The 72,089-nt window shown below is 41.0% G+C and overlaps 2 protein-coding genes across 3 annotated transcripts in view; one reads left to right on the forward strand and one right to left on the reverse strand.

Moving 5' to 3' along the window:
• Positions 1–1,223, forward strand: part of podxl (podocalyxin-like) — a 20,426-nt gene extending 19,203 nt beyond the window's left edge. The window contains exon 8 of the mRNA XM_035147395.1: positions 1–1,223. This exon is cut by the window's left edge and continues 1,818 nt beyond it. The gene's annotated coding sequence lies outside the window, so the exon portion shown is untranslated.
• Positions 1,224–4,965: 3,742 nt separating this feature from the next.
• mkln1 (muskelin 1, intracellular mediator containing kelch motifs) lies at positions 4,966–40,469 on the reverse strand. 2 transcript variants are annotated; one of them, XM_035147393.2, is made up of 18 exons: positions 40,315–40,469; positions 38,774–38,843; positions 31,061–31,203; positions 26,961–27,049; positions 26,745–26,854; positions 25,794–25,986; positions 25,517–25,633; positions 25,254–25,319; positions 24,423–24,535; positions 23,222–23,434; positions 20,407–20,628; positions 20,174–20,303; positions 16,209–16,356; positions 15,483–15,597; positions 14,693–14,832; positions 9,291–9,393; positions 8,975–9,029; positions 4,966–8,256 (listed from the first exon to the last, which is right to left on the reverse strand). In XM_035147393.2, the coding sequence occupies exons 1-18, from the start codon at positions 40,392–40,394 to the stop codon at positions 8,135–8,137; spliced, it is 2,229 nt and encodes a 742-aa protein (XP_035003284.1). In that variant the 5' UTR covers positions 40,395–40,469; the 3' UTR covers positions 4,966–8,134. The 2 variants fall into 2 exon arrangements, with proteins under 2 accessions (XP_035003284.1, XP_035003285.1); XM_035147394.2 differs by lacking the exon at positions 31,061–31,203 and having other exon boundaries at positions 40,315–40,353.
• Between the last annotated feature and the right edge of the window lie 31,620 nt (positions 40,470–72,089).

Here is a 72,089-nt window from a genome sequence, read left to right on the forward strand (position 1 = left end):
GGTTAGGAGCTTTGAATCTAACTTGTCATTTTCATTCAAACTCCAGACAGTACTTATAACATTCTTGAATGAGGCCCAATGATTACATGCTCCAATTTTCTTTCATTTTCTTAGTCACCTATTAGACCACACATATCTTTGGATTTAGGACTCATAGTTGCACAAACAAATAGTTTTTAACTAAATTATGAACCAAATAATTATTGACAGCTATTGATCATGAAAATAACTATTATTTGCAGTAGAGTCTCTACTGCTCTCCACCCTGGCCTTCCATTATAATAAGAAATAGAACACTTTGCCTTCTTTAATATAGAAATAATATCACTAATATTATTACAGAAGCAGGCTTGCCATTCCCCCATTTCCAGTCTTCTCAGCTAACTCTCGTCAAGAAAGCTACAATACTAAACTACTCCTCAAACATTAGTGCCACCCATTACCTAAAGCTAACAGTAGTTCCTGTCCTGACCCCCATTTATCAACAGGTTTCAGTTCACTTCAGCACCATCTAACAAGTGTTTTTTACAGTATGTCACTGCTTCACGCTCATCAAGGTGATTTTCACAATAGTCTGCAAAGCAGGACACAAACTGAGAACCACCAGTCAAGTGGTAAACCAGTTCATTTCAGAAAGAATGGATGGATTTTCCATCGACTAGGAAAGTTTCTTGGGAGAGTATGTCCAGATAATAAACTTTTGAAGCTATCAGGATGACACTTTTTCCTAGAAAATATAACAAAACTGCCAACTACTCAGTCCAATAACTATTATTAAAAAGAATGTAAACTGGACAGATGCAGATCAACACTGGTATTGGTAAGTACAGACGCTGTACCAATAACTGTGCATGTCTTCGGCAAAGGCTGTAAATAGTATGCAAAGGGTGTCATTCTCATAGTTGCTGATGCTTAAAATGCACTTACCTTTAAATCACCTAAGATGTTAATCTATATTTAGTTCCACTTCAAACTATATAAAAGTTAGTACATCACCTTGGCTACTCCAATCCAACCATTTTTGTGTTTGCATGTCTATATTTTCATTTAAATCATAGTGATGAATTTTCACAAAAGTACCTTTACTCGTATTATATGTATTTATAATTTGTTTTCTGCTGTAAGAAAATGGCAGGGGTCTGACACACTGGAGGCTGTAAACTGTCAACTATCTTGGCGGTCATGTTCAAATTTGCAAATAAAGGAAGTGTTTTTCCACTTTGGTTATGCAGTTTTCTTGTACTTTCAGAAATATGTATAGATATGGCAATTAGAGGGCAGAAACATCACTGTGTAAGTAGTTAAGAAAACCTCACCAAAATACAGTCTTTATTTATTATATACATTACATACAATGCAATACTACAAGGATTTCTACACATTCACTGAATCCACACAGTAGTGCTCACTGATCTTAGAGTGCCAGCCTTGAAGCTCCCAAGTCCCACCCAGGGGTCACGAAGAGGCCAAGAGGGAAAAATTCAAAATAACAATCCATACAGCAAAGTTTGTTGTGTGTGGGAGTTTTACCCTAAAATAGCTAACAGTATTTGGCAAAGTGTCCTTTACAAAAGCGCTTACGTCTTTAATTCCTCTGGCACAAAACAGAAGAAAATGATTAGCAAGCATGATGAGCCCTAAACCTCCAAATACCATCGATGATACTTCACCCGAACTCTTCATTTCAAGGTAGAAAAATCAAACTTTGTGGGTTTAGTGTCTCTTTTTTAAAATAATCACATTTGTTTTCATTAAGGGCAGAAAATACAAAGACAAACAAATAACACACCTGCCATCTTCCTTTTCCAAAACAAACATTTACACAAAACAACCAAGCAATCGGAACACTATCAAGCAACATCTCTATTGTGGTAATGTAGTCAAGGTTTTATTTACCTCCACTGATGTATTCATGGAATTAAAGGCTGTTTAAGTAGCAGGTTGGTATTGTCGGTCCCATCTGATGCAGCGCTTTCTGGAATTTTATTTTTTTAAACTCCACTAACAACACAGAGGCAACACTATTTACGGTGATGATGGTACAGCAGAGCATCCAGTCACACACTTAAACAATGGTTCACTTAATGAAAAGTTAATAGCACATCAAGTGCATTCAATGTAAAACATCAAACTGTTCCTCTGATAGGGTTGGTAGGAATATTGTCTCAGACATTCAAAGGACCATAGCAATGTTTTTTTGGCTTTAAATTTCAGATTGTTTGTACAAATCATGTACCCTTAAACCAATATTTTTGGTAACACATACATTTGCAGAGAGTTAGATGAGAAGATTAGTAGCACTCTCATCTGTAGACATGAAGCTACAGGCAGCAGGTGATAAGTCCACAAACAGGGAAACGGCTAGCTTGGCTCTGTCCAAAGGGAAAAACATATCCTCTGCCAGCATCTGTAAAACTAACTAGTTACTTGTGATCTTTTTTTTTTTCATCCGTATTAGAAAACCAGGGAGTTTAGACTGTATGTAGGCCAGGTCAAGTGACTTGCTTTGTTGTCACTGGAGGCTACTGGGTGGTCAGACTCATCTTTGGGCAGAAGCAGGCTTGCTATTCCCTCCTGCTTCCAGTCTTCTCAGCTAACTCTCACCAAGAAAGCAACAATACTGAACTACTCCTCTAACATTAGTGCCACCCATTACCCAAAGCTTACTGTGGTTTTCTTGTCCTATCCCCCGTTTATCAACAGGTTTCAGTTCACTTCAGCACCATCTAACAAGTGTTTTTTAGAGTATGTCACTGCTTCACGCTCATCAAGGTGATTTTCACAATAGTCTGCAAAGCAGGACACAAACTGAGAACCACCAGTCAAGTGATAAACCAGTTCATTTCAGAAAGAATGGATGGATTTTCACCATCCATTAGGAATATTACTTGGGAGAGTATCTCCAGATGATAGATCGATTAACTTTTGAAGTTAATCAATCATGAGGGGATGGGACGATACATCCATACAGTATGCCCTTACCGGGCAGGGATGGTATTGAGCTGAGCAGGGTAGGAGTTTCACGCCAGCCTCTCATCACGCCATAGTGCCCTGAAAACCATTGTATAAACAACGACCACCATGGCCTTTGTGCCCCTTCTTCTGTAGAGCTGTGTGCAGAGCTCTTTCCTCTGATAATGCTCTCTCTCACCAGGTCAGTACCCTTTCAAAACATCTGTTAAGTTTTATCATCCTCTGTGTGCAGGCAGGATTAATTGTAAACTCAGTAGATACCTCATTTTACCGTGCACTTTGCAGCAACAAGCAAACAGCTCTCAGTAGACAGACAGACCTGCCCTTGCTGTGCATCGGGTGCTCATAATAGCATATTTAGTGTATGTTCACAGGACATTATCACAAAGTTAGCATTGCCTGAATGGGGTTTATACGAACGTGTGATGCTTTGCATGGTACACAATTTTTTCGATTATTTTCAGTTTTTTGAGTTAGCATGTTTATATATTTGTGTTGTAATTTCTGTCTACCAGGATCCGGGAATCAGAGTCACAACTTAAACAAACACAAACAACACAACATTTTAAAAGTTTAAAGACTGTGCCAAAGACAGTGGCTTTTGTTATAAGTACATGACTTATGGTTTTATGTGCCTTACCCTGCGAAACATCGGTATTGTCCTTTCATTTAAAAAAAAGGACATTAGGTGTACATCATTCAAATCGAATCTGCAAAGACTCAAGGTTGTAAACCGTATGTAAAATATAACAGCGAATCTACAATTCCGGATGGACATATATTTAGAGAAATGGTCGTCTGTTATAAGGTATTTAGCAAATTGAACATATTGTATCTATTTGTAGTTTTTCTTTGGACACTTTGGAATATGAAAGTAACCCCTCAACTCCTTACATTTCTTATGCCATTAAATTGGTAAATTTTCTTTTGTATTTTAAGATCAAGACTATTTGTACGTATGTCATACTGTGTGAGACTCACTGTCAAGGAACTTGTTTTAATAAATGTTCAACAAAAAATACCTCATTATAGACCCTCAAGTTAAATGTATTAAAAAAAATTGCTGAACATTCTTAATATACCATAATCTTTTTACCCAGCTCTTTTTCTTCATCTGCCATCAGTGTTCCTCATGCAAGCTGATCCTGCACATTATGCACAGTATTACCAATTGTAGCAGATGTGCCAGGGATGACCAGTCATGTACTGTTTGTGATGCATCACAGTTGATCGGACTGGAAGAAAGTTGTTTAATGCTTTCACCTGACAAATGAATAATTGATTATATTATTTTTGTTTTTTAATTGACAAACTAGAATAGCCCTTACAAGAGTGCATACCTCCAGCGCACTGAAATTCAATCAACTGCATCAAAATTGTACACACTTATATATCAATCCCCTAAATTTGCCAGTTTTTTTTTAAAAATCTAGAGCCATGCATTGCCCCCTTGGAAATTGGTTAAAATCGAAAGATGTTTTAATAAAAAATGCCCTGTCTTGCAATGTTAAGAAAGTGAGTAAGAATCCTGGTTCTGTCCCCTGATCCAGAGCAACATTGTATGTGTTCTTCTCTAACCTATTTCGCATCCTTCCAACAAGTATTTTGGTAATCCATGTGGTATACTTTAGGTAACGCCACCAACTATCAGACAAACAAACACTGATGAAAACATAACCCCCATAACATAAAAAATCTGTATGTCTGACCGAGACTGACTACAAACCCGAAACTGCAGTTAACATTAAAGTCCAAGTATGATTTGATAACAGATCAACAGTTTACTCTGCTTAAACTAAACACTACTGCCCTTTAACAAATCAGGGCTCATCTCTATAGCTGAATGTGACCATCATCCTCCCGATAGAAGACTTTAGCAGCATCTCACAGTTCTTTGCCTCACAGTTGTATAGAACATACAAGCTATTATCCCACTAGTACCATAGCCACTTACAACAAAATGTCAAGTAATGAAATTAAAAACACAAGTTGTTCATGTATCAAATTTTTTATATCTGTTTTAGATAATATGAAATATAAGGTTTATATGGTTTCACTTCAGACCTGCTTGTTTTTAATTATTTTGTTGGTTACATGAATAATGCTAGCTCCAAGCTGTTTAGCCAAGCCTCTCTGGAGAGAGGCACTAACTGCCACATTTAAAAAAAAGGTGAAAAAGGGACTCAGGTATTCAGTTTCTGGCTGACTGTATGATCGGCTGTTAGCAGACTTGCTGGTTTTAGTTTATTCCTTCAGCACACAGAACAGGCTGCCTGCTCAGTCTTTCTTGTGTCAAAAGGACTGAGCAGACTCCATGTTAGTAGATCATGTTTGTTTGCTCTTCGTCCCTTTATGCAGAAATCACTGAGCCAACATGGTTTTCTGCAGTCTATTTATTATTTCTAAAAATTACACCATGATACTTGATTTATTTCCATTGGACAAGTGTGAGACAGCTGTCTGTTGAAACTGAGGAACGGGAGCCCAGCAGAGTTTTAGTAAAGTAGACAATACCTCCTTTCAGATGTCAAATATATTGAGTGTGAGCTAAAGCATGCTTCTGTGTATGCACAGAAAACATGATGGGTGATTTTGAGTTTATCAGCCAGCAGATGAGTTAGGCTGGTTGTACTTAGTCATGCTCTCTACTTCAATGAACATTACATTTTTTAGACAGCATGGATTTGAAGAAGAAAAAAAAAACACCTAGAATTTCCACATTGTGGTTGTATGGCTCCATCACCCAGAGTAGTTTCAGTCTACATACTTTTCTTTTTCCAGACTCATAAGTAATCGTGACTTTTGCCCACTGGCATGTAATTAGTTAATTTTTGATTCCAGGTGATAAATGTTTGAAATTTGAAGAAATTCCCTCAAGAGATTTGTGATATCATGTTTAAGAGGCCACTGTGACCTTGATCTTTGGGGACCAATGTCTTATCAATTAATTTGAGAGTCTAAGTGAACTTTTGTTCTAAATTTAAAAGGATTCTCTCAAGGTATTCTTCAGATAACGCATTCACAAGGCAAAAAAGTTTTTTGACTCATCCTTGAGTCACAGTGAATGTTTGAGCAAAATGTTATGAATTTGCCTATGGGTGTTCTTGATATATCACATTCACAAGTCATGAGATCACCGTGACCTTTGACCACTAAAAGATAATCATTCATCCTTGACTACAAGAGAACATTTGTACCAAATTTGAAGAAATTCCCTCAAGGTGTTCCTGAGATGTTGCGTTCCAAACCACAAATGTGTTTTAGTGAGGCCACCGAGACCTGGACCTTTGACTAGCAAAATCTAATCGGTTCATCCTCGAGTCCAAGTGAATATTTTTGTACCACACTTGAAGAAAATACACCCTCAAGTTGTTCTTGAGATATCATGTTCACTGGTCACTGCCTGTCGCCGGTGGAGAGACAAATAATACCAACATCTTTATCATACAGAACAAACATGTCAACACACCAAACAGACCTAAAACACCTTCTCGCCCTATTACCAGTATTTCATCAAAACTCACACCAGTTATTTGAAAGTCTTCCCGATGAGTAATTATAAGTATTACATATAGAACCTGAAGGTAAACTGTATGCGGACGCAGTTTATGATTAAGAGGGACAAGGAAGAGCATGAACCAGCATAGGATCTGTTCAATCCAAGAATCTTTGAAAATAATCTTACATGTATATTTACATATTTTGTACAACATTAGACGTCTAATAGTTGAGCTTCTGTCCATGAATGACTGAGGACAGACATTTTACATGGAAAACACCCCAAAACCAATATAAATGTATATTTAGATATATATTAAACTTTATCTCTTAGAACCAGTCCAATTTTGTTCAAACAATACTTTGTTGCACCTCGTCAGTCTCTGTTATAAATGGGGGCATGTGTTACAGAAAACTAAGCTAACCAAATCATGAAAATGAAAGCTGACATTAAGTTAGATTAAATTAAATTATTTCCTATTAAATGATTTCTGTCCTGTCTTAAAATAAATTAAACACCCATGAATTTGAATTTAACTGGCTTCTTGACTTTACAACTGGCCTGAACATAAATCATCTTATGATTTAGCACAAAGCCTACAGGTATAGTTCACCGAAAAATAAAAATTGACTTGTAATCTAAAGGTGTTTGAGTCCACAAAACACTTTTGGAGTTTCAGGGATAAACTGCGTTGCAGCCAAATCCAATACAATTTAAGTAACTGTCGACTGACGTCTTCAAATGTAAAAAACAGAAAAAAAAACAGAAAATGCCTCCATACTGTTCTGTGGTGTCAAAATGTTCGCTACCTGAAGTACCAATGCTACCTGAACTAGCGATGCTACAGTAGGCACCCTTGGGCGAGAGCTTGGGTGCAGTGTGTTTGTGCGAATGCGGCTCCAGAGGAGAATATCAAAGGACATTTAGGCCAAAAACATAGTTTAAATGATGCCCTTTCGATTCAAATGTGGATGTCGGGGCTACCGGAGATTTGGATGACACCACAGGAGCAGGATGGAGGCATTTTATGTTGTTTTCTATTTGAAGAAGTGGTCACCATTTACTTCAATTGTATTGGATTTGGCTGCAATGCTGTTTACCCCTGAAACTCCAAAAGTGTTTTGTGGACTCAAAACTTCACCCAGCCCTCCATCGGCATAGTGGTGAGTAGATAATGAGTGAGTTTCCATTTTTCTGTGAATTATCCATTTCAGGAGGAACATTCAAAGAAACACGACTAAAAACAAATGAGTGGAAATACCCTTTTTGGTCAAAACTTTTCTGGGAACAAAAAACCAAGTCAGACAAAAACAGTTTTGGCTATGTTTGGTTATGATGGGCTTTGGGTACGTGGAAAAAAATGGAAGAAATATTCAAGTGAAACTGGGAAAAACACACTTCAAGCTATCGTGGAAGTCTGCTTATATATAATGTGTATGTTTGTTTATAACCATCACCATCATTAATGCAGCCTGACAGCAGCAGGTCAGTGTGTTAGAGGTGGGGATGATCCACATCAAGTTTACTCCCACAAGCAAAGTTCAGGAATAGAAAAATAACAGGTCTGTGTTTCCTCTGTCCCATCAGGTGCATGGGTGGTGTTCAGTCTGTCCAGTGGGTGATGAGATGGGGTACGGAGGGGCGTGTCAGAGGCAGGAGGGGTTAGAGGGTGATCAGGTCTACCAGGTTGCCCTTGGGTGGGGTCATACTATCCGGGAAAAAGTTGACAAGCATATCAAAGAGCTGAGTCCGCTGAGCGTATGTCTGGTCCACGTCTGAGAAACCTGATGGAAAAAAGGAAAACAACTGTTAATTTCAACCAGAGTCAACCGCTTTATCTACCTACTAATACCACTGTGTCTGTATGTATGTGGAACGCAGTTGGCAAAAAAAACCCTGTACTGTAAAGCGCTTTAAGTGGTCATCAAGACTCGAAAAACGATATATAAATACAGACCATAATGGTAATGGGGTCTACCACCACCACCACCACTACGACCTGGTATTAACATCTGTCCTGAGTGATCTGATAACAAGTGGACAGCGTACACAAGGGGACAGTGTACATGTGTGAATGCATCCTCAATGGGTCTTGAGATCCTATCACTCAGACTACATTTGGAGCTTATCTGGCCACATTCTTTTAGCTTTGAACACGTTTGACTTTTTTTTAAATTTCTAGTATTTTGTAATTATTTGTTAGTCACTTCCAGCCATTGTAACATAGGGCTGGAACTGAAACAATTCAATGTTATTTATATAGCACAAAATCTTTACAAAATAGATGGTAAAGGGACTGTATAAATATAATGTTCTAGTATTATCGCCCACTCAAAGTCTATCCCAAACTAGGGTACAGTATACCTTTACTTATTTAGAGTTGGAAATTTAAAGTACTTTTAAGTAAAACATGCACATAACAAAGTTAATTGGATCTAATTCTGGCCCCTATTTGGACATACAGAACATATCATTGAATATGAACATAGGCAGGGTTTTTACCCAGAGGGATGAAGTCAGAGCCAGATTTGAAGAGAGCTGAGGGCAGGAGCTGAAACTGAAGAACAACACAATCTGAGTCACTTCAACCTTCAACAATGCTGAATAAAAAAAACAGCCTGAACAGATGAGACTCCTGCTGCAGTGATTGCTCTGATACACAGCTTACAACTCCGCCTCTATCTGTATTTCTTGATCCTTTCATTTAGCTCTTTTGTTTAAAAAGTACATCCACAATGAAAACTAAAGCCGGACTGAAAAGGAATTGTAAAGACACCCACGGTTCATACAAAATTAAAAGCTTGAGATATTTCCATACCTCTTTGGTCTCATCAGGGTCTGTGTGGTCCACAGTGAGCGACAGATCATTTTGAAGATATTTCAGTGCAGTTAGTGGCTCTGACTGGGCTTTCTCCTCAAACCTGACAAATCAAAACACACCGATGATAAACATACAGAGCAGGCAGTTGGGCAACAGTTACAGCAACTAGCCAATAGATGGCAACATACCCAAGGCAAACACATGCACAAAGGTCAGAAGTAATGCAATTTCATAGTGAAGTTGAAGGCCTTTCTTGGCATGAAATGTTTATTTTTTTTAAAGAAATAATTATATCTTAATACATTTTTATTTGCTTCCAGTGTTACCTAGGGCTGAAACTGAAACAATTACATTTCTCGTTTTGCGTGTTAGCTCGTTTTCTGCTGATACCCGGAGCTCTTTCACCAGAGAAGAGCAGCAACCCCAGATTTCCATCTTTTTTATGTTACATTCCATGTCATATGGCAGACCCTTTTTTATCCATGCGACTTACAATTAGTGCATTCAACATCTATGAGGGGCCATTTTCAGTATCTTGCCCAAGGACACTACGGCATGCAGATGGGGAAGACCGAGGATTGAACCGCCGACCTTCTGGTTAGAGGACAACCACTCTACCCCACAGCCACACCCTGTCCATCCGTGGTATTAGAGGACATTCTTGTCAAAGGTGTGCTCACCTTTGCTCACTCAGTGAAACGCAGGAGGAAGAGGGGGAGACATGCTGGAGTGCTTGTGCTTCTCTGTAGATGCGGACAAAGTACCTCTTCCAGGAATATTTCTCTCCAACGTGCGTTCACTGAGCAACAAACTGGAAGAACTTCAGCTACTGGTGGCTAGAAACAGATACTTCATCTTCATCTTTTGTCTTGTGTTTCACGGAGACATGGCTGTGTGGATCAACACTGGTTCTGCGCTGCAGCTGAACGGCTCCCAGCTGTTCAGAGAGGACCGGGACACAGATCTCTCCGGCAAAACGAAAGGTGGGGGAATCTGTTTTTATACAAATAGCAGCTGGTGCAACAATGTGACAGTGATTCAGCAGCACTGCTCTCCTGTTCTAGAAACCTTTTTCATGAACTGTAAACCCTTTTACTACCCCCGTGAGTTCGGCTCATTCATTCTGGTCTGTGTTAACATTCCACCGCAGGCCAACGAGCAGGACACACAGTGCACGCTCAACAACCAGATACCGTGTGTGGAGCGGACATACCCGGACTCCTTAGTTACTGTCCTTTGTGATTTTGACCATGATATCTCAGCCACAAACTCCACAAACACAATTTATTAAATGACCGACCAGAGAGGAGAACACTTTGGATCACTGTTACACAACAGTCAGCGAAGCCTATCACGCCACCCCCCGCGCTGCACTGGGACACTCTGACCACGTCATGGTCCACCTGATTACCTCATACAGGCAGAAATTAAAGCTCTCAAAACCTGTTGTGAGGGATGAGTTCAGGTCCAAAAGTCTGAATGAATACCGAAAGGCTGTCAATTCATACATCAGCTTCTGTGGGGACTGCTGTATTCCATCACTTACCAGGGTGAGTTAAAAAAAATGACAAACCCTGGTTCAAAGCCGCACTCAGATGGTTAAGGTTGGAGAAGGAAAAGGCATTTAGATGCGTAACGATGGTACACAGTAGAGAGAACTCCAACACCAATTCTCTGCTTAAAAAGGTCCAGCTTGTAAGATTTAGGTGAAAGGGATCTGTTGACAGAAATTTAATATAAACTAATCCTAATGATGTTTTCACGAGTGTGTTTCATCTAAATTATACAAATTGTTGTTTTATTTACCCTAGAATGGGCCCTTTATATTGAAATACTTTATATTAACATCAGCGGGGGTCCTCTCTATGGAGACCGCCATGTTTCTTGTAGTAGCCTCGACTGGACAAACTAAACACCGTTTGAGTTTTTATGAAAACTGAAGGTTATCACAGGTTCTCTGTCATGTTTGGAAGGGGAGGGTGAGGTGAGGGGTGTTCAGCTGCAACATGAAACTTCACCACTCAATGTCACTAAATTCTACACACTGCAACTTTAAGACTCTACTTCTAAGCTCTGGAGGGGGCTTAAACGGATCACAAACTACAAACCTTCAGTCCCTCACTCCATTATTAATCTGTGCCTGGCCAAATAACTGAATGAGTTTTACTGTTGTTTTGAAAGCCAATGGTACAGACCTGACACCATCCCCCACGACACTCCCATCAGCCCCCGTACATGAGCATCACCAATGCCAGCTCAGCATGGTCTCTGACTCTCAACACCTGCCCACAGCCTTGCCCCCTTCCCCCTCTACCACAGTGTCAACAGGCTCTTCCGGACACAGAACCCCCGCAAAGCAGCCGGACCCGACCCGGTTTCCCCATCCACCTTGAAGCACTGTTCACACCATTTTGAAGACAAATTTAATGCTTTTTAAGATCTCAATAAATGTACATTAAGACTGTTTCAAAATGTCAAAAAGAAATTCTTTGATAGAAGAAAATGTATATAACCTATTAATAAGCTTAATAAGATATCAGAATAATAATGTTGAGTAAGGGTAACTGTCCGAGCTATTTAGTTTTCTTTAGTGTTTAATATATAATATAACTAGTTAGATTATGTCTTTAGAATATTAATAATAAAAAACAAGAGTCATTATGTTTAATGTATAGTCATACATGTTTCATGTATAATGTTTAAGCAATTTTTTGTTGGTTTTGGTACTTTTGTTTTGAAGGTACTGGGCACCAGTTGATATTGTATATATGGTGAGGCACGCATAGGCAGCCAGGCAGTGGGAAGGGTTCCTGTTTTGTTTTTTGACCAGGGCAAGAGAGACAGCAGACACCATTGCCTTTTGTTTGCAAAAATATATCACACAAAGGGTGAGGCCTGCCTGGACAATGGACTTATTCCCTGCATACGATTTATTCCTCAGGTAGCTCAGGGGCTTTTTGATTCTCTTGGTTTTTCAAGTTTCAGGACCAATTCCTTTTATGGTAGGACACTGTGTGTGACAATTTCCCCACCAGCCTTAAATGCACCACCTGCAAATGTAATACTTTGCAGGCAATTATGACCAATTTAAGACCTTAATTTCATTGATTTTAATTTAAGACTTTTTTGAGGAGCTGCTGGAACCCTGTAACACTTCACTGGAGACATGTCATGTACCAGCCTGCTCCAATTAAAAAAACCAAGGGAGACGAATGGTGTCATTAAGACCACAGGACTTAATGACTACCGACCGGTCGTCCCCGACTTCTGTGGTAAGGAATTCCTTCTCTGCTTCAGGACAAGCTCTCCCAGCTGAGTTTGCATGACTCCACCTGCAGGTGCTTTGACCCCTGGATCATCAGCAACGGATCTATACTTTGCACAATCTATTCTATAGTGCTTATTTACAACATTAAATCAGATTAATATGTCTTTGTTAACCGGCTAGCAGCATTTGACACCATAGATCATAAGATTCTGTTACAGAGACTGGAACAACATGTAGGGATGAAAGGAACAGCACTAGACTGGTTTAAATCATATTTATCAGATAAATTAAAATTTGTTAATGTTAACAATGACTCCTCCATGCACACACTAGTCATGGAGTCATGGAGTTCCACAAGGTTCTGTCCTTGGACCGATACTCTTCACATTATATATGCTCCCTTTAGGCAATATCATCAGAAAGTACCACGTACACTTCCATTGTTAAGCAGACGACACCCAGCTGTACATGTCTATGAAGCCTGATGATTCTAATCACTTAGTTCAACTTCAGGAGTGTCTCAACAACATCAAGGCCTGGATGACCCAGAACTTCTTACTTGTAAATTCAGACAAAACTGAGGTCATTGTAATTGGCCCTAAACATCTCAGAGAAACACTGTCTGACCAGAGAGTCACCTTTGATGGTATAAGTTTGGCCCCCAGCTCCACTGTGAGGAACCTTGGAGTTATGTTTGACCAGGACATGTCATTTGACCCACATACAAAAAAGAAAGCTTTCTTCCACCTGCGCAATATTATGAAAATTAGGAACATCCTGTCTCAGAAGGATGCTGAGAAACTTGTCAATGTATTTGACAAGTTGACAAGTCTAGAGGTGCATTTGCACCTCTAGACTGGATTAATGTAATTCTTTATTTTCAGGATGTCACAGTAAGTCTGTGAAAAGCCTCCAGTTGGTCCAAAATACTGCAGCTCGAGTGCTGACAGGAACTAGAAGGAGGGATCATACTACTCCATTATTATATTATATTATCATATTACTACTCTTGGCTTCTCTGCATTGGCTCCCTGTAAAATTCTGAATAGAATTCAAGATCCTGCTCTTCACATACACCGTAACAATCAAGCCCCTTCATATGTCAGCTCATAACACAATATTATCCAAATAGATCACTTCGCTCCCAAAATACAGGCTCTCTTGTGGTTCCTAGAAGCTGTAAGAGTGGAAAGGGAGGTAGAGGCTTCAGCTACCAGGCTCCTCTCCTGTGGAACCAGCTCTCCCTCTGGGTTTGGTAAAGGCAGACACCATCTCTACATTTAAGGTTAAACTTAAAATGCTTATTTTTGATAAAGCCTATAGTTAGGGCTGGATCAGGTGAGTACTGAACCATCCCTTAGTTATGTTGCTATTGGTAATTGTTGCTGCTGTAATTAATATTATCTTTACACTCTAATGGTTTTCATTATAACTATAGTCAGAGCTGAAACCTGATGCTGCACAAGTGTTCCTGGTCTCTCTCTCCTCTCTCTTTTTTTCTCTACAATTTTTAAGGTCTTGACCTTCTATGTATAGTGCCATGAGATAATGTATATTATAATTTGGCGCTATAAAAATAAAATTGTATTTACTTGCTAAAAGTAGTGCTAGGTACACAAATACCAGTACTGTATTAGGCGTGCACCTTCCACTCACGATCACGATCACACACACACACACACACACACACACACACACACACACACACACACACACACACACACACACACACACACACACACACACACACACACACACACACACACACACACACACACACACACACACAAACTATGTAAAAACATAGCGACACGCAGCCGTTCTACAGCACATCTGCAGGCAGTGTGTCTCGGGTGTAACGTAATGTGAGCTCAACAGGCTGCACCTGCAGCTGTGGCAGCGTGTGGGGTTGGGCAGGGAGACGTGTGTCGTAGTTTTGCCTTCTGGAATAAAAAAAACTTTGGACACTTGGACCTCGATTTTGGCCTTGGTTTGAGAATCATTACAGCCCTAGACAATATCCCATCTGTTTGATAGTACAGTATTAATGTTGATAACAGAATATCAGATGTAAGACAAATGAAGCAGTGGTGTGTTGTTAGTGGGTCCTCAAGTTAGAAAAGCAGCAGACCTGTATTTCCTGATGAGGTATCTGCAGTGACGGAGCAGATACTCCTTAGAAGGCCGACACAGTTTGAGGGACCAGAAGTCGTCCAATCGCATTTTAGGAGAACAGGACTTCCCAGGGTTTCCACCAAACAGGTAATGCACCTGGAAATACGCAGAAAATATACACTAAACCGATATTCTATTCATCAGTCTTTTAACTTACAAACCAACAACAACAAAGTGAAGACTAATCACAAACACAAAAATAAAAAATTAGATCCAACAATTAGCATTTGGCCTAAATTCAGGTTGTTTACATAACCTATGGAGTAGTACTTGTGTCATGATGCGATTTTTTGTATTTAAGATCCTGCTCAGACCTGATATTAACATCTGTCCTGATTGATCTGATCACAACTGTAAATCCAAATGTATATGCAATGTCTCTTGAGATATGACAACATTAAGGGGTGGCCATATTTTTTACGTGTGTGAACACAAATTTGTCCCTGGGCCACATTGAAGGATCGCTGACTGAGCTGATCTGTTACAGTTTTACAACGAATATTACACCTTTCAGCACCCGTAAGCTAATTTGTTTGTGGCCACTCCCACAATACCAACACTGACCAACCCATATTGATTGCTATTTTTTTATCTTAGAAAGCTGAACTGAGGCTCGTCTTCAAAAGTGTGTTATGAGCAGGGTTTCCGCGACATTCAATTTTCAGTGGTGGCCCGCCGCCGCCTTCAAGCCTTGGTGAATCAATGTGGAGAGCAGTATATAAAAGTGCAAATGAGCTGAGTGTTACCTTGTGCATCTCATCATATACAAGCTGATGTGCAAAGCGTGGGCACGGCTCCTCCTCCTGCAGAGCCTTGCTCTGGTTTTCTTTCACTGCCTGATCGTTCTTATACACACATGACCTGAGGAGGAATGACACACGAAATGTGAAAAGTTAGCACTTCTTTTCAGCTTCAAAAGAAAACCTGTTCTGGTTTATGTATAAACACCAATTCTCAATTAATCCAATGGTAAATAGACTACATATATATGCCAATTTTCTAGTCTTACTGACTACTTTACTCAAAGCTAAACTGTAAAAGTAATTTTCACAGTCATAAAGTGCTTCAATACACAATGCCTTTTCTATCACATCATTGACACACTGACAGAAGAGCCATTAGGGGCAGTTTGGGGGTTAAGTATCCTACCCAAGGAAACTTCAGCATGGAAACTCGGAAATAATTAGTACAGCAGCCATATTACGCACACCACTGGCCCCCTTGAATTTTTAGGACATTACATGAATTGTAACCAGGTTTGTTTTTTTTCTCTCCCATAGTTTGTGCACTCTCTCTCTGATACTACTCAACGATTACTACTACTTCTACTCTTAACTGGTACTGCGATCATTAATGAAATCATTACATCTATGAGTATCATTATTTCAATTATAACAACCAGTCTGACTGTACTTATGATAGTTACAGAACTGTTTCTCTCCCCTGCAATTATTTTTCATTCTGTCTCCTACCAGTTGTTGCGGGCGATGTCATAGATCCAGAAGGAGTTGCGAACATTCTCCTCACGTTTGTCCTTGTCTTTACTGAGGCCCGAGAGAACATGGATCTCATTGAGGTCGGGGTCGATGGTGGCTCTCTGGGTAAAGCCTGTCATTGGCACTTTGCAAAAAAAAAAAGGATATGGGAGATTGAGCTGTGATGGGAAATGACAATAGTTTCTATTAGAATAGCAAGGGGAAAAATCTGAATAAATTCCATTATGAATCAATCAAATGAATCAAATTTTTAAATAAGATAAACTACCCAAAAAAAACCATTTACAAAGAAAAAATATTTAGATATAGATTATTTATCAGATAAAGAAAACACAAATCTACATATTACCCTTTCCAGCAGTTTATTTGAAAAGCAACTTCATCTTCTTGTACAATGCTTTCTATATGTATTACAGACATCAACAACTTAACCATGATGATATTTCCAGTTGCAGATATCTTTAATTTAATTCTGATTCAAGATGTCTTCTATTCCCCTAAATTCAAGATACCTTAAATGAAGTTTGAAGTAGTCAGCATGGTGTTGTGGATATCATGAACTTGAATCATGACTCGGCAGAATACAATTTTAAAGAGTTTTGGAGTTTTGAGTAATTAAAACATTCTGGATGTGCCTCTGTGTGTCAGAGAGCTGCCGGTGTGACCGGAGGTGTGTCAAAGATCAGCTACCTCCTCTACCTGGATGACATCAAGCTGTATGCCATCAAGTTGTATGCCAGGAATAAGCAAGAAATCGACTCACAGATCCACACCATGACATCGGAATGTCATTCGGACAAGATAAGTGCGTCGGATGGTATCGAAGAGAAGCAAGATAATCAGAACTACCAGAAGGCAACATAACAGATCTTTAGGACAGCTATAAATACCTTGGGATCCCACAGGCCTATGGAAACCATGAAGAGGCTGCAAGGAAGTCAGCCACAGCCAAATTCCTACACAGAGTAAGGCAAGTCCTGAAAAGAACAAGGTCCGAGCCATCTACACATATCCCCTGCTAGTCATCAGATACCCAGCTAGTATAATAACCTGGCTAAAGGAGGAGATAGAGGCCACTGATATCAAGACAAGGAAGCTCCTCACTGTGCATGGAGGGTTTCACCCAAGTCCAGCACCCTGAGGCTGTAAACTGAGTGAACGGAGGGAGGCAGAGGACAAGTGAGCGTCAAAGCCACTACATCAAGAAGATGGCCCAAGTGACGAGCTGAAGTGAATACCTCAGACAGCAGAAACCCAATGATATATAGAGATATAGATATATATATCTATATCTATATAGCTGTATGTATATATCTATATATATCTATATAGATATCTATATCTATATAGATATATACATACAGCTCAACTAAGTCTGCTGACAGTGTTAATTTCGGGTCTTTTCATACATGTTTGGACCGTGAAAACATATTTTTTTACAGTTTTTACCGGCTCTGTCAATAATTCACTGCTCCTCTCTGTGTCTCTATCATTTGCGCTGTGCCAACTGTGTCAAGCCAAACCCGCCGCCATCTCTCCATACATTGTCTAGGTTGACAGATTCTGTTGTTTTTACCCAGTCTTAGGTTTTCACATGTGTCCGTGAGATAGAGTGAGTGAGTGAGTGAGTGAGTGAGCTGGACAGAAAAGTATTAATCATGTGATGATTGTGAAGTCATGTCAAACCAATCCATATTTAAGCTGTAGAGACTCAGACGTCAGCTGACTCAGAGAGAGAGAGCAGCAAAGTCGGTTGTGTGTGTGTGTATGTTAACCTTGCACTTTACTTTTCCCTTAAGTTCCGGGACTATCATAAATAAGCTACACAATTCTTTATATAATCAACCGCACATAGTGATGAATTTGACCATGGATAAATCGATATATATGTTCGATATATCGTGCAGCCCTAATACATATACGTATATACATATGTCTTTACACACAGTGTTTCCCCTAGGATTTCCTTTTTAGCAGCGGTGGGGGCGGACCAGCCACCCCCCCACAGATTACTCAGCGCCTTTCAACGGAGAACTGATCTTTATAAAAACCTCCTGAATTCATATTTATGTTAATGGTTAAGGGCGTTGCTTCTGGCTGTGCGTAAGTAGAGCCAACGCAGCCGTTGACCAGGCAGTAAGTGCTCTGGAGCTAAGGGTGCCCAAAACAAGGTGACCCTTGCTTATTAGGTAACCCTTGTTTTGGGCCGGATTCAGTTTTCCACACTTCCAGCAATGTGGAACAGGTGAGACATGATCCAGGCAGAAGTACGTGCCCGTGAGGAGGAGAGGCAGAAGGCAAGGGCAGTTGAACAAGGATCCCATGGCACATGGAATGGGATCTGCCCAAACGCAAGATCAAATGGGCAGAGCTGTGGAGACTGGAGCCTTTCTGGATTTCCTTCCTCTTACAATCTGTGTATCACACCCTGCCTTCTCCATCGCAACTGTTTGAAGAACTGGTCGCCATTTATTGCAATTGTATTTGGCTGCAAAGCTGTTTACCCCTGAAACTCCAAAAGGGTTTTGTGGACTCAAACACTACACCCACCCCTCCATTTGCATGGTGGTTAGTAGATAGTGAATTTTACTTTTTGGGTGAACTGTCCCTTTAATATCACTGTTATTACCATTGTTTTTGTTACTATTATTATTAGTCTGTTTGTTTATTAGTTTGTTCTACAACGTTATTGTCATGTCTGCCAATAAAGCTTAATTGACTTGAACACAAAACTTGTTCTCAATCACGTGACTATTGTGTCACACAAAATTAAAATGCTCACTTATCCTATACACACAAAACAGTTCTGATTTCCCACGGTGGGCAAACCTACCAGCAGGCTACCTACCAGACATACCAAGGTAATGTTAGGGTCCATAAAAGCAAGCCAGCAGCACTCGTGAGCTAACTTTAACATCTGTGCGCTGCCTGCAACAGCTAAACAGATCTCTTTAGCCAGACTGGGAATTACTTGGTGCTCTGGCATGCTCTGCCCACATGAATACTTAACATTCAGCGAAGAAGAAATCAACCTCCATCTGTGTTTTGTGATTAGAAACATTAAAAAGTGGCAGTGTATTTTATTTAGTTGCCTTATTGTGAAAGGTTGGTCAGTGAATTTGTGTTTCCTGTCATCATAAGCAGTGTATCTGTATGGGAATTTTATTGTGAAGGGTCACCGATTACACCGATGTAAATGTTGTTCTGTTTTGGTAGCGAAGTTTTGATTAGTTGTGAAAAAGTAAACAGGCATATGGCCCTAGTTCAAGATCACATTCTTCATGTCCTTATTATACTACTACCTCTCAGTATAGGTGAATTAAACTCTCGGCTACATTTCTAATGGTTAATAGGAAGAGAGAGAGAGAGCGACAGAGAGAGGGTGTGTGTTGGTCAGAAACTGAAAGGTTCAGGAGCGCAAGGAATGGTAAATGGTCTGTATTTATATAGCACTTTTTTAGACCTGATGACCACTCAAAGCGCTTTACAATACAGCTGTAAGGACAAGGCCACTGTGACCTTGACCTTTGGCTACCGAAATGAAATCAGCTAATACTTGAGTCCAAGTGAATGTTTGTGCCAAATGTGAAACAATTCCCTCAAAGAGTTCTTGAGATATCGTGTTTGTGAGAATAGGACGCAAGTAAGTAGTGTGACATTCATTTTTATTCAACCCCCAAAAAAACTTCAGCAGAGGAAAGAAAAAAGGTTATTTGATTACTTGCAAATGGCTGAAAGTAATAGTTTAACCAGCTGCTTTTACAAAAAAATAAACTTCAGTGTTACTTTTTTTTCTTGAAAGTGAATTTGCTCCTGTAACACAATCTCCCATTGTGGGTGTTTTATAAAAGACCAATATGAGATTAACATAACCATTACTTCAAAAAACAACAAAAAGGAAACCCCACAAGCATGCCACTTTGGAAGGTTTGACATCTTACCCATGCCAGAGTCCTTCTTGGTGCCATCAGATATGATCTCTACATGGTCTCCGTCCACATCGTAGCTAAAGAAATCATTGAGGTAAGTCTTTGACCTCTGACCTCCGAACACATACAGACAGCGGTTTCTCTGTGGAAAGAATAGAGTTTCAAGCTTACTGTCATATTAAATTCATCAGACAGGAGTAAAAATATAGCCAAAACATGTAACCAGGCACAAAATCTGGACTCACAGTGTGGAAGAGCATGCAATGTCCGATGCGGGACTGGATATCTTCTGGCCCAGCGTTACACGAGTCTTCCCGCAGGAGGTTCCATGTTCCTGCCTGGCAATGGTAGGCATACAGGCCACTGAACTGAGGTTCTGATGTCCGGCTGTCCTCCACACTGCCATTACATGTCAGAATCCGACCACCGAATGTGTAGATCATGTGTTTCTCTGAATCCATGCACATCTGAAGAGTAGAAAGAACAGCAATGTGTCCAAAAAGGACGAAAAGGGCATACAGAAACTGAACGTAAGCGGAGGAACCTCAGAAAAAACATTGCATTTCTTTTTGTCTTGCCCTCATACAATGATGGATTAACTATTTACTGCTGATCATCTACGCTCAGTTTACATAATTTTTATGTCTGAATACGCAGTGAATACGCCGCTATGAAAAAAGATTTGACTCATTAAAGAAAAATATCGATCATTATGTGGTGATCATTGTTGATATTGTGGGGTCATTTCAGACAAATCCACGTTTTAACTATAGCGGGTCAGTGACATCAGCTGAGTCTGTGAGAGAAAGAGACAGAGAGAGAGGTGAGCAGCTTTGTGTGTGTGTGTGTGCACTGCTACCTTTCCCTCAAGTTCTGGGACTATCATACAGAAGCTACACAATTATTTTATAGTAACTAACCGCTTATGATGAATTTGGCCTGGGACGCATGTGATCACTATAAGCAGTTTCCACTGTATTAGAATTTTGTCGGGAGGTGGCAGTAACCTTGCAATTTTCTACGCAGAAAAAACCCTGGTTCGATATTTTTTTGTTATGCAGAGAGAGTAAAGTACCAGGAAAAAAGTACCGTTGGGTACCGATACAGAATTCCAGGTACCGGTACCAGCACTGGTTCAAATGGGAATGATACCCAACCCTAGTCACAGCAGCCGAATTTCTGCATTGACCACAACAAAAAGCAAGTGCTGGTCAACGCTGCAGATAGAGGATGATCTTATTTTTGTCTACGTACAGTGCCCCCGAATAAACAGCTTGCGCACATCACAGATGCAAAATCAAAGTTGCCACTGAAGTAGGGGTGTTAAAATTGGCAGAATTGGCAGAGCATTGACTTTGATATGTTTAAATTTAAATCAAGTTAAATTGCCCTATAGAGTATTATTTTAGTTTAGCTTTTGTCTATATGATTTGTTTTAGTGTAGTTAGACTGTGAAGGATAAGTTAAATAATAAGTTAGTAGGATTGAATAGTAGGTGTGAATTAATGGCACCAAATTAAAACAAACATTATCTCAAGGCACTTTACATAGTAAGGTTGAGACTGTACAAAATTGTGAGAAACCCTACAGTACCCACAAAAACCAAGAACTTTGGCAACTTCGTGAGAAATAACTCCAATTAATGTTATGCCATCAATGATATTATTGAGCGCAGCATTGATTTTTTTATAATAATATAATTGATAAGTTGGTTACGATACACCTGTCAACAATACAATGTATCTCAATGTATCCTCAATTGTCTATATTACTGCACACGGCATCTTTTTTCAATTCAACAATTTTTTATCGATTCATACAAATCAGTCAGACAAAGGGGGGGTACTTAGACAGGATACTCCAGCACGGTAAAGGGCAACCAGACCTTTTATGTGCGTCTGGCCTAATCTTGAAGCAGTGGCGTATCAGTGAAAGGACACCACTACAAAATGAACAAAATCGATTATGTTCTGTCTGCAGAGTTGTCCGGAGTTGCTCTCCACATTGCGATGCATTTTAGGATTAAGAAATGTCCATACCTCTATTAAATAATAAGCAGGAATAGCTCACATTTTAAGTTCTAAGATGTTTAAATTGTTAAAACTGTTTAAAAGATGTTTAAAATGTTTCAAAAATGTGTTTATAAGATAAAGCTATTTCAAAAGTTTGTAAAAGATGTTTTAAAAAGAAAGGTGAAGGTGTAACTCTTAGTAATCTCGTTACAAATAAGGATTACAATTTTTTTTCAAAAAGATGTTTAAAATTGTTTATAAGATAAAGCTTTTTACAAAACTTGAAGAAAAATTTAAAATGTTTAGAGAAGATGATTAAAATTAATTATGTTGCATTTGTGATATGACAATTGCTAAATGTTTGAGCTGAACAGTCTAGCAACAACAGTAGAGTACGAGTTACAATAGTAATAAAAAATGTTGTGAGTGGGGGGTTCGTTTTATGTTCTTTCAGGGAAGGGTCACATTCCCACACTAATAATCCCTGTGCTAGGTAAACTCATTAAAATATACAATTATTAAGATAATTGTATATGATGAAGTAGTAGCATTAGAATGTGAATCCCCCATATTAAGGCTCTCCGGGGACTGACTAATATTTACCAATGTCCAGCTATTCCAAATCCTTGTGAAAGCTCTGATGTTGGTGAAAAATATTTGTGTTCAGTGAATATTTCCTTGACATTTTGTGGAGGTGTGAGTTTTTGTCCGAAGGAAGAACACATTCATTTGTAGTGGATCTGGGAATTTCACTGTCTTTGACATAGCGAGACAGGGCATTAGCCCTGACAAAGGTAGGAGTGGCATTCTAGTTTATTTTAAACAAATACATTATTAATAAACCAAAACCCAATAAAGATTATTTAAATGTTAAGTAGTCATTTTATTCTGTCAAATTAACTATGGTATTGACAAAGATTTTGACTTTGTCAATACCAATAAGACTGTGCAAAGACTGATGGCCTTGAAAGATGGCCGCCCATTCAGACAGACATAACAAACCTCTGTTAAATAGTCGGCAGAAAAACGTGTCACAGATTGAATCTACCTGGTGGTCAAACACCAACTTTGGCCCTCCGTCAGCAGACGTGTCCTCGCTGAGAAGTGTCCAGGTGTTTGCGTCAATGTCATAGCAGTAAAAGTCGCTCTTCAGAGACTTGCTGTTCCTGACGCTGGAGTCCAGGTATCGGCCTAGTGTGTAGATTTGACGCCGCTGAGAGTCAACGCACATCTTGTGGCAGGAACGGGCACTTGGCCCATTCTGATTGATCAACAGGAGACAGAACATGCTTAGTTTTTCCAATCTTTCTCACTCTCAATTAAAAACAGTTGTGTATTGTGTGTTGATGCTAATTACAAGTTCAGGCACTTATGAAGACTATAAATCAACCTAAAAATCTTTACCTCCAATCCTGAAAACAAAAAATACAGAAAAACAAACTTGTTCCTGAATTGTCCTTAAATGAAATTAAATCCAGCTTCACTCTACCAGTAAAGAAAATTGCGGCTAAGACTTAGTCACCTAGTTTTCTAAGCTTAAGGCAACCATAAAAATATAGAATCTCTGGAGCAGAGTGAATATATCAGGACTCATTATCTACCCACCACAATGCCGATGGAGGGATGGGTGAAGTGTTTGAGTCCACAAAACACTTTTGGAATTTCAGGGGTAAACTTTGTTGCAGCCAAACTCAAAACGGCTTCATTTACACCATGTTTTAAGACTAAATGTCCTCAGATATCTTCCTACGAGATTCGTTCAAGGACCCTAGCATACAACATAATGTGGCTACGTCCGCTAGCTTAGCCACTTCCTGTTGTCTTTTAGGCTTAAAACACAGTGTAAATGACCTTGTATCGAGTCGAATATGAATGTCGGGGCTTGCGGACACTTGGATGACCCCACACGAGCAGTGTGGAGGCATGTTATGTTTTTGCTGTTGTTTTATTACATCTGAAGTAAATGTAGCTGGTTACTTCAATTGTATCGGATTCGGCTCCAACAAAGTTTACCCCTGAAGCTCCAGAAGTGTTTTGTGGACTCGAACACTTCACCCACCCCTCCATCGGCATAGTGGTGAGTAGATGATGAATGAATTTGTATTTATCGGTGAACAATCCTTTTAATACACCAATATTACAACTTTTAAATTTAACATAGAAGTATGAAAAATATTTGATATGTAGTAGTGTCATTTCTCAATAACTAGCTGTGTATTACCAACATGCTTTCTAAGCATTCTTCCCACCTCTTTCTCAGTGTCTCTGGAGATGCAAGCCCACTGGTTCTCTTGAACACTGTAAGCCCAGAAGTCAGCCAGGTCTTGTGTGCCATCCCAGCCCCCAAACAGGTACACGGTCTCTGCAAGGAAACAACAAGTGCTCAACATGTGGATGAACTGCAGTTCCACAGGGCATGTCCATTCCGTTTTGGAGAACGCTGCCAGCAGCTAGCTATGCTTAAGTATTTTGCCATCACAGTATTTTATTCCTGCACCTGTCAGCTGTGCAATTTGGCAGTGACTGAATTTGTGACTGTCCGGAGGGGGCAGACTGCTCAGTCCACAATTAGAGAAATACCAGTTCAAGTTTCGAGCAGATTATCTCCACTCAACGACACACCCGTTGAGAAGCAAACTCATTGGTGACTCAGTTTTAGGAAACGTGAGGTTAGCGACACCAGCGAACATAGTCTATTGCAGACATGTCCGGTCAGAGAGCCAGGCGAAATGCACGGGCTCCACTAGCCGAGCCAGAGTGCACACAGCCCCGCTGGACAGAGAGCACTGCGGAGTGCACAGGCTCCACTGACTGAGCCATGGTGCGCAATGCCCGGCTAGACACACACCACAGAGTATTTGGTGTTATTAAATCATTTTTTCAGCGTTCCAGAGAGCCCAGTGCCTGCCCCGTCAAGTTAACCCACATGCTTTACTCTGTGATGAAGATGAACAAAAACCCACACAGGAGTAGTCTCACTGATGCACACCTTCACTCCATCTCAAGATGGAGTGATAAGAGATATGAGTCATAGCATAAGTTGAACAGCTGAGTCAAAACACTAACTGCAAGGGTCTCACCAGTCTGAACGTCAATGACCATTTGATGTCCTCCCCTCATTCCTGGTCTGTTGTCATCGCCGTCACCTACAATAAGAGGAAGGAGGAGGATGGTGTATGAGCATTGGAGGTGTTGAGTAAAAATTGACAAAGGATCATTTGGGATGTATGTAACAATAGTTTAGTAGGAGTAGTGAAGGGCAGGAGGGAGGCACAAATAAAACTAAACTGGCATATTGGATTGATAGATTGGGAAGACTTCCCACTTGAATAGTGGATCTCACCGCTGATGTCATCTCGGTTGATTTCTGGGACACTTGTCCCTTTGTTGCATTTCGGAATGATCTGACTCCACCTCGGCTTGTACTCCTGCTGGCTGATATACTGATTAAATAAACCATCTAGCAAGGAGAAAAGATGAAATATAGTTTTAAAAAACACAATTTTATTGAGCAGAAACCTGACAAAGCAGCAATTACCTAATTAAATTCTAAAGGCAACCTTAAACTCTACAGTAACCCTAAATGTTTTAATGGCATTTCATCAGGCCAAGTACAGTACCTCTCACAGCTTTGTCAATGAGTTCCTCACAGGCATCAAAGTCTCCTTGTAGCACCAGCCGGTCATGTAAGTGAGTGAGCATGGGGTGCTCTAGTGCTATCCGAGTTTTTTTCTGGAGCGACTCAAAGGCCTCTGTGTAGTTATGCTGCCTGAAGTGCTTGAGGCAAAGGCGAATGGCTTCCTGTTCTCTGTACTGCAAGAGCACAATGGAGAGGAAATGGATACCTGCTCAAATTAGTCCACAAACACAAACTTCTACTGTCAGGCACATGTGCTTGAAAAGTCCCATTCAAGGCTAGATATTGAAATGACATTTCCCCATGGTGAGACTGATAAAATAATTGTCCTTAATCACAAATCAGACAAACCTTTATCACAACATGTACTTCAACACTTCTTTTTTTAGGGATGTTAGCGAATTCCAATATCTCAGCATTAACTTGGTGAGTCAAGTGTTGTAATGTAAGAGGCCGAGAAACAGGGTGGCTAAGGATAAGGGGGTAGAGCAGTCGTCCTCTAACAGAAAGTCGGTGGCTCGATCCCAGTCTTCCCCATCTGCATGCCAAAGCGTAAGATACTGAACCCCAAATTGTCCCTCATAAAAAAGGGCTGCACTTTATTAATGTGTGTGTGAATATCAAAAAACTGTATTGTACAGCGCTATATAAATACAGGCCATTTACAGACAAATGGAACAGAAGCACACGGGTAAATAGACAAAACAGCCCGTATAAGTATAAAATCCATGGCAACCAGGGAAAACTATGATTCCAACCTTGATGAATATAATTTTGTTTAAGATTATCTTCACAGCGTCTTCAACTGCTCTTTCCAGCAATATGATTGTTATATGTATTTAGAATTTGAATCAATGATTTTTTGTCATTGAGTTATTCGATCAATCATTTCAACCCTGCATTTTATAACTCCAAGTAACCATGAGGTGCTTACCTTGCTATACCAGTTAAGACAGGGTTGCACCACATCAGGATCTTCAACACCATGCAGCTCAATGTACCAGATGCTAAAATTAAAACTAGGACCCCAGGACATCAGAGGAACTGAGACACAGAAAGAGAATACAGTAACAAAAGAGCACTGTAAAAAGACAGATTTTCCCATGTAACACAAAGCACACACACTGATACAAACTGAATCAGCTCTCACCTATTTTGACAAATCTGCAGGGAAACATCTGCTCATCAATCTTGTACTTTAAGGTGAATGTTTCCTTGTTGTAGTCATTCTTAAGGCCACTGGCAAAGGAAGAAGGAAAGAAAAAGAAGATGTGGTTTCACAAATTGAATTTTTTTAGATTGAAATGACACCAGCATGCTGGTACATTTTGGGGAATGGCCCAACTGTGGCAATTACCCACAATCCATTTGTCAGCTGATTGTAATGAAGTTTCTTCTAGGACTTTTTAGCAGTGTGGGCAGGCCAGCTAGCCAGCAATGCAAAAATCAATAAGTGGAAAAGTATAAGGCTCATAAACTATGGAAGAAATAGTTTTAATCCCACATCAAAATTAGGCATATAGGCTGACATTTTTTCTCTAGTAGGCAATTTATGCACAAAACACAATAAAAGATTTTCATACTATTTGTAGTTGCAAAAATACAAGGCTAATTAACTAATTACAGAAGAATGGGTAGTATCAGAGTTAATAATAACTCCACTTGGAGTTACAGTTAAGGGACTTCTAAGTTGACATTTGTCTAAATAAAAGAAATAAAAAAATTAAGTTTAGTGGGGGTTTTATTTATATGAGATAATACTAACACTTCATGTGAATATAATCCAATCTTATTCCTACATTATGTATTTTATCTCTACTTCAAAAGCATGTAATTATTACTGAAAACATAGTATATATTTGTTAAATAATGCTGAGTTCAAGGTAAAACATAGCCTATGTTAAAATATACTGTCTTAAAGTTGCAGTGTGTAGAATTTAGTGACATAAAGTGGTGAAGTTGCATGTGGCAGCTGAATACCCCTCACCTCATCCTCCCCTTCCAAACATGAAAGAGAACCTGTGGTATCCTTCAGTTTTCATAAAAACTCAAAAGGTGTTTAGTTTGTCCAGTCGAGGCTACTACAAGAAACATGACGGACTCCATAGAGAGGACCCCCGCTGATGTTAATATAAAGTATTTCAATATAAAGGGCCCATTCTAGGGTAAATAAAACAACAATTTGTATAATTTAGATGAAACACACTCGTGAAAACATCACTAGGATTAGTTTATATTAAATTTCTGTCAATAGATCCCTTTCACCTAAATCTTACAACCTGGACCTTTAAAATGGTATAGAACAAATAAAGGACACTTTAAAAAGAAATATCAAGGATGACCACAAAACACAACATGCTCATCGTGTAGCTTCTAAAAATAAATACCGTTCCGAAGAAATGTATTAAAATGTGTGTACATTATAATTCATAATAATAATATATATATAATAATAATCCTATATTTGTTGACCTACCATACAGCCTGTGAAAAACTGTTGTAGATATGTGGAAATTTGTTCTAATGCACCTGGCGAGTGCTTCAACTGTTTCCAGTTCCTTCAGAGTACACAACAAAGAGCAGGTCGAGAGAAGAGTCACAGACAACGGACGAACATACAGCCAGACAGAAAAACGAAAGTCAGATTGAAGGAGAGTGTGTCAACGGTTGACGCTCGCAGTTAGCGCCATTTCTCCATGCCTAGCATCACTGTTCTGTGGGGAAAACAGAAACTACACTGAATCCTGGGCTCAAACACTTCTTCTTGAGGCAAGTGACCTCCAGTCTGAGAGTAAAAGCTTTCTTCAAGATCTGTTTGTGTGTGAAATCACGGTAACTGGAGTGAATGTTTGCTAGCTGTGGTTAGATTGATGTTGTATTTATTTAACACTTGTTAAATTTAATGGGGTCCTTGCATTTTGTGTTATTCAAGGGTGAGTAAACTGTACATTAGCCATCTTTAGAGTTGACTTTTGTTTTGCATCGTCAGTTAGGGCATGTTGTATTGAACTGTAGCTACTGTTAGCTATCTTTACACAAGGTTGTGAGAAATGCTAACTTTTAGTTTCTGTGGCAAGTCGCTTCGGACATTGAAGGGTTATGTACTTCATGGCTTTGGAGATGGCTTTGGAGCCTCTAGGCTCTCGCCCAGGGGGCACGTGATGACATCAACGATGCTCAGCAGTAACTGCAGCTATGCATTGATACTACCGGACACATTCATACAGTGCATCTATGTGCAGCATTTTCTCTATGGCAGTAGCAGCTCTGCTGGAGGAATTGCAGCAGACACGCTGCCAGTGTGAACAATGACATGCAACACTCAGCCGTTCAGCAGCGGGTTTAACTTTATGAGAGCTCAACAGGCTGCACCTGTCTTCTGGAACCACAACACTACACTGTCGACGTTTGAACTGCTGTTTTGGTCTGGGTTTGACAATTGTTAAAGCTCTAATTTCAGTCTCAGAATTTTTAAGTTTTAATAAACGTTGGCAATCCTGTTAGCTCTTCAGAAAACCCTCAGGTTTTCGGGGGTTGTTTTCAAACTCATGCTATAGATTGTGTTTATATTCAGTGCCTTAGGTCTTAATGGGTTCATATTCATATATTCTTCATAAATTCATATTCTTTCCAGCACTTCTTGTACAATGCTCTTTTTACATTTATTACAGACATCTGCAATTAAATTGTGACTATAATTCCAGTTTCAGATACCTACAATTTAATTCTGCCTTGTCATATTCCAAGTTCAAGATGTTTTAAATTATCTAACCATCACACTCACTCTTTTACACACACACACACACACACACACACACACACACACACACACACACACACACACACACACACACACACACACACACACACACACACACACACACACACACACACACACACACACACACACACACACACACTAAAGACAACAGACTTATTTAACTTAGTAAATGTATGTAGAGCTGGAGGAGATGTAGGGGCATGCTCCATTTGGCTTGACGTGGTTGGCGCAGCACCCAGAAAGGAGCAGCATGTTCTAACATAAACCGAATGCATCACATGTTCTACACTATCTAATCAATAGAGTGTCAAGCCATTGTTTTCCATCTTGAATTTGTCCAGAGTTGTAACTTAACCTTGGCTGTGAGACAGTACAACGATTGCCAAGTATCATTTTGTGGATATATATATATATATATATATATATATATATATATATATATATATATATATTCACATGCAATGCTGTCATCCAGTCTGAGCTGCAATTCATAATCAACCATTTCCCGTAAACAATTAAAAGTTGCATTTTACTCATTTATGTGAGAAATTAAAGCGGCTTTCAGACATGCACTACAGTTCAAACAGTTTCCTACGATTTTCTGGAGGGGCTGTAATTGAGAATATAAATGTCTGAGTCAGTTGCTCCACACAATTTTTTGAAATTTCCTGCCAGCCCCCTTTTAAAATGTCCAGAAAATGTCAGACTGAGCCCATGGGAATATACAGAAGGAAAATGTTCAGAAATTCACAGCAAGTAGATGTCGTTTATAACACTAAACAGATGTAAAACTGGAAGAAAATAAATATATTTTCGGATGAAAAAGAGGTGCCATACACAGACGACGCAGACAATGTGATGCCATCATAATATTGAGTTAACACGATGTTGAGCGTTTGAAACTTTCTGTCGACTTGGTTACCCTGCTACGCACAGGGGAACAAAGCAACCCAAAAAGATTATGGGACAAGAAATGGTGGTGTGAAAAAAACAATTCCCAAAGTTATCTTTGAACTTTTTCAGGCAATGGTCTGCAATTTTGGGGATACAAATCTCTGCAGATCAAAGGTGACCAGTGGCAAAGCTAATGCCACTGAACTAGCCGTAGCAGAAAAATGCATATAGGGTCAGTATTAGCAACAATATCAATCTGGTGGATTTAGAATCAATGCTTTGAGACCAGGTCATACAAAAGTGAACCCAGACATTAATAATACAATTTCATGCTGATACTTTATTGCTTTAGACAGTTCGTTTCCTCCTTAATTGTCTTAAATGCATTAGAGCTTACCCCTAGGCTGAGCATCACCCCAATTTACTCCAAACAATCCCAATTCCCCTCAAAAGATGACAAAAATACTGCATTGCTACATCACATGAAAGTTATGGCAAATTCAGTCACTTCTGGCCAAGATATTGAAAAAAAAAAAAAAGTTTGGATTATTCTTTCATAAGCAGCAACATCTCACCTGGACAAAAGTTCTGTCATGTTCTCTTCACTCATCCCACCAAAGACTTTAAACTTCTTCAGGTTGCAGACATGAGTCTTTTCATACTTTCCAAAGGTGATGCTCTGAGCAATAGCCGGCCTTTCCATTTTCAAGATTAAAAACTGGAGGGAAAGAGACAGAGAGGAGACATAACATAGACTGAAACCAAAGGACGATTGTGGTGATATTATTGCTGTGTGTTAATGAATCCTGAAATTGACTGTGCTTCTGGTATCCAAGCCACAAGATCAGCCTAAAGGCCATTCATGATTCTGCGCACGTAGCCTAGGCATAAGGCTGAGCATTTATAGTTGTGCGTAGGAATGTGTGAGTCGGCTGCAATTACACCGATGAAATGCTGGTTGAGTATCTTCCGGTTTCTGGTCCGCTTATTTACAAATTCTCTGGACAATGGCAAGTGTTACTAAGTGGATTGTGTTAGAGTTTGGAGCTGATAGATGTTGAAGAGCAATTACTTTTTCTTAAAGAACTGCAACAAAGAAAAGAAAGACGTCGTCCTTGTTCTTTCCTTCAACTCAAGTCAAAAATGTCGGCGAGTCCAAGCGATCACAGCTCTTGCGGTCTGCATCGAGCGACGCATAGTTACGTTTTGGGGAGGTGCGCGCCAGGGTACGGTGTAGAGCTCTGCGGAGGGTACACGTCTACGCGACGCGTAGGCTACAGCGTAGTTAGAGGTTTTTTTGTTCAGTTTACTGCTTTAGTTCTGTGAGAATTTATTTAATATCTAGGCAAAATTTGTATTGTACATTGAAATATCCTGAACTGAAATGATATTCGAGCAAATCAAGTCCAATTGAACCCAGCCCAGGTTAATACATTACCAATGTATATGGGAACTGTCAAGAAATTGTATAATAGGTGTATTATTGCAGTGCCAAACGGCACAGTAAAACATTTTGGGTGCACCTAAATGAAAAAGTTAGGCACACCAGTGAAACCAATGTAAAAAAAGTTAGTCTGGAGCCCTGTAGTATAAACATGTACAGTGATTAGTAATAAATTATAGAAATTCAAAAAGTAGTATTTCATATATAATGTTAACTAATGAAAAAAAAAGTCATCTTTCCCACTGGGTGTCACCACAAGATGTGGCAGCAAGCGAAATATGATAGTGAGGGTGCTGGAGCAACTCCCAGCCAAAAGACGTGTCCTGATTGAAGACAGAAAACATGGTCACCTCTTCCCAACCTGGCAGGAACTTTCTGTGTTGAATTAATGCAGCAATGAAGCCAGTGGCGAATTTCACAAACATTCTTTCAGGTGAAAAATACCTCACTGTGTTCTCAGCAAAGCCTGTGTTAGAACTTTTTAAAGTCAAACTTCTATCAGCAGACTTAAAGACAAACTTGTATCACTAGACACTACACTGTGACACACCAGTGACACTATACTGACCGCAAAGATAAAAGAAAACATGTGTTGGGTATTGACGGAGAACTACAGCCCACCTGAAAACCAAAACCTCCTGAGAAAGGCCACCACCTTCAAGGCTCCAGACAAACTTTTTAGATTGGCTGCACTGGTGCACCTACCTCTTTCATTTAGGTGCACCAGCACATACTTACAGCACCACAATAATACATATATTATACCTTTTCTTTACAGTTCCCATATAAATTGATAATTTATTGACCAGGGCTGGATATCATCCCTGACTTCCCAAAATCAATTCAATTCTGATTCACAAGGTCTCGATTCAATTGGATTTTCAATTAGATTCAATATTGATTCAGTTAAAGATATTTTATTGTACAATTCCAATTTTACTTGGATATGAAAGAAATTATCAGAGAACTAAAGCTGTACACTCGATGGGATGGTTATGCTTTAGATGAGCTTTTAGGTTTGCATTGTATTAGGTTAGTATTAAGGGTGCTCCGACTGATCAGCCACCGATCGGTATCGGCCGATATTCCCTCGAATTAGTTTGATCGTCGATCAGAGGAGACGATCAGATGAGGCAAAATAAACAGCTGTCGCTCATGAAATGCAACTCTCAGAGATGAGAAGGACTTGAGACGGATCACTCGTTATTTTTTTCAGTACTTTTGTATTCTAATTTAGGTAGTTATTTGATCACTATTTTTTCCCGGAGCTGATGGTGGAAATAGCTAACGAGTAAGGCATCTTGCTTCTCTTCTCAACTCTGTTGAAGGTTGCACATGCGCAGTATTTAATTAATTCCACAGGAAAGTTAAGCTTAAGTAAAGCAGCTGTTGCCCTGACAATTATAAACAGTTTTCAGAATTAATGATACTTTCTCATTCCTTGATTTTATACAATGTTGTTAATAGAGTTATATAAATAAATAATCATTGTATACACCTGACGTGTTGTAAGTACACATGAAACACGCTGTCTGATCACTATTTGCTTCTATGTGATGCAAATGACGCGTTTGTGGTCTCGTGTAAGCAGCAGATGTTTGTGTTCCAGAATATCACCAGATTCCCTCCAAAATCTTGCACTTTTGAGCGTTGTTGAGTGAAGAGAAACTTTATAAACTTTGTGTTCTTAATTATTTGAGCCTTCTTGTAAATTTGGCTAATGTTATACATGAAGTTATTTCTTTCTTTGTGTAAAAAACAATTGTGCGAGTTGTCCCTGTGTTGGCTCAGTAGTGTTGCAGTCAGTAAAAATGCAACGCATTTTGTCTTTTTCATTTCGCATTTCATCTTATCACGAGTGGTCTGTCTGATCGGGTTGTATAACCTCCTCTACTGCGATCCGCTGTTTGTGACTCCCGGGTGAGAGCCTGTCACAGCCCGGCAGGACAGATGCTGCGTGGTGCAAACAGGACGCACATTTTTCCTTTCTTCATCTATCTGTGATGTGAAAATATCAGATTTCCACACAGTCAGAGGAAGTAAAAGTGTGTGTCCTGTTGATATAGTTCAGTTACAACACAGCGTCACTCCTGCAGCTGCTGACAGCACAGGTGAAACATGTGACACAGACACAAGCTGATACAGGAGTTTAATGTGGCGCTGAGTTGAAAAATAAAAAGTAACAACTTGACAGTAATAATGGATATTTACTGACAAAGTTCTGAGCAAGACTTAGTGCTGTAATGTTTATTTACATATATAGCAGGGAATCCCATCATAAGTGGTCACTTGGATCACCCAAGACGCATGTGTATCAGGCGTAAACAGGGCCATAGACCCCTGATCGGTATCTGCCGATACTGATTCAAACGATCAGAGATCGCCCCCAAAAATCCTGATCGAATCACCCTTAGATCTTTTAGACCCCATTTTGTACATACGCCACATCTTACTAAAACCTTGGGATAAATAAAAACATACTTGACAGGAGAATCTGCGCACGTACGTAAACTCGTAAGAAAAACATTGGGGGTTCTGGGATTTATTAAAACACCAACATTTGGAACAGTAAAGAAAAGAACACTCAAGAACATGTTGGACTTGACTTCACATAAAACTACGTAAACAATAATATCTAGAATAGGAACGCAAACAGAAAGAGATACGTCTATGTCGCTTCAATAACAATAGCGTTCCTATATATAATATGTACAGGACACTCATGGTACCGCCGATAGTCAGTCAGTGGGGGACTCCATAGTGAATAAATCCACCAGATTCCTCCTGACTCAAACTTTAGAGATAAGTAAAAAAGAAGATCCTCTCCGACCTCAACACTCATTGCTCTGATGCTACTTGTCACTTCTGTGTGTTGGTTCAGATTACCCAGATGTGGTCCCGGGGTTGTGATTGAATTTGAGTGTGATTGGACACACACGCAGCAGGTGCTGCCTGTGGCAGTGTGTGGGATTGGGCAGGGAGACTGGTCGCGGCTCGGTCTTAGCGTATCGTGTACCGAAAATTTCAGTTTTGGTTCGAGAATCGTTACGGCCCTAGCCGACAGGTATGTGTGTGATATGACTAACACTGTATGTTAGGAAATAATTACAATTAAGTCAGTATCATCCGTGGATATAACCAATGAATTCTTGAAAAATCCTAGCTCCACTGAGATTGACCATCTTGTCGATAGCGCTGTAAACTCACTACGATTAACATTAGACTCCATAGCGCCTCTAAAAAAGAATTAATTCATTAAATTAGCTCCCTGGTACAATTTTAAAAACACATGAATTAAAACAAGCAAGAAAACTAGAAAGGAAGTGGCGCTCCAACAACTGTGATGAAAATCTCCTAGTCTGGAAAGATAGTGTTAAAGCATATAAGAAGGCCCTCCAGTAAGCAAGAGCTGCCTACTACTCCACATTAATAAAAGAAAATCAAAACAACCCCAGGTTTCTCTTCAGCACTATAGCCAGTGTCTTTATGAACTTCTTTAACAATACAATTCTAACTATTAGAAATAAAATCTACCATCTCCCGCCCTTAATCGATGCTAATACATCATCAAGCACAGAAATCTCAGGAACAGCAGAGAATCCTAATTATTGAGACAGCTTCTCTCTGATCACCCTTGATCAGCTGACCACAATAATCTCATCGTCTAAATCCACAACTTGCATTTTAGATCCCATTCCTACAAAGTTACTTAAAGAAATTCTGCCCCTAATTTAGTACTTTACTGAATACGATAAATCTGTCATTATCATCAGGATATGTACCACAGTCCTTTAAGCTCGCTGTAATAAGACCCTTCCTCAAAAAACCCACCCTGGACCCGGAAGTTTTAGCCAACTACAGACCAATATCCACCTCCACTTTCAGTCAGGGTTTAGAGCTCATCATAGAAACAGCCTTGGCAAAAGTCACTAATGACCTTCTAATAGCTTAAGAGCATGGGTTTGTGTCTGTCCTCATCTTGTTAGATCTTAGTGCAGCATTCGACACTATTGATCATCACATTATATTACAGTGAGCAGAACAGTTAATTGGCATTAAAGGAACCGCCCTAACCTAGTTTAAATTAATGATGAGTCATCTGTGCGCACCAAAGTTAACCAAGGTGTTCCTCAGGGTTCTGTGCTCGCCCAATTTTATTCCCATTATATATAATTCCACTAGGAAACAATATCGGGACACACTGCTATGCGGATGACACCCAGTTATACTTGTCCATAAAACTAGAACAGTGTAATCAATGAACTAAACCTCAAGCATGTGTCAGGGACATAAAAACCTGGATGACCCGCAATTTTCTCTTATTAAACTCAGATAAAACAGAGGTTCTAATACTTGGCCCTAAACACCTTAGAGAGACATTATCTAATGATATAGCTGCGCTAGATGACATTGCCCTTGCTTCCAGTGAAACAGTCAGGAACTTGGGAGTCATCTTTGATCCCAATTGGTCCTTTGATTCTCACTTAAAACAAATTTCTAGGACAGCCTTCTTTCACTTACATCTGAAAAATCAGACATGTCCCGTCTCAAAAAGATGCAGAAAAACTAGTCCACGCCTTTGTTACATCCAGACTTGATTATTGTAATTCCATATTATCAGGCTCCAGCAGTTAGTCTTTAAAGACTCTGCAGCTTGTCCAAAATGCTGCAGCACGTGTCCTGACAAGAACAAACAAAAGAGACCACATTTATCCAGTATTAGCTTCACTACACTGGCTTCCGGTTAAATGCTGGCTGATCGTGATCGTAATGGCGGATCCTGTATCGTGTTGGCATCTAATTGTGGATAGTGGTGGACCATGATCGAGCTGGCAGCCGATGATCATGACGATGGATTGTAGATTATGGTGGCATCTGATTGGCTGATCGAGATCTTATTGGCGGATCCTGTTTCGTGTTGGCATCTGATTGTGATGGGGGATCCTGATCGTAGTTGCAGCTTATCATGGATATGATTACAACAAGACTGCTTGATATACAATATGCCTACTCAGATACTCTACCATTACTGACAATAACTCCTCAACTCCTTTTTTTCTGATGTTCTCTGTTACACATGTCATCTATTGCATTTCTGTCCATCCTGGGAGAGGGATCCCTCATATATGGCTCTCTCTGAGGTTTCTACCTTTCCCCCCCTGTAAAATGGAAAGTTCACCGAACAATTAAAAGTTTCAGGGGTAAACAGCGTTGCAGCCAAATCCAATAAAATTTAAGTAACTGGGAACCCCTTCTTCAAAAGTAAAAAAACAGAAAAAACACAAAATGCCTCCATACTGCTCCTGTGGATTGAAGTGTTCGTAAGCCCGGACATTCAAATTCGACTCGAAACGGCATCATTTACACCATGTTATTAGCCTAAATGTCCACTACCGGAAGTAGCAATGCTACAAGAACTAGCAATGCTACCGGAACTAGCAATGCTACCACGAACTTTGCGGGTCACCCTTGGGCGAGAGCTTGTGTGGCTCAGGGGGAGGATATCAGGCTGCAATGTCGTTTACCTCTGAGACTCCTAAAGTGTTTTGTGGACTCAAACACTCCCCCCACCCCTCCATAGACAGAGTGAATTTTCATTTTTCAGTGAACTATCCCTTCAATACTAGCAAAATTGTATAAAATCAAGGAATAAGAAAGTATCATGAATTAATTAACTGTTTATTATTGGCAGGGCAACACCTGCTTAACTTTAGCTTAACTTTCCTGTGGAATGAATATCATACTGCTCATGAGCAACTCTCAACAGAGATGAAGAGAAGCAAGATTCCTCACTTGTTAGTTATTTCCACCATCAGGGGAAAATAAATAGTCATCAAATACCTCAATTCCTACTCATCTCTGTTGAAAGTTGCACTTCATGAGTGACAGCGGTTTGTTTTGCCTCATCTGAGTGGCTCCTCTGATCGGCATTTATAGAGATTGGCGATACCAATCGGTGGCCGATCAATCAGGGCACCTTTGGTCTTTATTGTGAAATATTTGCAGTAGCTGAAGATGCACAGCTTCATACTGTATAATATTGGTATTTATTTGAGTACATAGGACTACTTTTATACAAGGAAATATATTAGTCATACCAGAAACCTCAGAAAGGCTGTAGTTATATTAAAAGTTAAAGTAAAGAACTTCAGGTGATGGGCAGTAGTCTCTCCCTCTCGCTCACACTCACATGGCCATTTTCAAGGCAAACCCTATGTAAAAACATAGTGCTGACAGTAGCAGCTCCAAAGCTGAACCGCAGACAGAGTGAACAATGGACAACCGCAACATGCAGCAGAACCGCGGCACAACCGCAGCCACTGTGGCCCGGACATAACACTGGTAAGAGTGTATATGAAGGAATAGTGGCATTAGAATGTACTAGAGGCACCAAATTTGGATTTTGATGGCTAAATTGTTTCTCTGGGAGGAATGCCCTCGGACCCCCCTGTCTGGCTACTTTTCCACACTTGCTTGCTGTACCATATCATTGTAGAAATCCCTGATTTTGTCATTTATTGTAGAGCTATGTGAAGCGCAATCAACATCAGTGGTCCATTGCCGCTGCAAAATGAAGGTAGCGGAAACCTGGAAGTCCCACTGAACTTCAGAATTTGGTCTTGTTAATTCCAATCAAACTCTATGTACAGAGCATCCAGTTCATAAAGTATGCATCTCCTAAAGCGAATGCCCTCCAGAATTGTCCTATCAGGTATCAGACACTGTTTACTGTACAACTCTTGGTACATAAACAGGAGTCCTTTTTAAGTGTGTTCTATGTGGAGCGCCATCAGACATAATGAAGCTTTAAGATGAGACAGTATCTGGGTAGTAGTGGACCTACCTGAGGAGGGTAGTTGCTCTCCGAAGACCACCTGGAAGACTGATCGTTAGGTTTGTCCACCAAGATATTCCTAAAACAAAACAGTAATGAAGGAGTTTGTGTATGTACTGTATAAACCATAAAAGAGACAAATCACATATGGTGTTTTCAGACAGCGAGTGGAGGGGTTGATGACATCTCTAACATGCAACAAATATCTCAGGATGAAAAAGCAGTGCAACACACACACACAAGACAACGATGAAGATTTCATGAGAGTTTGTGGTGATAAGAGCCAACACCTGTGTCGATGTGCTCGAAACAAAAACACGTGATCTTCGCAGCGGAATTAATACGCAACATCCCTCGCCTGTATCCTGTGGAGGATTTGTTGCTTTTGTGAACATGTATCTGCAGAGTACCTCCCACTGCGTTGTGCGTGTGTCAGGCAAACTGTGGAGAAAGTCCGGGCCTAATTCTCCAGAGTTCCTCTGCAAGACATGTCTTAAAACGACCATAGACATACTACTGTTTATGTGTATGTCAAATCATCAAATCTTTGGGGTGCACCTTCACAGATATTGATGAAATGTGGTATACTGATAAGGCCACATCTTCCTTAATATAGGTAACAGACAAAAGCGTTTTGCTTGTTCAAAGCTTTTTTTCCAGCTCCATAATTATCTAAAAACGATGCTATCCCCAGTATCGATAAATAACAGCTATTTATTGTAAAACAAAAAATTGTAAACACAAAAAAATGACAAGAAAGTTTGACCTGTGTTTTTATGCTGTTCATGTACTTATCTTTAGACAGGGGATGGCTTTTACTTGCCCCGGCTATATTGTTCTGTCAAGTGCAATGGGTTTTTAGCTAATTATTACTACTAATCTGTATCTTTGTGCTGAACCAGCAACAGGCAAATTATCTACAGCTATGGCTGATTTTATTTGTAAACGCAGAACAGCAGTTTCAGGTAAGAGCTGTTTGGTCAACTAACATGATGAGGCTCTATAGGCCAGATACCATGGAGGTTTGTTATGAACATAGTAGGATACGGAGCCAAATTTGTAAATACCACGCCGTTTGAACATCTTGATGGTCTGAAGTAGCATGGGTTACTGTATTAAGTAGTGACGGCTTATCATCTAAAACAGGCATTTCACGAGATAAGAAAATATTAAATTATATTAATATAGCAACTGAAGCCGTGTACAGTGCAAAAGAAAAACTCCCATGTACGACATTTTCAACATAATACATACTATGTTTCAAAGAACACTCTAAATATTGTCTTAACAAATATGCAATTGTTCAATTGACACTGTAGATAGACACATAAAACACTACAGTGAACCACGACCAACTTGACTGTTGGGTAGCTAAGTAACAAAACCAAATGCCAATGATGCTACTGACAAAGCTACCGCTAGCTTGCTCGTGTCAGACGAGCTAGGCCCTCGGACCGGCTAGAAAAAATACTGGTACACTGTTGAAAATGGCAGACACACTGACAAACCCTGACGCATAAGCTGGGGCAGCTACAGTGTGCATTACTCACTCGGGTAAATATGTAGAGGAGTAAGAGCTCCATTTGAACACGCTAAAACTTAGAACTCTGCTCTCAGGAACGACAGCCATCTTGTTGACAGAAGATAACAAGCAGCGGGAGCCTACCACGGGGTGAGCTGCGGTCGTGACGGCTTTAAAGAAACAGTACACCCTGTTCCCTTTGTGTACAGCCGATGCCAAGCCTCACATCGACCTGCACAGCCAGAGAGCCCAATCGTACGCATGCGCGAATCCCATAGCCCCTGTTTTAGACCTACGCATGCGCCACCAGTTTGACATACATATATATATATATATATATATATGGATTTTTTTTTTGTCTTCTATAAAAAGTTTGTGGATATTAATTATTTATCAATATAAATGTCGGCCATAATAAACATAAATCTAAAACAGCTGTATCTCTACACACACGTACGCCGATTTGATGATACACTATATACATATATATATACACTACCGTTCAAAAGTTTGGGGTCACTTAGAAATTTCCTTGTTTTTCAAAGAAAAGCACTGTTTTTTTCAATGAAGATAACATTAAATTAATCAGAAATACACTCTATACATTGTTAATGTGGTAAATGACTATTCTAGGTGGAAACGTCTGGTTTTTAATGAAATATCTACATAGGTGTATAGAGGCCCATTTCCAGCAACTATCACTCCAGTGTCCTAATGGTACATTGTGTTTGCTAATCGCCTTAGAAGACTAATGGATGATTAGAAAACCCTTGAAAACCCTTGTGCAATTATGTTAGCACAGCTGAAAACTGTTTTGCTGGTGAGAGAAGCTATAAAACTGGCCTTCCTTTGAGCTAGTTGAGTATCTGGAGCATCACATTTGTGGGTTCGATTATACTCTCAAAATGGCCAGAAAAAGAGAACTTTCATGTGAAACTCGCCAGTCTATTCTTGTTCTTAGAAATGAAGGCTATTCCATGCGAGAAATTGCGAAGAAACTGAAAATTTCCTACAACGGTGTATACTACTCCCTTCAGAGAACAGCACAAACGGGCTCTAACCAGAGTAGAAAGAGAAGTGGGAGGCCCCGGTGCACAACTCAGCAAGAAGACAAGTATATTAGAGTCTCTAGTTTGAGAAATAGACGCCTCACAGGTCCTCAACTGGCAGCTTCTTTAAATGGTACCCGCAAAACACCAGTGTCAACGTCTACAGTGAAGAGGCGACTCCGGGATGCTGGCCTTCTAGGCAGAGTGGCAAAGAAAAAGCCATATCTGAGACTGGCCAATAAAAAGAAAAGATTGATATGGGCAAAATAACACAGACATTGGACAGAGGAAGAATGGGAAAAAGTGTTATGGACAGACGAATCAAAGTTTGAGGTGTTTGGATCACACGAAGAACATTTGTGAGACGCAGAACAGGTGAAAAGATGCTGGAAGAGTGCCTGACGCCATCTGTCAAGCATGGTGGAGGTAATGTGATGGTCTGGGGCTGCTTTGGTGCTGGTAAAGTGGGAGATTTGTACAAGGTAAAAGGGATTTTAAATAAGGAAGGCTATCACTCCTCCATTTTGCAACGCCATGCCATACCCTGTGGACAGCGCTTGATTGGAGCCAATTTCCTCCTACAACAGGACAATGACCCAAAGCACACCTCCAAATTATGCAAGAACTATTTAGGGAAGAAGCAGGCAGCTGGTATGCTGTCTGTAATGGAGTGGCCAGCGCAGTCACCAGATCTCAACCCCATTGAGCTGTTGTGGGAGCAGCTTGACCGTATGGTACGCAAGAAGTGCCCATCAAGCCAATCCAACTTGTGGGAGGGGCTTCAGGAAGCGTGGGGTGACATTTCTACAGATTACCTCAACAAATTAACAGCTAGAATGCCAAAGGTCTGCAATGCTGTAATTGCTGCAAATGGAGCATTCTTTGACAAAAGCAAAGGTTGAAGAACAAAATTAATATTTCAAATAAAAATCATTATTTCTAACCTTGTCAATGTCTTGACTATATTTTCTATTCATTTTGCAACTCATTTGATAAATAAAAGTGTGAGTTTTCATGGAAAACACGAAATTGAATGGGTGACCCCAAACTTTTGAACGGTAGTGTATATATATATAATATATATATATATATATATTGTTTATTAACTTTATACTAATTAGGGCCCGAGCACCGAACAGAGTGGGAGGCCCTATTGAAATTGTAAGGATTGTTTTTTAAAAACAATTTTTTTCAGGCAAATGAATTGGCTTTTTGGGGGCTTTAACATGCTCAAATTCATACCAAAATTTGCAGATAATTAGAAAGTGGTGAAAATGCCCCCCGGAACGCGTTCACATTGACCGATCTTCACAAAAATCGATACACAGGTGTATCATGACCAGACAAACAAAAAACAGGAAGCCCGCCATTTTGCATTTAGTGGCCATTTTGGCCATATTCCACATTTTTACTTTGAGGTACTTGTACCAGGGCTTACATCAGATCAACTTCAAATTGAGATGAGTGTCATCTCAACAAGATGGAGATACAAACTAACTCAAAGATCGATTTACTTCTTCTTCCTCTTTTATATGGTTTATTGACAAGTGGCAACCAACATCATAGGAGATAGATCAACATCATGCTTTAAGATCTTTAGTTCTATGATTCCTTTGAAGTGGACATATTCTATATCTCTCTCTCTCTCGCTCTCTCTCTGTCCGTGGAGTGTGTGAGTGTGAGCTGGTTGTGGTGTGAGCGACTTCTTGAACTTTTTTTTCTTTCTCTCTTTATTTGTTTTTCTCACGCTGAATCTCACACGTGAATCTATCGCCGTCACACAGTCAAGCTGGTGCCGGCAGTGAGCCGCTCGGTGGAGGAGGCAGGGTACGCGGTCGGGCGGGTGGCGGGAGGCCATCAAGTCGGCATGAATGGAGCCAAAGTGATTTTTCTGGATAGTCCGGATAAAGTGCGGGACGTGGTGGAATCAGGGCTCGTGATTCACGAGGTGTTCACTCCGGTTCTCCCGCTAGTTAGTCCCTCTCACGCTCCCTCGTTCATTAAAAAGGAAGTGTTGGCAAAAGAGCTTTCCCGGTACGGACACATCATGTCCCCGGTAAAGATGGTGTCTGTTAAACCTCACCTTTAACTTCAACACCGACAGCTTTAACTATATAGTTTTCGCGACGACGGAGACTATGAAATGTTTCGGTTGCGGTGTAGAGGGACATTTAATCCGATCCTGTACGGAGAGGAGGAGGGAGGGGGTTCGGCCCAGCAGCGCTCCCGGTGGTAGTAACCCCCCCTGAATGCTTCGGTGGTAAAGACACAGTTAAAAACAAAGTCCAACAAAAAGTGAAAATCATAGTGTGTCAGTGTGTGAGGATCAGACGGAGGATGAAGACGTGTCTGATGAACATCTGTTAAAACTGTCAGAAGAGAAAACATTCAGAACCAAGCTAAAGCACTGAAAGTGACAAAAGGTGTGAAAAGAGTGAAAGCCTCAGCAGAGTCAGAGAGTGATGAAGGTCTGACTCAGGAGGAGCAGCAGAGACAAAACGTTCCGACAGAAAAAATATACAGATTAAATAAACTGATTGTTAAAGTTAAAGCTCAGATCATTGATGATGATGTCTGATTTTAATCACTTGGTTCTTCTCTGGTCTTCTCAACCTTCACTCTCATGTGTGAATTCCATGTTGGCCCTTTAAACCTGAATGGAGCCAGAGATGAAGTACGAAGAGCCACGTTGTTCCGAATAATGGAATTGAATAAAATAGATGTGATGTTGATTCAGGAAACACACAGTGACGATAAGAATCAGAGTGACTGGAGGTAATGGAAGGGGGAGTTGGTTTTTTAGTCGCGTAAGCAGAACCAGCTGAGGAGTGGTGCTCCTCTTCTCCAGAGACCTTCCATGTTTGTTTCTTTGGTTAAAGCCAGAGTCAGAAATTTTTTGGGATTATACAGTCTGATGAAGATGACGAAGAGTTTCTGTCTCTGTGGTGTTTCACCAAAGCTGTTTGTACTGTTGTTGAGGGGCAGCTGGTTTTTAACTCTGTGTTTCTGCAAGACCTTTAAAAACGATGTCATGTTTGAGATTGTCGTTATTTATTAGAAAGTAAATGTGGATTCAATTTTTTTTATCAGAGCAAAATAACAATCATTAATTATAAAATGAAGAAGTGTATACAAGTGTTATTTTGTGGCCTTTTATCATCTAACCGTTCTTTGAATGGGAGATTTGGTTTTAGTTTTAATCTGTTAAAAAAAACAACTAAATTAATGAATTAATCTGTGAAACTCAAGATTTTAAATATAAATTAATTGTTTATGCAAAATTGTATTTTTCTCTGTGAATTTCAGATTATTCATTGATATAAATGTGATCATACCATATTCAAGCAATGATTAGATGTAAATAAAGAACTTCATGTTCATAGATCAATGTTTATTTTAATTTTTTTTATTACATCTAATTACAAGGGGAAAACTGAATCACGGTAGAAAGGTCGTTAGGTTTAGAGCTGGGACCTTCTGACTTCTGGTCAGGCATTTTCTTTTTCCAGACCTGAGCCTTCCATAGCTGTTTCCTTTCGAGCGAGCTGACTCTCAAGTAGAGCATCCTCAAGATCACCTTTGAGTTTATTGTTCTCAGAAGCCAATTTCTGGTTTTCCTGAGTCAGCTGGTCCAGTTTATCTGTGTCCTTATGGTGCTGGGAGATGACAGCCTCTTCAGCAAGCTCTAGAGCATCATCAAGTTCATTTTGTAGCTTCTTGTTCTCAGAAGCCAGACGTTGGTTTTCCTGAGTTAGACGGATCAGTTCTTCTCCGTCCATCTGCTGCTGGGAGATGACAGCCCAATGAGCAAGGTCTAGAGCATCCTCAAGGTTATCTTGTAGCCTCTTCTTCTCAGAATGGCGCGCCGGCTTCTATGTGGGTCTAATGTTCCTCCCTAGATTACAATTGGAATCAGGTGTGGGTCTACATGACCCCACAGAGCACCACAGCGCCCTCTCTGGGGGTCTAATTGACCCCCCAGGAGAATCGAAAGATAATGACAATCCTTGGGTCACCCTAACCCTAACCCTGACCGGCCAGGGCTTGCGTATGATCACACGCACACAGACACACACACTCTGGGTCAATCCGACCCAGGAACAACACAAGGGTTAAAAGTATCATCTCAATCGGCTTGAGCTCAATTTAATGGTCGTAATGTGCGCTGAAGGTTTGACTGCTCTTGTAGCTTCAAGGAGGTTCGGAACCAAACTCTGCTGCTTCTCCAATGTTTTTACTTGCTTGATCATAACTCCCTTAAGCGGAAGACATGTACATCTTGTGGCCCTTTCTTTTTCAAGAGTAGAACCAATTTGAGCAGCTCTCTTCCTTTCTTTTTCAAGAGCAGAACCAATTTGAGCAGCTCTCTTCCTTTCTTTTTCAAAGGCAGAGGCAGTGTGTTTGCCTCGCTCCTCCAAGACAGCCCTTTGTATCTTTTCCTGTTTTAGGGCATTTTCAAGTTGGGCCTGTCTTGTCTTGCTCTCTGACTGTTGTGCTTTGAACTTATCGACCATATATTGGAGCTTAGCAATCGTAGCTTGATTCTTAGAGACGAAGGCTTTCTCCTTCTTCAGTTCTTTCTCGAGTCTGCTGCGAGCTTCTCTGTCTTTCTGGCTGTACCTTCGAGTGAGCTGACTCTCACCTAGAGCATCCTCAAGTTCACCTTGTAGCTTCTTGTTCTCAGAAGCCAGTTGGTGAATTTCCTGAGTCAGCTGGTCCAGTTTATCTGTGTCCTCATGGTGCTGGGAGATGACAGCCTGATGAGCTAGGTCTTTCTCACGTAGAGCATCCTGAAGTTCACTTTGTAGCCTCCTGATCTCAGAAGCCAATTTGTGATTTTCCTGAGTCAGCTGGTCCAGTTTATCTGTGTCCTTATTCTGCTGGGAGATGGCAGCCTGATGAGCAAGGTCTTTCTCATGTAGAGCATCCTCAAGTTCATCTTGTAGCTCCTTGTTTTCAGAAGCCAGTTGGTGAATTTTCCGACACAGGCGGATCACTTCATCTGTTTCCTTATAATGCTTGGAGAAGGACGCCGGATGAGCAAGGTCTTTGTCATGTAGAGCATCCTGAAGTTCACTTCGTAGCTTCTTGATCTCAGAATCCAGTTGGAGATTTCCCAGAGTCAGCTGGTCAAGTCTATCTGTGTCTTTATGCTGCTGGGAGATGGCAGCCTGATGAGCAAGGTCTTTCTCATGTAGAGCATCCTCTAGTTCACCTTGTAGCCTCTTGTTCTCAGAAGCCAGTTGGTGATTTTCTGGACTCAGATGGTCAGAGTCGTTTTCCTTCAGCTGCATGAAGATGGAAGCCTCTTCAGCAAGCTCTAGAGCAGGGGTGTCCAAACCTTTTTTCCCCGAGGGCCACATACAGAAAAATATACGAAGGACTGGGCCACTCACTAGACGTGAGGTATACTGCCTCACTTCTCATGCACTAATATTGGCAAAATCAATCAAATGCAGGTAAATTACATTTGATAATTGAGCCTCCATCATAGCTCTCCATTAGTAGATTTTCATTTTATTTTTTACAAAAAGGTTGGCAGGTCATTCTCTCAGTGACAGCCTCAGATTGGTTCTTAGGGTGCTGATCCCCCTTCATTGTCCTGTATGAAGGGAGAGACAAGAAGAGAAATAGGGGATGTGGATATTTCAAGCTTATTACACAAATAAATTATTGGGCTTGTTAACACATCAACTAACGTTTGTTAAAAAAATTTCATCAACTTCCTCTCTAGTGTCCTCCTCACTCTCCTCTATAATAACTTCTAGTAAATTGATCCTCCAATGAGTGGCCATTGGGACGTACAGCATCTATTTTCTATCTTACTTCTTTCTTTCTTCCTTTGAAGTGGACATATTCTATGTCTCTCTCTCTCTCGCTCTCTCTCTGTCCGTGGAGTGTGTGAGTGTGAGCTGGTTGTGGTGTGAGCGACTTCTTTATTTGTTTTTCTCACGCTGAATCTCACACGTGAATCTATCGGTGTTTCGGGTGTGATGGTGTTCGGTAGTGGGGCTACCGGCTTGGAGGTGGGGCAGCATGCCGGTGGTGGAGGTGGGTGAAGCAGTTTGTGAAGCTCACTCGCCGTCACACAGTCAAGCTGGTGCCGGCAGTGAGCCGCTCGGTGGAGGAGGCAGGGTACGCGGTCGGGCGGGTGGCGGGAGGCCGTCAAGTCGGCATGAATGGAGCCAAAGTGATTTTTCTGGATAGTCCGGATAAAGTGCGAGACGTGGTGGAATCAGGACTCCGGTTCTCCCGCTAGTTAGTCCCTCTCACGCTCCCTCGTTCATTAAAAAGGAAGTGTTCGTGTAACACGTATCTGCGTCACCGTGGGTTCCTTGTCATGAACACAAGGGGGAATCAGGTAGGTTTCTTCTAAGTCTCTTTATTTTCCAATATTATCACACATACAAATATACAACACCAGACACGTCTCTTCGTTTGCTGTGTGCTGGTTCCTGGAGGAACCCCGGGCCCCAGCGCGCTACTGCTGATAAAGGGGAGAGAGTCATTAGTTGAACTGGAACACCTGTGTACAATCAGACTCTCTCCCTGGCACCGATCCCAGAACCCCATCTCCACTCCCTCCCTCCTGCAGCCGACGCTGACCACGCCCCACTACCACAGTTGGCAAAAGAGCTGTCCCGGTACGGACACATCATGTCCCCGGTAAAGATGGTGTCTGTTAAACCTCACCTTTAACTTCAACACCGACAGCTTTAACTGCGTAGTTTTTCGCGACGACGGAGACTATGAAGTGTTTCGGTTGCGGTGTAGAGGGACATTTAATCCGATCCTGTACGGAGAGGAGGAGGGAGGGGGTTCGGCCCAGCAGCGCTCCCGGTGATAGTAACCCCCTGAATGCTTCGGTGGTAAAGACACAGTTAAAAACAAAGTCCAACAAAAGTGAAAATCATAGTGTCAGTGTGTGAGGATCAGACGGAGGATGAAGACGTGTCTGATGAAGATCTGTTAAAACTGTCAGAAGAGAAAACATTCAGAACCGAGCTAAAGCAGTGAAAGTGACAAAAGGTGTGAAAAGAGTGAAAGCCTCAGCAGAGTCAGAGAGTGATGAAGGTCTGACTCAGGAGGAGCAGCAGAGACAAAACGTTCCTACAGAAAACTAAAGGATTCACAGTCGTGAAGGAAGATCATTTTTCAGACCTGAACTCTTTCATTGAGTCATCGAGGGCCTCTGACTAAAAAGTGTGATGTTGATGGAGACGATGTTCTAACACAACAGGAAATATACAGATTAAATAAACTGATTGTTAAAGTTAAAGCTCAGATCATTGATGATGATGTCTGATTTTAATCACTTGGTTCTTCTCTGGTCTTCTCAAACTTCACTCTCATGTGTGAATTCCATGTTGGCCCTTTAAACTTGAATGGAGCCAGAGATGAAGTACGAAGAGCCACGTTGTTCCGAATAATGGAATTGAATAAAATAGATGTGATGTTGATTCAGGAAACACACAGTGACGATAAGAATCAGAGTGACTGGAGGAGGTAATGGAAGGGGGAGTTGGTTTTTTAGTCGCTTAAGCAGAACCAGCTGAGGAGTGGTGCTCCTCTTCTCCAGAGACCTTCCATGTTTGTTTCTTTGGTTAAAGCCAGAGTCAGAACAAATTTTGGATTATACAGTCTGATGAAAAATGCAGAAGAGTTTCTGTCTCTGTGGTGTTTCACCAAAGCTGTTTGTACTGTTGTTGAGGGGCAGCTGGTTTTTCTGCAAGACCTTTAAAAACTTTCTATCTCTGTATGATTTGGAAACTATGTCATGTTTGAGATTGTCGTTATTTATTAGAAAGTAAATGTGGATTTAATTTTTTTTATCAGAGCAAAATAACAATCATTAATTAAAGACCTCTCTGGTGATCTGACCTCTGACTGGAGAACAGCTTTTCAAGTTGCCACTAAATGGGCCCATAGAAATTTACCCCGGATCACACAGGAGGTGATAGATCACGCAGAGGCGCTGCTTACAACTTATGAGAACGGGCAGGCTGTATCCGAGACGGAACAACAGCCTGCACCGCCACGAGTGATACAGTCTGCACGAACACAACACACACAAAACACACAACACCACACATCACAAGAAACACCGTGACGGACGGAACAAGTGGTGGCACAGGCCCCAAGACGAAACATCATAAACGACACAGTGACGACGATGACTGACACAGAGACAGACTGGCCAGTGGACACGGCTGTGCCGGCTGTCCAGCTGTCCCCTAAAGAACGTAGGACAAAACGTACAGGGAACAAACAAAATGCCTGTGTTATTACAGAGGATAGCCCAGTATTAGACATTGAGGCGAGTGACAACGACTCTTCTATACCTCCACGTTCTCGTCGTAGGACTCAACCACTGTTGCACGATTCACCACTTGAGGCTGATGGTGAAATGGAGGCAGACATAACTCCAACTCTGACCCCTTCACAGAGCTCATTGCCTTGCAAACAAGTTGCTTGTAATGGCCGACAGGTTTTCGGTCATGGTTCACCGACTTCCAGTTCCCCACAATGATACCTCGCCAGATCATAGTGATGTCGATCCAGACGACTTGTTATTGGATCTGACTCCTACACCCGAACATAAGACATTTAGGGTCACAAGACACATGAACACCGACCGCAAACTAATGGACTGGGAGCTGAGTGTGTGGAAAACGTGGCTCATCCTTGGGGACTCCAATCTGTCCAGGATACCGGCCTTTTCAATCCCGGACCTGCAGATTGAGAGCTACCCGGGGGCCAACTTCCGCCATGCTCAGGCCATAATGGCGAAGGCAAACTGCCACACCGTAGTTGAAAAAGTGGTCCTGTCATTTGGTCTGAATTGCAGAGGACAAAGAGCCAAGCTGACTGCGGTCCCAGTGATCAATTTTTCTTCTGCTTTGACTGGTTCAGAGCAAAGCACATTACAGACACTCAATGCACACATCCTTAAAAACATGCCTTACATCAACAAACTTGAGGACAAGTTGTTCTTTACTGAAAGGGACCACATCCACTGGACCAAGACAACTGCACAGACAATGCTTGTCCACTGGGCGACCACTTTAAACTTCAAGGCCCCACAAGCCTTTTAAAGGAGGGGGTTAGGAGTTCAGCATCTCTTACGTCACAGAATGTTTTAGTATTGGCAACAAATTTCAGCCTTTCAAAGCCACAATTGGATCTTTTAAACAGGGGCTTGGCCTTTGTCCCAACGATTGATACACACAAAGATCAGAAAAGACAACTGGAAACAGACATTCAAAAGTATCATAGGAAGATAAAGTTGGCGGCATATTTTCAAGGATCACAACATAAAGAGCTTCTGCCATTCATGGCCCCTTCGGTTTGGACGCCACCACCTGACAAAGTACCACCACAAGTTAATTTTTTAATTAAAAAAGATAATGACACTCTCAAAACACATTTTAAAAGTCACAAGGAAAAGAGTAATCCATCATATGACGAAGTAAAAGCAATTAGACAACTAAGTCATAATAAAAACATTGTTATTAAACCCGCTGATAAGGGGAGTGTTGTTGTAATATTAGGATGGGATCAATATGTTATGGAGGCACATAGGCAATTAGAGAATACTACATATCGTCACCCTCTTAAACTAATGGCCTAAGTCATTTTTTGACAAAAATGATTTTTTTGCCTAAATCATCTCCTCATGATGCTTGCCACCTCTGGTAAAATCGCCTCCATCCTGAGTTGAACAGATCATGCAATTCTACCCCTGTTGTATAATGGCCTATGTCAAGAGTGTGACTTAGGCCGTTTTATTTTGCCTAAGTCAAAAGACAATGTGACAATGTGACAATGTGACTTTGTGACAATGTGACTTTTCAAGATGGCAGCTGCATCAAGAAGAATGAAAATCTACCTAGCCGCTGAAGTTATTTCCATGATTCAGGGCTCGTCCCCTATTGGTAAGTGATGAGGTTTACTATAATATAGTCTAGGCTATAAATTTTGCATAGTTATTTAGTCTTTTAGTCAGCATTTTAGTCAGCAGTGGATATTTCAGAAGATTTGGGCAATGAACACCTGGGAAGAACGTCGGTTATACGTCACTACTTTGGCCACCAAGGTTAAAATAAAGCAAAAGAAAGTTGCTGAGGGATCCCGACGCAATTCATCATTGTCCTACCAACTGAAGCTTCAAGATGGAACAAGTCTCAAAGTGTGCAAGGCACTTTTTTCCTCTACACTTGGTCTCCCTGAAAGAACCATTACACACTGGCTGAACAAAGTCACCATCGACCATGACGAACAAGCAGCAGCGCCGCCGTCTACATCTGGACCTAAGAGTGGCAATCATGCAAAGCTTGAAACCGATGTCAAGGATTTCCTTAAGGACTGGTTGAGGGACCTGCCCACTGTTGATTCACACTACTGCAGAAGCACAGAGACCTACAAAGACAAGAAGTTCCTTCAACCAGGCACAACCATCTCCCAACTACATTGTGAATATCAACAGGCAGCTGCAACTGCTGGAGTGAGGGCCGTTGGAATACGATATTTCACAGATATGTTCCATGAAGAGAAGTATTCCGTATTCATTCCGCGAAAAGATCAGTGTGATGTTTGTGTTTCATTCAAGCATGGGAATATCAGTAAGGCTGAATATGATGCACATGTCACCCAGAAAGATGAAGCGAGGCAAGAGAAATCCTGTGACAAGGATTCTGCGAATAATGAGAAGTCGGTTTGGACAATGGACTTGCAAGCTGTGCTGCTGTGTCCAAAAACCCAAGCCAGCAGCCTGTATTATAAAACGAAACTGCAGGTCCATAACTTTACCCTCTTCGACTTGAGATCAAAGGAAGGGTACTGCTACATTTGGGACGAATCGGAGGGCGACCTGAATAGCGAGGTATTTGCAGAACTTCAATATCGCCATTTTGAAGGTGTGATCAAAGACCATCCAGAACTCAAGGAGATCATAGTGTGGAGCGACGGTTGCGGTTATCAGAACCGCAATGCATGTGTGGCGAAGGCATTCTCTGAGCTTGCAAGGAAATATGGGGTACTAATAACACAGAAATACCTTGTTGCAGGGCACACACAAATGGAGGGTGACAGCATGCATAGTACTATTGAACACAAAATAGTTACGGATATCTTCACCCCGAGAGACTATGTCATCATACTCCAGACTGCAAGAATCAGGCCATCACCTTACCATGTGAAGGTGCTCAAGCATGATGAGTTCCTGAAAATGAATGGATCTTACTTCATTAGCATCAGACCAGGCAAAAAAGCTGGAGATCTGACTGTGCATCACTTGCGGGCTCTTCAGTTTAGCAGTGAAGGCAAGGTCCATTTCAAGCTGTCCTTCTCGGAGGACTCTGCGTGGGAAGCACTGCCACAGAGGGTACAGGTGCCAAATGAGCCGATAGCATGGATAAGAATGTTTCCATGTGCTCTGCCAATCAAGGAGAGAAAGTTCCAGGACCTCCAGTCAATGAAACACATCATGCCCGTTGAGTGTCATCACCTCTTTGACAATTTACCACATTAATAGGCATCAGTCAAGAACCCAGCAAAGAAGAGCTGGAGGGAGAAGTGAGGAGATGCACATGCCTCCTCAGCATTATGTTTAGTTAGTTTGTTAGTTATGCTTTATTGTTGACAGAGTTGAAGGTTTAAAATTGCTTAAGTCACAAAGGCATGTTAAAAAATGTGCCTAAGTCATTTATTCCTCTTACTGTACATAATTGACAGACATTGTTATTAGTGTGGCAATAGTCATCTATTGTCATAACCTTTTGGAGTGAAATTATTAATAAATATCATATATTCAATATTTGGTAAACATTTTTGTGTTTTCTGAAAAACCTGAAAAAATGACTTGGGCCATTAGTTTAAGAGGGTGACGATATTACAAAAAGCTTAACGAACCCATATATTTAAAAACCATACCTGTCGTTCACAGCATTTTAAATGATTTACACAAGAATAAATATATAAATAGACAAAAACAATATTTAAAAGGGGAGAGCCAACCGAGGGTTAGGAGATTTTATATGCTCCCAAAAATTCATAAGGATCCAGAAAAATGGACTGTACCACTAGAAGTGCCTCCAGGCAGGCCAATTGCATCTGACTGTGGAAGTGAAACGTACCAAACAGCAGAATTTATCGATTATTATCTCAATCCATTGTCAATAAAACACCCATCATATATTAAAGATACATATCAATCAATCAAATTCAATCAAATTTTATTTGTATAGCCCATATTCACAAATCACAATTTGTCTCATAGGACATATCACTTTACAGACATTGTTAAAAACCTACAAATCCCTCCAAATTCATTATTCTTCACCATGGATATAGACAGCTTATATACCAATATTGATACCAAAGCGGGACTATTGGCTGTGAAAAACATAATAAAAAAATATCCTAACATCAAAAGGCCGGATCAGGCGCTATTACAATTATTGGAAATCAATCTCACCAAAAATGATTTTGAGTTTAATGGACAATTTCATTTACAAATCAAAGGTACGGCGATGGGCAAAAAATTTGCACCCGCCTATGCCAATATTTTCATGGGAGATTGGAAAGAAAAAGCCCTGGCAAAATGCCCCAAAAAGCCACTCCATTATTTTAGATATTTAGATGACATTTGGGGGATTTGGACCCACTCTGAGGAGGAGTTTGATGAATTTGTTAATATATTGAACACACACGATGCTTCCATCACTCTGAAGTACACTTCAAATGACCAGTCTGTGGACTTTCTGGACACCACGGTATTCAAGGGACCGACATTCACACAATCACATAAATTGGACATCCAGGTTTATTTTAAGGACACTGATACATGTGCACTGCTCTTTAAAACGAGCTTTCATCCCAGACACACCTACAGGGGACTAATAAAGTCACAGCTGGTGAGATTCCGCAGAATATGTACACGCAATTCAGATTTCACAGCAGCAGTCAAAATACTGATTAGTGCTATACGAAATAGGGGATATTCAAGATCATTTTTAAGACACTGTTTAAAAAACTATAAAGAACAAAAACCACAAATAGATAAAGAAATTATTCCTCTTATTACAACATTCTCTACTATGAGTGGAGTAATGAACAACAAACTTAAGAACAATTTTCAAACAATGATACAAGATCAAGGATTACTGGACAGATTCCAAGTCATTTCGGTTTACAGGAGGAATAAAAACGTAAAAGACCTGCTAGTTAAGGCAACACTCACACCAATGCATCACAAGAAAAACAATATGTTATTACAAGTGTTTTGTAAACTTAAATTCATCAGAAACACACACACCAAGATCAATTTCATGATTTCACAGCAATTCACACCACAGACGTCCAATTGCGTGTACATAATATTCTGTGAAAAATGTGGAAAACAACATGTAGGAGAAACAAAAAATTCCATAGCCACAAGAATGGTACAACACAGGTTTAATTTGAGACACAAGATAAACACAAATACTCCTCTAGTCAAACACTTCATATTACATGGACCACAATCACTTAGAGTAGCAGGCCTCCAATACAATTTGTCTTGGACCGATACAGAACGAAAGAAAATGGAGAGAAGATGAATCTTCCTCCTAAACACGAAATAACCAATTGGCCTGAATGTTAAAATAAATTAAACAATTTTGTGAATATTTCATGACTCCTAAACAACACGGGGCATTTAATTAGAATGAAGATAATATTCAGCACCCAGGAGACCCAATTCATAGAGTGTACAGTGGGTTTAGAATCCTGGCCGTGGACTAGGGCCCTAATCCTAACCATTTTCTACCCGTACCTAAACCTCTCTATTATTGCCTAAACCTAACTCACACACTCTCTCTTCCTAAACCTAACCTTAGACTCTTGCCCTTAACCTAACCACTATGGACCTTTGCCTAAACCTAACCTCCGAACTAGACTAAATAAGACTGGCCGTGGCCTATTGCCCTAACCCTAACCATTTTTAACCCATGCCTAAACCTAAGTCTCCTCTACTATTGCCTAAACCTAACCCACGTTCTCTCTCCCTAAAACCTAACCATGGATCCTGGCCCTAATCCTAACCACTATGGACCTTTGCCTAAACCTAAACCTAAAACCTTCTAACTTGAGAACAACAGTGTTTATCTAAGTCCAGATATTCTGTACAACATATTCTCCAAATTACACTAATCAAAAATCACAGTTTATCTATACGAAATTCGCTTAAAATCACAAGTCACAGTTCAATTATTTAAAAAAAGACAATTCGTAGACGTCACGAAGTAGTAATAACAACATGATTTATTACAAAAACAATACATGGATGTAGACAACTCAAATAAATAACATGTAATTTGATATGTGAGTTAAAACAATCACAGTTTATCTATACGAAATTCGTTTAAAGTCACAAGTCACAATTTTATTTTAAATAGAATATAAATAAATAAATATATCACTTAAGTCCAATAAAATGTAATATATCCATAGATACACGGTATCATGAATGATAATATATATCAATAAGTTTATTTTTATTCACAGTTATAGAATTAAAGGATCACAGTGGAATCGACAAGGGGGAGGAGTCTGTGAGAGGCAGCCTATAAATACAGGAGCCCTCAGTCTCCTCACTCACTCTTGCTCTAAACGTTGTAATGGAAGGACCTCACAGCTCAGATAGAAATAGTTTGCTTTTTTAAGTGCCTAATAAGACCTGAAGAAGACCCAAGAGGGTCGAAACGTCGTCAGGAGGCAACACAGTGACACGGTCACTTGTTTTCAGTTTTTGATTTTATTTTCAGTTTGTTTCTGCCACAGGCTGGCGGCGGCCTCGCCCCGGGACCTGTACACGCCTGCTAAGATCAGCAGCCCTACGTAGGCGCAGGTCGGTCTCGTCCATCCCTTTCCATTCGTCGCCGCATTTTCGACGACCCTCCCGATTCGTCATCTCCAGGATGATGTTCTCTACCGTCGGTGTGATGAACAGGCGGAATGTCGAGGCTAGGTCACCGGTGCGGGACGTCACGTGGATCGTGGGGCCCCGGGGGACCCCGCTTTGAGCCGCAGCAGAGGAGGAGGAGGAGCGGCGGCGGCCCTCCTCTCGACCGTACGCCCTCGAGGACCATGTTATTTCCCCATTTCTTGACGGGAAGGTCTCTCTTTCCACGAGTCCGGTGGTGGTGGTGTCGCCGTGGTCTTGTCCTTCTTCTTCTTCCAAGGATGACGAATCTGCAGAAGCATCACCCACTGGGTCGTAGTCTTCATCGCCGTTGTTGTCTTCGTTGTCGTCGTCTTCGTCGCCATCCTCTCTGTCTTCTTCTCGGCCTGCTTTTCTGTCTGCTTCTCGGTCTGGCTCTTTCGCGTCCTCTTCAGGTTCAGAGGATGGTTGCTGGGAGATTAGCTGTTGGAGAACCTGTTCTCTGGTGAAACGCGGGCGCGCCGGCTTCTATGTGGGTCTAATGTACCCCCCTAGATTACAATTGGAATCAGGTGTGGGTCTAAATGGCACCACAGCGCCCTCTCTGGGGGTCTAAATGACCCCCCAGGAGAATCGAGAATGATAATCCATTGGTCTCAATTACCCCAGGAGAATTGGATAATGACAATCCTTGGGTCACCCTAACCCTGACCGGCCAGGGCTTGCGGATGATCGCACTCACGCACGCACTCTCACACACACACACACACTCTGGGTCAATCCGGCCCAGGAACAACACAAGGGTTAAAAGTATCATCTCATTCGGCTTGAGCTCAATTTAATGGTCGTAATGTGCGCTGAAGGTTTGACTGCTCTTGTAGCTTCAAGGAGGTTCGGAACCAAACTCTGCCGCTTCTCCAATGTTTTTACTTGCTTGATCATAACTCCCTTAAGCGGAAGACATGTACATCTTGTGGCCCTTTCTTTTTCAAGAGTAGAACCAATTTGAGCAGCTCTCTTCCTTTCTTTTTCAAAGGCAGAGGCAGTGTGTTTGCCTCGCTCCTCCAAGACAGCCCTTTGTATCTTTTCCTGTTTTAGGGCATTTTCAAGTTGGGCCTGTCTTGTCTTGCTTGCTCTCTGACTGTTGTGCTTTGAACTTATCGACCATATATTGGAGCTTAGTAATCGTAGCTTGATTCTTAGAGATGAAGGCTTTCTCCTTCTTCAGTTCTTTCTCGAGTCTGCTGCGAGCTTCTCCGTCTTTCTGGCTGTACCTTCGAGTGAGCTGACTCTCACCTAGAGCATCCTGTAGCTCCTGTAAGTTCACCTTGTAGCTTCTTGTTCTCAGAAGCCAGCTGGTGATTTGCCTGAGTCAGCTGGTCCAGTTTATCTGTTCCCTTATGCTGCTGGGAGATGACAGCCTGATGAGCTAGGTCTTTCTCACATAGAGCATCCTCAAGTTCACTTTGTAGCGTCTTGTTTTCAGAAGCCAGTTGGTGATTTGCCTGAGTCAGCTGGTCCAGTTTATCTGTGTCCTCATGGTGCTGGGAGATGACAGCCTGATGAGCTAGGTCTTTCTCACGTAGAGCATCCTCAAGTTCACCTTGTAGCATCTTGATCTCAGAATCCAATTTGTGATTTTCCAGAGTCAGCTGGTCCAGTTTATCTGTGTCCTCATGGTGCTGGGAGATGACAGTCTGATGAGCAATGTCGTTCTCGCGTAGAGAATCCTGAAGTTCACCTTGTAGCCTCTTCTTCTCAGAAGCCAATTTGTGAATTTTCCGACACAGGTGGATCACTTTATCTGTTTTCTTATGCTGCTCGGAGAAGGATGCCGGATGAGCAAGGTCTTTGTCACGTAGAGCATCCTGAAGTTCACTTCGTAGCTTCTTGATCTCAGAATCCAGTTGGAGATTTCCCAGAGTCAGCTGGTCAAGTCCATCTGTGTCTTTATGCTGCTGGGAGATGGCAGCCTGATGAGCAAGGTCTTTCTCATGTAGAGCATCCTCAAGTTCACCTTGTAGCCTCTTGTTCTCAGAAGCCAGTTGGTGATTTTCTGGACTCAGGTGGTCAGAGTCGTTTTCCTTCAGCTGCATGAAGATGGAAGCCTCTTCAGCAAGCTCTAGAGCATCCTCAAGTCCAACTTGTAGCCTCTGGTTCTCAGAAGCCAATTTGTGATTTTCCTGAGTCAGCCGGTCCAGTTTCTCTGTGTCCTTATTCTGCTGGGAGGTGACAGCCTGATGAGCAAGGACTATCTCATGTAGAGCATCCTGAAGTTCATCTTGTAGCTCCTTGTTCTCAGAAGCCAGTTGGTGATTTTCCTGAGTCAGCTGGTCCAGTTTATCTGTGTCCTTATGGTGCAGGGAGATGATAGCCTCTTCAGCAAGCTCTAGAGCATCCTCAAGGTTATCTTGTAGCCTCTTCTTCTCAGAAGCTAGTTTGTGATTTCTTTCTGTCTTCTGATTCAGGACGATGATAGTGTCTTCACCAAACTCTAGAGCATCCTCAAGTTCATCTTGTAGCTTCTTGTTCTCAGAAGCCAGACGTTGGTTTTCCTGAGTTAGACGGATCAGTTCTTCTCCGTCCATCTGCTGCTGGGAGACTCCAGCCTCATCACACCTCTGGAGTTTGCAGTTCTTTGCCTGCTCCCTTTGTGCCTTCATGTGCTGAATCTCCTGTCGCAGACTGGTTGTTTGAGCTTGTTCTTGCTTCAAGTCCATCTCCACTGCAGCTCTGGCTTCTCTTTCTCTCTTTAGAGCTTCTTGGAAACCACCTGCACTCGCCTGCTCTGATTCACTTTCCTGCGAAACAAAACAATTATTACTCTTGTGCTTTTGTAGCTGAACCAATTTAACAAAATTGGGGGTGAATTATCTTATACATTTTGCACAGAATTATGGAAATAGTCAATTATTGAAATGGAGTCAATAATACTTCAAGCTCTATAATCGTCTCTATTTTTTCCTCTTTGTCTCCAGTCTCTTCAACTTCCTCTCTAGTGTCCTCCTCAAATTCCTCCTCACTCTCCTCTATAATAACTTCTAGTAAATTGATCCTCCAATGAGTGGCCATTGGGACGTACAGCATCTATTTTCTATCTTACTTCTTCTTCCTCTTTTATATGGTTTATTGACAAGTGGCAATCAACATCATAGGAGATAGATCAACATCACGCTTTAAGATCTTTAGTTCTATGATTCCTTTGAAGTGGACATATTCTATGTCTCTCTCGCTCTCTCTCTGTCCGTGGAGTGTGAGTGTGAGCTGGTTATGGTGTGAGCGACTTCTTGAACTTTTCTTTCTTTCTCTCTTTATTTGTTTTTCTCACGCTGAATCTCACACGTGAATCTATCGGTGTTTGGTGGTGTTCGGTAGTGGGGCTACCGGCTTGGAGGTGGGGCAGCATGCCGGTGGTGGAGGTGGGTGAAGCAGTTTGTGAAGCTCACTCGCCGTCACACAGTCAAGCTGGTGCCGGCAGTGAGCCGCTCGGTGGAGGAGGCAGGGTACGTGGTCGGGCGGGTGGCGGGAGGCCGTCAAGTCGGCATGAATGGAGCCAAAGTGATTTTTCTGGATAGTCCGGATAAAGTGCAGGACGTGGTGGAATCAGGGCTCGTGATTCACGAGGTGTTCACTCCGGTTCTCCCGCTAGTTAGTCCCTCTCACGCTCCCTCGTTCATTAAAAAGGAAGTGTTGGCAAAAGAGCTTTCCCGGTACGGACACATCATGTCCCCGGTAAAGATGATGTCTGTTAAACCTCACCTTTAACTTCAACACCGACAGCTTTAACTACGTAGTTTTCGCGACGACGGAGACTATGAAATGTTTTGGTTGCGGTGTAGAGGGACATTTAATCTGATCCTGTACGGAGAGGAGGAGGGAGGGGGTTCGGCCCAGCAGTGCTACCGGTGATAGTAACCCCCCCTGAATGCTTCGGTGGTAAAGACACAGTTAAAAACAAAGTCCAACAAAAAGTGAAAATCATAGTGTGTCAGTGTGTGAGGATCAGACGGAGGATGAAGACGTGTCTGATGAAGATCTGTTAAAACTGGGCGTGGCAAAATGGCTCACCTGCGCCCCCTGGAACGCAGCCCCTAGGTTTCCCTTTGACCGATCTTCACAAAAATCGTAGCCCAGGTGTATCGTGACCAGTCATACAAAAAAGTCTCAAGGGGCAAAACGCAACAGGAAGCCCGCCATTTTGCATTTAGTGGCCATTTTAGCCATATTCCACATTTTTACTTTGACGAACTTGTCCCAGGGCTTTTATCTGATCAACTTCTAATTGAGATGAGTGTCATCACAACAAGACGGAGATAAAAACTAACTCAAAGATCGATTTTTCGTCACACGGTGTGACCGTGGCATGGCATCAAAGTTTGATTACACGCCATCAAAACACGAGGTTCTGTATCTCGGACATACAAGGTCCAATCGACTCCAAACTAGACATGTAAAACAAAAGTCCCGGCCTGATGACATCTACACAGAAATCTTGACTTAAAATCACAGCGCCCCCTGGTGGAAACAAGAAATGTCTTGTTTTTGGAACGTCTTACACTTGGAGGTATTCCTCCCTCACCCAGCCATGTCAAACTGTATCAAATGGGTCTCAAGACATTGATAATGAAGGCATAACATTACTGTGACTTTTCGTCAAACGCCATAATAGTGGCGTGGCGTCAAAGTTCATCAACTCACCGTGACACACGAAATTACTATAACTTCGGTGTTGGAGGTTCAACCTCCCTCAAACTACATTTGTGTAACAACAGCCCCCCCCTGCAGACATTCAGATGGTTTTAAGGAATGGGCGTGGCAAAATAACTGACTAGCGCCCCCTCGGTGCTTGCGAGGTTGCATTTAGGCCATGAATTGTCCTTTTTCCATTTTGCCGTGGAATATGGGCTGCCACATATGGAGTGGTGTATGCTGGAAGCCTGTCCACATCCTCCGCTGCAACAAGGTCGGAGTCTGGATACAGGTTAGGGACGGCAGGAGCTGCTGCCTGCGCCCTCTGCAGCGGTAGCAGCTGAGTGTCCGACTGGTCATCAGGCTGCACCACTGCTGGCTGTGGTTGTTCTCTTGGTGGAGCTGAGTCCAGATCAGGGTGTAGTCGGAGACACTGAGACTTGGAGATTAGTTCAGTCCCTGATATTCACTTCAGTTAAACAACATTTATACGCTCCCCAATCCGGCACATTGCAGTTTAGTTTTGAGTTGCTATAACTGATTTAAACTCAGACTTCCCATGCTCGGAAAAACCACAGTCATCCCCTCTATTCTTAAACCTATTTTCTCAAATAGGTTGTCTCAGCAGTTGTGAACCCGACTCTTATTTTTTATCAATTTAAACTCTGGTAATGTCATTATTTTTCCATCTTTAAATCTAAATGTGGATGCTTAGGATACTGAATACCTGGCCAATAGAATGTAGAAACCTTAAAGTTTTAGTGTGTAGAATGTACAGGCAGCATAATGTTCCCCATGTGTTCAGTGTGAACCTGCTCTTCAGCTTTTAGTTAGTTACTGGTTGGTACATATGCCACTACTGATATTTCTGTGAAGAGCTCGTATTGTTCCGGTTTTAACTTCTTGGCTTGTGAGATGCTGCGCTAAATCAACTTGCAACACAATCAGAATCAGATTTAGTGTCACTTCTATAATATTCACTCAGCATAAACAGGAATGATGAAGAAGAAGAAAATGCCTTTCTCCACAGATCAGTCATACATAGTAAAAACTGACATTTTGAAAAAAGCAATAGAAAACAGGACTCAGAAGTCATTTGTATTTGGAGTTGACAAAGTGCTTTGTTAAATATATGCTTAATACAAACCATAAAACAAATTCGCAGATCTCAACTTTGGTGCTGACACAGATCAGACAGTGACATTCATCACTTCTCCAAATGAAAAATACGTGAATTTTATTCACAATTTATCTTAAGTCATTTGTTTTTCAACTGCAGAACAAATCCCTGACAATGCACAAAGTATTATACAATGGACATGAAGGGTAACGTATTGCATAAGGAACTAAGTGAAGCAGTTTATTAGGTACACCAAGCTAAAACTAATACAATCCAACACCAACAGCCCTAAAACATGTCCTACCTTCATGAAATGTACAATATTTATATAATATATGGCATTTTGTATGGGACTGCATTAGTTCCACTCAGTGTACCTAGGCATTGGTTATTAAATTAGGCATTGCTGTATTTCAAATAAACACATTTTCAAGGTACAACTGGAATTGAAGATCTCTCACCTAAGATGGAGCACAAAAATAAGGGAGCATCAAAATTCTATGATTATATTTATATACATTTCCAAAGTTGGAGGGCCTTAAAATATGTTGGGAAAGGGACTTTGATCATGTGATCCCAGAAGATAACTGTAAAAAAACTTCTTTGTGTCATGGTATTGTCATAGATTAAACAGAGTATTTTGGACTGATTACCGCCATCTACTGAGTTGGTGCACCGTTCCTAGAGGTACTGCAATACAAGGTCGATCCAAGTGGAATCAAGATTCAAGAGTTTATTGTCAAATGCACAACAATTACATTAAGCAGTCGCTGGCAATGAAATGCTTGGGTCACAGGCTCTCTTATAGCAATGCTCCGAATATTACAAGCAAAAAAATATTGAATAAAATGATATAAAATAGAATATCAAAAATTTCAAATAGAAAATAAAATATATATATCTAAATATATATATACACCTAAAGAAAAAAAAAACAATAGTGCAAATATGCTAAGGTGCTGGTTTAGTGGAGTTATTGCAGATTGGAGGAGTTTAAAAGTCTTATGGCCTGGGGGATGAAACTGTCTCTGAGCCTGGTGGTGCGGGCCCGGATGCTGCGGTACCGTCGGCCAGACGGCAGCAGGCAAAACAGTTTATGGTTTCCTTTGATCTATTAGTCACATCATAGTCCTTTAACCCCCTTTGTTTTAATTTCTTAAACCTCCTTTCCTTCAATTCCTTTAACCCCCTTTGCTTCAATTCCTTTAAACTCCTTTGCTTCAATTCCCTTTCTATTCTTTAAAGCTGCTCTTTATCTCAGAAAAATAAGAAGTGAAGAATCAGTCTGCACTAACCAGCGAATTGGTAGAACAAAGAAGATTAGAGATTTTTCATGAGAATTTGGAAAACACATCTTGAACAGCGAAAATAACAATTCGTAACACACATTGAAACAAACAACAGTCGCAATGGAGATCACTGGGAGAGTGAAACAAATGGATATAAAGGTAGAGACTGTCCGCCCGTACTTCGAGTCCTTTTTTACGAAGATCACTGCAGAGCAGTGGGAGCTGTTGAAGTCATGCAAACCGGATGAAGCTACAACATTTATGTTGGCAGATCTTCTGCTGAAGTTAATGACGACCGTTTCAAATGCCATTGCAAAGCGATGTCCCGATGCACCCTTGTCTGAGGAAGAAGTTCGGTCCATTCTGGGCGACACTCTCAACGACAGTCTTTCACCAGGCACAACAAAGTCTAAGAGTTTGGATAAGCTCACAGACTTGGTTGTAGAGGAGGTGACGAAGACTGTCAACTCCACCTTGTCTGCAAGCTCCACCTGTGTGAGCTCTGAGAAGCCTATACCAACCCGCCTCATTAACCCCGCTAGAGTCCAGAAGATGATCTGTTATGCCTGCGAGACGTTAAAGGCAGATGCAAAAATCAAACTCTTGCTCGGGTGTCAATCGCGCAGCCGAAGTCGGGCCATTTCCTCAGAGGGACAGGACGCTTCAGATGATCCCATTCGGATGTGTAGGACCTCTTCAAGCTCCCACTCTTCAGGAGTCAGCTCCAAGTCAGGTAGTTCCTCAGAGGGAGGTTCAACAACAAGCAGTATGGACAGTGGGAAGATGCTTGTCCAGGAAACAATCAACAATAGTTTGACTGACATCACAGACTTCTTTAATGAGTTCAATGACAGCCTCTTTCTCAATTCATCGTTTTCTCCAGAGATTGATATAGCTTTAGATGAAATTATTGAGTCAATCAATAAGGAAAGCAAAAATGGGAAGGAATCTCCACAGCCAAACCTCTCAATCAGTAAAGGAATGAGGACGATCAATAGTCTTTTCATAAAGACTTTTGCCACAGCAGGGACGCTTCAAATACTGACAGGGGTCGCGAAAAAATTCAAGGAGGAGACCAAAGTCAATAGGAGGCTGACGATACAGTCATTGATGGCTAGTATTGACGCTGTGCTTCTGGAGAAGGAGAAGCCGGGAGGTGGTAATGAAAGTTCTGCATTCCAAACACTGAAGAAGCTTCCATCTGAAAAGGTTCTTGTATTCACAAAACAGATTTCAGATCGCATCTATGCGCACATCGCACCTGGAAGGAATTCAGACATTAGTTCAGGTCCAGTGAAAAAGGTGGCTGTTCCTAAGGCACACAGGGGCATATATGCAGACATTCAGACCAGGGTGTTTTGTTTTCTGTCCTTGATAAGCTGGTGGCTGAACAACCAAGTTAACTGCCACACAAAAAGGGTGTCAGAGGCTTTTATGGCCATCGACTCACTGGAAACAAACAAGCAGTCATCATCATCAGAGGTCAGCAGCATTGAGAAGAAAACATCGAAGCAGTCAACATCATCAGAGGTCAGCAGCGGAGGGAATGAAAGACCGAAGAAGTCAACACCAGCAGTGTTCAACGGAATTGAGGAGAAAGGATCGAAGCAGACTTCATCATCAGAGGTCAGCAGCAGTGAGAATAAAAGATCGAAGCGGTCAACATCATCAGAGGTCAGCAGCAGTGGGAATAAAAGATCGAAGCGGTCAACATCATCAGAGGTCAGCAGCGGAGGGAATGAAAGACCGAAGCAGTCAAGACCAGCAGTGTTCAACGGAATTGAGGAGAAAGGAACGAAGCAGACAACATCATCAGAGGTCAGCAAAGAAAAGGAGAACTCAGCATCATCAGACAGCAACTCCAGGGAGAAGATTGCAAAGATGCTGGCAGCAGACAGATGTAAAATGTATGTCAGTGTTCTCTTGGACCAGCTCATCACACGAAGCTATAATAAGGCAAAGGTGACCTGGACTGATGTCGACATAACAGACACAAGTCATCATCTGCTGGAGAGAATATGGGCCGAGGTCAAAGACATTGACTCAACTTTCAACCCCAACACAATCCTTGACGAGGTCATTTTCAAGGAGTTGTGTAAGAAGTGGCCTTGTCCAGAGATGCTATTGGTTTCCTTTCTTTTAAGAGATCCAGAACTTGAGATATCAATTAGCTCCTCTTTGAAAAGACGCCTGTGCAAAAAGCCTGGCGTCTTCTCCTCTTTCAGAGCAGGCTTCTCTTCCTTCTTCCGGAGATAAAAGGTGGATGATGTTATTCCGATAGCTTCACTTTCAAATTTAAATATGTTTTCTCCATGTGCTCCTGTTATCCCCACATTTATAAGAATGAATAAAATGTATAAAATGGAATTATTTGCTCTCAGTATTTATTCCACTCAGACTTAAGTCTCCTTGTGGCTTTTCTCCAGGTGCTCCGGTTCCCTCCCATATTTAAAACAATTATTAAAAGATTCAAAATCGAAGAATTTGTTCTCAGGATTTATTCCACTGAGACTAAAGTTTTGCTGTTTTACAAGCTGAAAATTCACTGTTTCACAGGTGCAAGTTTAGTTTCTTCCTTTAATTCATCAGCCATCAGCACCTTCACCTGAACTTAGCTCCAACAAGCTGTATAAGGCAGAGTAGAGTGACCTCATTATGGCTGGTGATCAAATAGCGATAGTAAGCATCTAACTGTCAGATATTTTCAGAATAAGACACAGTTGCTGCTGACTATCACCGTAAATCGATACAGTGTTACTTGATTGTGTTTGTCTTAATTTTGAAGGAAATTTGAGATCTCAACTAATTCAATTTTGGAGTTAAATTTCTCCAGGAAGATGGAAATATTACAACTGCAACATATTTTTTATATCTCACTTATGTAAAAAGCAACAAGAGTTTATATGATTTAATATATAGGATAAGATGTAGAATATCCCTTGTACGTCTGAAGGTCTTCTGCACAAATTACCACAAAAAAAACATTAGATGTTAGCAGGTGTTAGGGGCCACCAGCGGATGTTAGGGACATAACTTCAGTTGTGCACCTTAGCGTCATCAAGTGTTTTGACCTTCTGATCAATGATACAGGCCGAACTTGAGGGTACGCTGAGGATAAAGGTAAATCTGACTGGCTGCTGGGTATTATGGCAGTACTATAACCATGTGGCTGTTCAGTAGATCAGACATCATTACCTCTTTAGCCTTTTTAAACTAAACTCTGTACCATTTTAGAACATAGGACAAGATGGAGAATATTCCTTGTACGTTCGACCGCAGCAATTAATGCCTATTGCCAGTTGATGTTAGCGGATGTTAGTGACCACCAGCGGATGTTAGGGACATATCTTCAGTTGTGTACCTTAGCGTCATCAGGTGTTTAGGCCTTTTAATCACAAGACATCCTCTTTTAAGGCAGGCCCACCACAGGTTGATCAGACCTGGGTGCATGTCCCTCGCATATTGGGGCCCAGTTGGAATCTTTCCTCCTGATCCAGAGCCATTGGCTGCAGCGTTCTGCAGTGTGTGATGTTTCTTTTATGGTCGATGGATCTCCAGATCTTTGTGCAACCTAATGGTGCAGCCAACCTCCACAGGGCAAGCTTTCCAGCCACATTGCTGTGCCTCAAATGCAAGGTCTGCATACCACAGCCTTTTCCTCTCATTTCCTCTCATCTCCTAGAGGTACTGCAATACAAGGTCGATCCAAGTGGATTCAAGATTCAAGAGTTTATTGTCAAATGCACAACAATTACATTAAGCAGTTGGCAATGAAATGCTTGGGTCACAGGCTCTCTTATAGCAATGCTCCGAATATTACAAGCAAAAAAATATTGAATAAAATAGAATATCAAAAATTAAAAATAGAAAATAAAATATATATATCTAAATATATATATACACCTAAAGAAAAAAAACAATAGTGCAATTATGTGCAATAGTGCAAATATGCTAAGGTGCTGGTTTAGTGGAGTTATTGCAGATTGGATGAAACTGAAAACACAAAGAGACGTGGAGAACATTGAGGGGCTCTGGAGGTGTGCCTGAGACAACTATATACAACATTGATGAGATGGATTTTAAAATGGCCCATTGGACGTTTTTGCAGAAGGATATTGAAATTGAGAATCTTAAATGATTTTAAAATACATTTTTTCTAAAAAGAATGGTGAATTGTTGGTCCCATGTAATACAAATAACCACAGCCCTCTTGAAGATCCAAGGATACTTTGCCGTGATGGATGGCACCTGTCTGGCCTTTACTGTCCCCAATGGACTGATTCTCAAAGCAGATGGCATGTTAGCCTTCCCTAGTCAAGAGTGACCTGCTGCATTCAGGAGGGTGACTCATCCCAGCTCATCTGTTGGAAATATAAAAGTATTCTTTGTGGGATTTTTTCATGCTTGTACAAAGGACACGATGTTGTCATAACTCCAGTGTGCATAGTCCTATCACTGCCAAACTTCTGTCTCATGATTAGAGTCCAAGCCTGAGCAGCTCTGTGTCAATATTTCCTCAGTGTCATAGCGCCACCTACTGGCAACAGGAAGTAAGCTTTGTTTTACAACTATCATTCGATTTACATAAATTGTTCACAGTGTGATGTGCAATTGATAGCGTGGACCGTAATGAGCAATTAGCAGGCAAGGATCGACATCGCTCAACGGACGCAGGAAGTGAAGCGTTTGTCCTTGCCGCAGTGCGCAAAACACATGCAGCGACAGGCTTCAAAATACCTGTGCTTGGGCCCGTTAGTGCGACAACGTAGCCCTAGTTATTATTGTTATTATTATTATTATTATTATTTTTCATTATTAGGGCCCAAGCACCGAACAGTGGGAGGCCCTATTGAAATTGTAAGGATTATTATTATCATTATTATTTATTTTTATTAGGGCCCGAGCACCGAACGGTGGGAGGCCCTATTGAAATTGTAAGGATTATTATTATCATTATTATTTATTATTATTAGGGCCCGAGCACCTCCGGGGGAGGCCTATTGTATTCGAAGGATTGTATTTCCCTTTTAGGGCTTTTTCAGGGCCTAGACATGCTCAAATTGTTACCAAAGTTTGCAGGGAATTCAAAACCCCAAAAGTTATTCTGGTTATTATTATTATTATTATTTTTTTTTTTTTCAGGCAAATGAATTGGCTTTTAAGGGCTTTAACATGCTCAAATTCTTGCAAACTTTGAAAATTAGAAAGTGGTGAAGTGACGTATTCTGGGTAATTTTAAATGGGTGGCAAATGGCTCAGCGCCCCCAGGCCCCTGGAGCAGCGTTCACATTGACCGATCTTCCTGGCTCGATACACAGGTATATCACTTTTCTTCCTTCTGCTCATCCAAGTGAAAATTGGATGAGCCATCAATGGGATAAGGTGTATCCCGTTGATGGCTCCTCCCACACATATGATTGACATTTGTTTTCTGATGTGAACAATCTGTTTAGAAACCGGGATACAGCTGTATAACTCTCCCAAAGAACACAAATTTTTTTTTTTTTCCCAGTATAACACAAAGGATTAGTAGCTACTCAGCTGTAAATAACTTAGTATGCTGCATGGCATCTTTGTGGTCTGCCTCATTACGTCTAATTCATTGCACAAACACAGTGCTTCATATTAAACAGCTAAAAAAAAAGGAAAATAAAAAGTGTAGTGGATGCCTCTCGCCGAGAAGCAGCATGAACAGACTCCATGCGCCAGATGAGTGGGGACATAATAAGTGAGATGTCCCTCCCCGCACACACTCTTTCAACTCCACCATCTGGCAGAAGCTACAGGTGGTTCGGAATCAGAAATATTTCAACCGTCGCTTCGTTCTTCCGAGCTGCGCCACTCCTCATCTGTCACTGTTCGTTTCGATTATCTGTCATTTTCTACGGGAACGACATTGTTACAGGAACGTCACGGCGGTTTGATTGTGGGCTGTTTTTTCAAAGTTAATACAAGTATATGATAATGTGAGTGCTGATGTATGGAGATGTGAACAAATTTCACCCAAAGAAACACAAGAAACATCTGTGGGAAGAACATATGCACGAGAGAGAATCTCCATCAAAAGACAACAGCAGCATCATTGATGTTCCGACTTCATGGCTCATGATGCAGGACATGTGAGGCAATTGTGTTTTCCCCCTACAGCTGGATGACGTTGTTTTACTCCAGTTAACACTGCAGACTTAATGTAGCCCAGGATACAAAAACTTGAGCCTGAAGTTTGTGCGGATACAAGCAATGAGCGATGCATCAATGAACTTTCTGGAGAACAAAAACTAACATGACTCAAAGCGTTATGTCGATATAATGACATGTAAAATGTACAATAATATGACAGTTTACAAAATTAAAGGAAAAGTAAATAATTATTTATCATGCATTTCTTTTCTATCACTAATTTTAGAATGTTATGCATAATAGATAGCAAAAGATGGTAGGTATTAAAGATCTTGGGGCGCTGTTACCCACGTTTACTGCTGGTTGAGCCACAGAGTTTGGATTTTCTCCCGTGTCTGCAGGTTTCTTTTATTCAGGTACGCAGCTTCCTCCCACAGTCCGACTAGTGATTATACGTCGAGGAGCTGGAAGCCAATCCACCAAGACGTCGGTCTTGAGGTAGATTACACCCTGGACAAGAGTGGCCAGTGTATCGCAGTGTAACCCTCACTGTGCACTCATGTTCATGCACATTCCAAGCCGAAAATCAATTATCCAATTAATCTAACGCCAACCTGCAAGTCAGTCAGGTTATTGGAAACTTTAAATAGTCCGTATGTGTGAACGTCAGCAGGAATCTAATGGCGACCTCTCTTCTCTGTTTCTATCCTTGCATGAGAACTGCAGTATGTAAAGTGTTTGGAGCAAACATTATATTTAAGGTGTAGTTCATGAATATTCATAATTCTCAAGTAATACTATGAGATACAATGGGAAAATTTGTCCTGGAAGAAGAGAGGCAGGTTTAGGTGGTTGAAAAGTTCCTGCCCCATTATAAACCCGACCCTCAGGGTTTGTTTAAAACCATAATTATGAACTTTCCCTGAAAATCATTCATATCTTAAGGTTAACTTGATAAATATAAATATTCATGAGAAACACCTTAACGTATAAATGTTCCCGAACACTTTCCACACTGTCGTTCTCATACATGGATATTATAGAAAACCACATGAGTTAACACAACAGCTTCAATAGTAATATTTAAGATGCACTTTTGAACCTGATATCAAAAAAATCTTCTGATTCAAAAAATGGACTAAATCAGATTAAGACATGAGCTTGTAATGAGTAAACAAAGAAACACGAGATGAGGAACAATGTTCTTTTAAGTCCTCTGTGATCTGTCAAAGTGGAAAACAGCACTTCCCCGCTGCAGTGTGTCTCCAAAGGTTGGGGACAGTGTTACACAACCACACAGTCAAGTTTTGATTGACTGCAATGTCATAAGGAGGAAGGATGAAAAAAGAGAAGAAAGGAGAGCAGGGACAAGAGGAGAGCGGTGAGGAGAGAAAGGAAGAGGCGATGAGTGTGACAGAGAGAGAGCGAGATTTGGGATTGCTGCCTGCTACATTGTGAAACGATATCTCTCTATTAGCATAAAATTACAATGGTGGAGGGTGGCCTCTGCTTGAGGATTGTCTGAGATCAGCAATCTCCGAGTGCCAGCAAATCCTGATAACTCCCCAAAAGTTTAATCACGCCACCAGGGCAAAGAAAGGGACCTGATGAGTAGCTGAATGACACATTGGGACATCCACTCCAGCAAACCGGCGTCTTTATGTGTACCACATGATCGCACAATATCTCACACAACAGCACATCACAGTTTTTCAATGTGTCTGCACAGCCCCACAGACTGCCCCATAAATGTTACAAGTTCCATGTCATCAAGTGACACCAGTGATTTTTCTAAATCTCATCATTATCATGCATTACAGTGGTGCTATGGTGCATGTTTCAGTGATTTAATTTGCAGCTTCAAATACATTGAATTGTGGCCACGTCTTTCACATGCGGTAAATGTAAGCACGTTGTGGTAACGTGGTTTTGTACTTTTACCGTTGCCTTCAGCAGACAGCAGAAGAAAAAGCAGGACATTTTTGTACATTTTGTGACTTGGTTTGTGGAAACCTGAGAAATTTAACGTATAACCTCCTCCTCCTCCTTAACATAACGATGTTCTGGAAACTTTGCAGATCACTGTTGTAATGTTGCTCTAAATGCACCGAATCTCATGCATGAAACATGAGCACGACAATAACTTTGTGCATTGTGCGTTACCAAACAACACTGAAACTGGAACCTTACACAAAGAATAAAATAAGTAAATTATGCTACACACAATTATTTCTATCATTGATCAGAGTTTTCTCTATTTGTTTTGTGTGTGTGTGTGTGTATGGTCCTAGTGTAACGGATATGTGTTATAGGGACCTAAGTCACAATGTAATGGCCTCTACAAGTCATGAAGATTTGTGTGTGTGTGGGTGTGTGAAGGAGTACAGCTTTACCTACACCTGTGACCTACACCCATTGGACGATACTAGCTGTAATCCACACAGAATTCATGCCCCAATGCATATGGTGCTTGATGTCCATTTAACTCTTAATGCAAGACCATAAATGACAAAATGGACATCAGGCTGACCTGTGAATCATTTTTCAATAACTTAAATATTTTTGTTTTATTTTTTAAGTGAGGATATATACAAGTTTGTGTGTAGAGCGGGGTAG

Source organism: Hippoglossus stenolepis, chromosome 22 (genome assembly GCF_022539355.2).
Source record: "Hippoglossus stenolepis isolate QCI-W04-F060 chromosome 22, HSTE1.2, whole genome shotgun sequence".
In the NCBI taxonomy this organism is placed as follows: domain Eukaryota; kingdom Metazoa; phylum Chordata; class Actinopteri; order Pleuronectiformes; family Pleuronectidae; genus Hippoglossus; species Hippoglossus stenolepis.

Excerpts from the sequence above, each read along its gene's own strand:
- mkln1 (XM_035147393.2), bottom strand. The coding sequence starts at position 40,394 with ATGGCTGTCGTTCCTGAGAGCAGAGTTCTAAGTTTTAGCGTGTTCAAA. Across the intron at positions 14,833-15,482 it reads TATATGATGAGATGCACAAG|GTGCATTACCTGTTTGGTGG; the intron begins GTAACACTCAGC and ends GCGTATTTCCAG. Across the intron at positions 8,257-8,974 it reads CTCTGACTTCATCCCTCTGG|GTTTCTCAGACGTGGACCAG; the intron begins GTAAAAACCCTG and ends TTTTTCCATCAG.